The 72,089-nt window shown below is 39.6% G+C and overlaps 1 protein-coding gene across 2 annotated transcripts; it reads left to right on the forward strand.

Moving 5' to 3' along the window:
• Positions 1–2,289: 2,289 nt before the first annotated feature.
• On the forward strand, positions 2,290–57,294 carry LOC136832538 (uncharacterized). 2 transcript variants are annotated; one of them, XM_067093531.1, is made up of 3 exons: positions 2,290–2,713; positions 19,994–20,159; positions 40,839–57,294. In XM_067093531.1, the coding sequence occupies exons 2-3, from the start codon at positions 20,036–20,038 to the stop codon at positions 42,137–42,139; spliced, it is 1,425 nt and encodes a 474-aa protein (XP_066949632.1). In that variant the 5' UTR covers positions 2,290–2,713; positions 19,994–20,035; the 3' UTR covers positions 42,140–57,294. The 2 variants fall into 2 exon arrangements, with proteins under 2 accessions (XP_066949632.1, XP_066949623.1); XM_067093522.1 differs by lacking the exon at positions 2,290–2,713 and adding an exon at positions 2,749–3,241.
• The last annotated feature ends 14,795 nt before the right edge of the window (positions 57,295–72,089 follow it).

Below are 72,089 nucleotides of genomic sequence, written 5' to 3' on the forward strand. Positions count from 1 at the left end.
TTTTGGTGGGGGTAGTTTATTTAGGAAGCGGCCCGCTTATAAAGCAGCGTGCAGACGTCGGCGTATACGTGGACGTCAGTACAAAAAAACAAGTAACCCGAGGTCAAAACTATTCTCTACACAAAACAGGACAGGTACATACAGATAACGTGATGATTAACAATAGCAGATTAGACACAAAAATACTCTGGCACATACACTGTGTGTAGGGGCAAAAATGAATAGATAATAAATGTGCAATTACATAATGATAATAAGGCTGAGTACCACGACCTAGGGTCAGCCGTGAAGGCATTCTTAGAAAACGGGAGGTTCTTCATAGAAAACCCGTTGAGCGGGGACTTTACACCACCATTTCGAGGAACAGGGGCGTCATTTAGGGGGGGCTGGGGCAACTACCCCCCAAGACTCAAGTTGCCCCCCCGAGCCCCAAGAAGTAACAGCAGCTGGTTTTCCATTATTCCTGCCGAAATTCAAATGTGTCATCACATTAAGTTATATCTGTCTATCTATATATTTTATGTGATTCAAAAAGTACATAAAATAGCTCAAAATAAAAAAAAACCCTGGTGATTAGGCTCGCATCGCTCGCCAAGCCGCCTTCGCCCCCCCCCCCCACCCGCCCAACATTAAAAATCTGAAATGACGCCCCTGCCGAGGAATTGCATGGCAAAATAAATTCCAGTGATGTTTCTGACACCCGGACACCGGAATAATATTTCAAAAATGGTAGAATAAAACATCCGAATCATTTGGGATTAATTTACAGACAATGCTCATCATTTGGCAACTTCACGTTATATACGGCGTATGTCAGTAAAGAATACCGATCTGCACGAGTCAAGAGCTGAAAGTTATAATAAATGTAAATCTGAGAATGCTTATGGAAATGACACCTGAAGACGTATGTATGTTTCTTAAAACGCACATGACTGGAAATATCAGTATTAATAATTATAAGTGAAATGTGACATTATAGTTTTGATACTGCAGCAAAGCTGCTTACCAGAGTGTGCAGTGTATCCGGATGAGGGAAAGGGTATGAGGTCATGGGAAATAAAAATATACTGTTCTTTTTAAGAGATAATGGAAGTAGCTGGCGTGTCAGGATGGGTACATAGTAAAGTTAATTAAGAATGTTTTCTCCCTTTTTTTAATAACGCAATTAAACTGCTTACCGGAGTATATCTGGAGAGAAAGGATAAGAGATGTGGTTAAAAGTTCTACAAATGGTACAAGCAGAGGGGAGAGCAATCTGTCTTATGAGCTGCAATTTTATTTCCAAGACTGATAATCACATCACTGTTAAGGAATGAAATCTCAAAATGTCCTAAAATGATACCCTGCAGAGCACCAGATATGGTGTAAATGTCCTAAAATGATACCCTGCAGAGCACCAGATATGGTGTTCGACTCTCCGAGCCGCCAAAGAAGAATTAGAGGAATTTATTTCTGGTGATAGAAATTCATTTCTCGTCATAACGTGGTTCGGATTCCACAATAAGCTGTAGGTCCCGTTGCTAGGTAACCAGTAGGTTCTTAGCCACGTAAAAATAAGTCTAATCCTTCGGGCCAGCCCTAGGAGAGCTGTTAACCAGCTCAGTGGTCTGGTTAAACTAAGATATACTTAACCAGATATGATGTAAGACTACATTCGGTAAAAATCGCTCTTTATAAAGATCATATCGTAACGCAACGCGATAATAAGAATGCCATTTCATGAAGTCGCAAAGTAGTCCGATCACCAGTTGTCAGCCTCTCCACAAGTTAGGCAGAGAGAACCAGTTAGGTTTTATGAGATGACATTTAGACGTGATCTAGAGGAGTACAGAATTATTATTCCTCTGCCATTGAAAACTTTGTCTACTTTCGAACTAAGTTGCGAAATTTCGAATATGGTTTCTGAAATTAATCTATTATGTAAATTATTCGAGACTTGAATGATCCTACTTTCACTGGATAAATAAAGCACAGAGAATATATCTTGGTCAACCACGTATATGAATATATGTAGGAGTGAGAAGAGAATGTTAACATAGTTACGTTGGTAAAGAACGAAAACTTTATAATTACGATGAGTAATTTCACGCTAGTATGAGTATGACAAGTAGAGATCCTTTTTTTATGCAGAATCGGAGAGATGTCGTGCCTGTGGAAAGAAAAAAATCCATGAATTAACACGTTTCTAAAGAGAAAGCTTGTTATTTGTAATGACAAATAGTCAATCATTTCTCTTACCGTTTGTTGGTGTTCTGAAGTGCCGGACGAAGTCATCAAAATATAGCTGGACTCTCCTTACAGTTGCCACCATCGGGACTCTTGCGTATATCTTTCTGAAATCCTATATGATACGAAAAAGGCATATAATGACACGCATAAAAACTAATTATGCGAGTGCACGTCTATGACTTTACAATGTAGTTCAAATTACATGTCGCTCGCTACACTTACACTCACTAAATATTGCCGTTCTTGTGCAGAGTGACCGTAATTATTTCATGTTATCTGTATGGACGACAGGTCTACTTTATGTGGCCTTGCTCTTGATGAATAGCAAATCATCATGAGTTGTCAAATAAGCATATATTCATTATGATTAGGATATCTCCTTGGAAGAAGTTTCAGAGGGATGGCCTAAGCACGTCATACTTTCTTACTGCTACCACAAAAAATTTATCAGCGTCTGTGATATGAGCACCGGTTTTTCATCAAGGTGCGTTAATACGTATAGGCTACTTAAAAGTTTCCAAAAGTGTTCCGTACGGGAATGTAACCATAAAAAAAAACTCGATGCACATTCACCGTTGATGAGACAGGAAATGCATCAAATTACAGTTCTACGGAAATGGCATTCAGATGAGTCCAAAAATCATTATTAATAAAAAGTCCTGAAATATGCTTCTTGCGTTGTCACCATTAATGTACTTGATTAATCTAAAAAATTTTATCGGGTTTACTATAAATAGCTTCAATGAAGTTAGTGTTTTGTTTACATATTATAGTTTAGTTCCGTAACCAACTGGCTGTGTGGTGGTTCCGCACAAGTTTTTTTGTTATTGCCCCCGTTTCCTACGTTCTTAGTGTCTATCTCGAACATCCTGAAAGCTTTATATTATGCCAAAATGGTGTTTATAATATATCCAAGCACGAACTTAATAAAATAGGACACACACCCTTAAAACGATACCATTTCCAGCGAAGTTCGGCAAAATCGACTGTCTGGGTTTAACCTTCGTTTGAGGTAGGTTTGTTATCTATCGTGGCCCAATAGTGGAATTCGGAACGGCGTTATTTAGATATTCCCATTTATCATTAATTAGGTTAAATTTTAAATTTCGTATGTTACCTGGCCAAGGTTAGGCTAGAAGCCAAGACGTGGCATAGGCTAGACTTGGTTAGGGTAATAGGCCTATGGTTAGGGTAATAGGCTAGGCCTATTTGGTTTTGGTACCTTAATTACTGGCCGGATACATGAGCCCTATATATTTCTGACTGGCGGTCTTTTGTTTTATGTATTTATAACCATTATTGTTGGTACAAACCATATTTTTTATGTTTACTCTTCCCCCAAATATCCAACAGATAGCCTAGCGTAGGGCAGACCCCACTCAAATGGGAACCTAGGTAATTTTGGCTTGGGAAAACCGGTATTATTTCACTTATGGACATTAATTGCTTTCAACATAAAATATAGGTTTTTCTGTTGTATTATGATGTGATTTGAATGATTTTGAGGTTTATTTCCATCGCAAATGAATACTTATCCCCGCAAATGATATTTTGTATACAAACCACACGACCAGCAGTGCACCCATTTCTCAAGCTAATACGGCAAAACTGTGTTTACTGATTACAAATGCTATGGAGAGGGGGGCTGACAAATTTTATTAATTTTGTATATATCATTTGCCGGGAAATTCATTTGCGATGGACAAAATCAGATCAACAACAGAAAACCATTTAGGCTCCATATGAAATTACCGAAAACCAAGAAGTATCCAGTATTCTCAAAAGGTAGGAAATGCTCAGGCTAATTGTGTGTAAGGGACATCAGACAATTGCCATTTAGGCTAGGTTATACAGGAGTATTCTTGAGTGTGAGCTGGAAGTGGTTGCTGAACCTTGGTGGCCTAACACCGTAGTTAATTGGTGGTCGGCAGGTGAGTCTGGGGTAATTCTAAGCCGGCTGTCCGCGGTGAGCTGGACTATGGCAGTTGACGTTTTCCTATGTTATTTTACTTGCTTTACAAGAATTTAAAGTAATATTTTGTCGGCCGGCTGTAACTAAGCTGTCATTGACCTTTGAAGACTATGCAGCTTGAATTGCTAATGAAGGGTAGGTCTAAGCCAGCATTCCGCGGCAAGCCCCCCACCCCTCCATAGCTCATACGGCAAAATTGTAACCAGTAAACACCCCTAAAAATACCAACATAACGTACCCTAGAGGTGTTTACTGGTTACAGTTTTGCCGTATTAGCTATGGAGGTAGGGGGGCAGGCTTGCCGCGGAATGCCGGCTTGGACCTACCCAGCGTTAGGTAATTCAAGTTGTGTACTCTTTAGAGGTCAATTACAGTTTAGTTACAACTGGCCGACAAAATATTACTTTAAATTCTTGTAATGCAAGTAAAATAACAGAAAAACGCCAATTGCCACAGTCTAGCTCACCGTGGACAGCCGGCTTAGAATTACCGAGTTTGGGAGCTCCTCATTCACCTGCCAAAGGTTAGTAGGCCTATTTGGTGAAACTGGAGACAACTACCACAAGCTGGTTCCCGGCAGTCGCTGACTGGGGTGTTTCCCATCTTTTATTTTTGTGTTTATTTTTATGTCTTTATTTATGTTCATGATATATATTGTCTTTTCTTTATGCTTTTATGTTCATCCCCAAAGGGATGGTACTAAACATGGCACCCATTTTGCATAGCCTAGACTGGTACCACCAAACATAGAGGTGTGGTAGTAGTTTTCAGTTTTACCCAGGACTTTTTCCTATGCCAATGTGTGGTGACGAATAGCCTATTGAGAGCATCCTAACTGACACCTAAATCGAAGAAGTCTCCATTTTGTGCAATATGGCTTATGGTGTTTTGGTGATTTCATCATTAATGTAAAAAAAAAAAAAAAAAAAAAGAAAGGTGCACAGGATGAGGGCAGGTGTGTGGCCACATTATTCTTTTTGTGTGTACATCCTCACTGATTCTATTCTTTCTCTAGTGTGTACCTGTATTCCTGACACCCTTGGCAAGGAGTGCATTGGCTCTTCACTTTTGCAATGGAAGAGCTTGCCAAGAAGCAGAGGAAGGCCAAAAGATGTTCACTGGTATCTTTAGGACGGAGTACTTTTCTCTCGTTGACTCTGCTGAACCTTTTCGTTTCCTTCATAACAGTCTGCCATCCCTCTCTTCCTGCCCCTGCTGCTCATTCTCTTTTGGCATGGTCTGCAGGGATACATGTGTAGAGGTAGTAGGCCAGTACATGTTCCCTGATAGCGACCACTCGTTAACTTCTGCTCAGCTCTTCCCAGTTGTGATCTCAGTGCATACTTGTGGCTTGTCATCACCTGTCCTTTTCATGTGGATTCTCAGGTGTGGGTGACTCAGAGTACTTAAAGATGTGGGCATCCCTTGGTATTCCAGGAGACAAATTTTTTGGTGTTCCTTTATGACTTAGCCACAACTAAAGGGTCCATTGTTCCTTTGTTTGCTGTTCCTACCAAAGGTCTTGGCTCCTTTGAGCCTCCAGTGATGGTCATGGTGCCTGTAGTGTCAAGCACAAGCTGCACTCCTATGCTAGTACCTGCCTTGACCTCTTTTCTTCCTTCATTGTTGAAGAAAGTAAGACTCACAATAGGAATAAGGTGAAGAAATATAGGTGCACATCTTCCTCTTGCTCTTCTCCTCATTGAGCACATCCTCTTCTCATAGAAATACTGTAAGTTTAGGAAACCTTCTAACCAAAAGGGTTGTCAGATTTTGTTAGTGTCTTCCTCTCTGTTAGATTTGTTAGGGTCTTCCTCTCTGAGAATTGACAGCGGTGTTCACTCACCTGCAGTTGGGAAATTAGCCTCCCATTTCTTCCTAGATTTTAGGACTGCGCCAGGCACTTCTGTTGCGCAAACTTCTTGTTAAGTACATAGAGAGATTCAGCGATATCTGTTCATTCTGCTTGTGCATGAATCATGAATTCTGTGGGTGTAACTAGGAGTCACTTGGGACAGGTCACTGTTTTATACCTCACATATCATGATGACCCATTTGCACATGATTCTGTTTATATTTGGGACCTCCAATGTACGCATGCTTCAGAAGACTTGTAACCTCTACTAGTTTAGCACTGGTCAGTCACAGGGTGACATAGGGAAAGGTTAACCACAGACCAGAACATGCTTGATCCATCCATAGGCTATCCTAGGCTCATGGTTCAACAATCAGCACTTCCAGAATGACTGTTGTGTCCAAAATTTCAAAGAGCATTCATTTTGGAAAATGATCTTACTTGCATTTTTAGGAGATTTGAGTGTTTTTCAGAACTCCTTCAGTCCGAATAGGTTAGAGACTTTGGAGAGATCATTTCAGCTAATATGTGAATGTAATGGACATGGGAAGTGATCACGGTTCTCTGATCATACTCGATCTCATCAGTGAACAAACTCTAGGTTTGATCTGGAAATGAGACTTATTTTGACTGCCGTGGCCTCCACTTGCTCCTGGTGTTTTGGGACAGGTAAATAGTCTGATCTATGGATCAGAATGTTCCTTGGCTTCCACTTTTGACAACCCATCAAGAGTTCTACTGACTGGAGGATGCTGAGGCTACTTCCCTTCAGGTTAACTCATCAGTGTCCAGGTGAGACTCAACATGAAGGCACATCCTGGTCTGCAGAGTCAGTTGCCATGGCGTCCTTCCAGGCAGCATCATGGTTTGACCTATGATTAAACATGCTGTAATGATGGAAATCCTTCTTTTGAATTAATGACAATACCCTTCATAATTGGTGGACTGGAAAAATGAATTGGTTTTCATCTTATCAAGACGTCGAATTAACCACTTGAAATTGAGATTGTCCATGATTGAGTGCCCGTACGTAAGTGCGTAAGTTCAATTAATTGCGTAGTTGTGTAAGCTCAAGTCACACTGTTCAAGACGTGTACGGTGACTTTGGAGGGGAAAGGAATGTAGCTCCCCTTATTTTCATTTGAAATTCCACATTTCTTCCTTGTAAAAGATATGCACTTATCTTAGTTTACATTGCACATGTTGCCATAACTCATAGTAGTGTTTTGTATTTTTACCTTAATGTAACAGCAAATTACCAAGATTTGTCATGGTAATGTTACGTAAGTTGCACCATGTTAAGATGAGCTTGCATGTCGTTGCAATGCCACCAACCGCAGGCTAAGATGTTCAATATTCTTCCATAACTTTATGAATATGTCAATTCTTCCATAACTTTATGAATATGTCAATTCTTGAGTTAGATTGTAGGCTAACTGTATAATGTAACAGTTTAAGTTAGGCGTGAGTACAGTATAGCGTAGGCTAAGGACTGCATGGCGCAAGATCGCTGTCCTAAATAAGCTTTTCGTATTACAGGGAACCAGTATAAGAACCAGTATAGGAATAAGTATAAGAACCAGTGAAAGTACCTGTTTAGGAACCAGTTCTTACTGTTATGGAAGGAACACTAGGAATAAGTTGTTTACACCATGTATCCTCCTACTAAGAAGCATTAAACAAACTGGGTAGTCAGCCTTTCCCTCAACCCTAACCAGAAATGAAGATTCATTCATCTATGATGTCAAGTACCAGTTCAAGCTAAGAGCAGTCCGGGGTTTATTAACCTAGGCCGTGTGTCACACTAGTAATAGCCTGTGCCCAGGATTGAATTGTTATGTATAGGCTAGTCTGAGTTAATTGTCCTAAAATGAATGGTAGCCCCTGAATGTAAGTCAGGACAATTGACATATCAAACCACAAGAAGTAATGCCAACATTATTATTAAACAATTATTACAACGCTTGCAGACTTGGCTGTAACTAGTGTCTCATCCTAAGGTGCGAGGGCAAAGTTCCAGAGGTTGTTGGTGTTGGTAAGAAGGCTCTGACTTTCTTCTCACATGACGAGTGCAAACCTGTAGGCAAAGTTTGTCCCGAGAAGACATAACTGTGTCTGCACTCATCTTAAGACAGGTTTTGGCTGAAAGTAGTCCCTTGGACTCTTCGTTACAGCCAAGTATTTGAGGGGAGCCACACCTTCAGTATCAGGTATTACAAGGCTCAGGCCTCCACAAAACCATTACAAGTCCAGGTGTCTTCTTCACTGTGAAAGGGCTGGGAGTAATAAAGAGGGAGGGTGATGCTGTAGTGGACTGCCCCTCCTATCAGTTGTTACGAATAGGAGGTGAGTATCTGTGTTCTTTAAGATGGTTACAGACTACCTTCCAAGTCTCAGGGCATCTACTTTTGTCTCTTCCTGGTGGAGAAGTTTAACTGGTATTGGAGGCTGGTCATTGATATGTCTCCATCGCATGAATTTGTTTTGTGCATATTGTTCAAGATGGAGTGTTCCATGTTGGATTCTGTAAGAGAGGGCGATTTTATGCTTTTGGTGGATCTGAATGATGCAACTTTTCTGATACTTATTCATCAGTCCTCCTGTGAGTATCTCTGCTTTGCCTGTGAATGAACTGTTTTATACAATTAACTTCCCAAGTAACTACATAGCTATGAGTTTCAATTAACCGCAGCAGCTGTAAATTTGAAATTTTAAACATCTAACTTACCTGGTAGTTATATATATAGCTTAAGTCCTTGACGCCACGGCAGAATTTCAAAAACTCGCTGCAATCGCGATCGGTAGTCAGGTGAACCACCTGTGCGCCCTCTACCCAGGTACCTGGAACCATTCCAACTATTCCTCAGATCTTCCCTGCCGCTTTGTGGTAACATCGATGGAATTTCGCTCGTAGCCTGTGTTTTTCAGCAACTTATTTTGGTGAAGTACACTTTGGCTTGGCTTTCGCTTGTTCGCTTTTGGATTTTCTTATAACATATCTGACTTCATCGAGTGTGAAAATGTATGTGTGGGGATGCAAGCGGCTTGCTAAAGTCTCCTTGGATCCCCACTTAGTATGTCTGAAGAACGGGAATGAAAGACCAGCTCAGAAGAGCCAAGAGTACTGTTTCTCACTCTTCTTGATATAACCAGGAATAGTTAATTCTTTTCCCTTGATAACTATCCTATTGATCCTTCTCAGTAGTGGTAGTCTCTGAAACCCCTACTGAAACAGGTAAGGACCCAATACTTAATGATTTGTTGGCTGCCATTCAGACCCTGGCCCAACAGGTAAAATCCCTCTCAGAAGACAGGGATAATATGTGATCGATAATAAGAGATCTACAAAATAAAAGTGTTAATATGTTGTTAGTGCAAGTGCAGTGAGAGGTGCTACTCGGTCCTGTTGTGCTCCTAGTCAAAGACCTCTTCCAAGCTCACCAAACCTGGAGAAGGAAAGTCGACAGACGAAGGGAGGCAAGAGGCTTTAGCTACCGAGCAGTGCGTCCTCGAGCTGAGCCTGTTGACGCGTTTCCCAGGGCTCACCCTGCGCCATAGGAAAGGCGAGGTTAAAGTGTTTTTCGTCCATTGGTTGCTGTCGTCAACCGGAGGAAGCTTTTGACCGATGTCGCACAGGCGCCAGTTCTCAAGTAACCTCTAGGTTTGACGGGACAGCCGAAAGTTACAAGTATGGACGCCAGGGCGTCGGGCGCCGAGAAGCTGGACGCCAGGACGCCGGCGTCAAGCTGGGCGCCAGGATGTCAGGCGTAGAGAAGCTGGGCGCCTGGACGTCAAGTGTCAGAAGTTAGACGCCATTCCAGGCCGGCGCCGTCATGAAGCTGGACGCCAAGACATTAAGCTTCAAGAAAATGGACGCCAAATGCGCCAGGCGTCAAAGAGACTGACGCCAGGACGCCAGGCGTCAAGATGATATTTTGAAAGACATGCTACTTCGTCGGTAAAATCGGAAGAAGAGAATGATAATATCTCGCATTCTCCTGTGAATCCATTGTAGAGATTTCTGACGAAGACAATATAAAAGGCCATCAGCTTTTATCAGACTTGAAAAGGCTTATGAAGATATTTTCGGAAATTTTTCCCAGAGAAATTTATCCTGACTGCTCCTCGTCCCGCCTTCAGAATTTACTCTTGTGAAGGCGTCTAAGAGGGCAGCACATTCTGAAGAATGGATACTTTCGAAGGAAAAACAATGAAAGACAGCCTTTGTTTTTCCTCATATATCTGATGTCGTGTATGGATAAAGGACTCGGAGATAGTTCCAACGAATCAACTGCACCTTTCTCAGCGGGACTCCTGAAGAAAAGGGCCCATCTTTGCTCTTTCCTGGCTAATGGGGTCACGTCCAATCAAAATCAGAATTGATTTATACCTCTTTTTCCTCTCACCCCTTCTCTCAAGGTTTGGTATAGAGGCCTTTTCATCTTTGGCCCAGAAAACCACGTGAAGATTTAAGATCTAAAACAGCAAGAAAAGTCCTGGCCCTCATGAGACTTTCATCGCTAAAAAGAGTAAGGCTGAGGTTCCTGTGTTTCAGGTATTTCAGCTCTTTCTTGGTCATGATGCCCTCCGATAGAGGTTCCTCTAGGGCGGGTAGATGAATGACAACGCGAAGAGGCTCTACACAGGGAAGAAGAAGGACCTGCCTTTCTTCTCCTGAAAAAGAGACTGGGTAGGAGCCGGACTGTCCAGCCTGAGTAGGCCCCCTCTAGTAACAAGACAATTCGACCTTTCTGCCAAATGCAACGACAGAACCAAGGCAAGGTTCTACAGCAACAAGTGTCTATGATGTTGCAAAAGGAGACCAGACAGAGAGTTCAGGATCCGAATTCCCCAGGATTCTACATTCGGTTATTCCTGATCCCCAAATACTTGGGGGTTAGAGACATTTTTAGACGGGATTGCACTCAACTTTTTGTGCAATAAACAAAAGGTCGCTATAGAAACGACAAAATCGGTTCTAGCAGCGGTCAGACAGCATGACTGGATGGCCTCACTGGACCTCCAGAATGCGTATTTTCACGTCCCCATGCACCCGATCTCCAAGAATTTTCTGAAGTTCGTCCACGGGAAAGGTTTTATAGTTTCGGTCTCTCTCTTTCGGCCTAAACAGACAAGGTTGACGTCTGGCTCTGGAGCAGAGAGACCTCTCAAGAGCAAGTTACCCAATATTGAGGGACGTCATGATAACACTTCATAGACTACAGATTGTAGCCACAGCAGCAGCCGGAGCTCTTCCCTTCCAGCCCCAAAGGGTAGCTCTCCTACTAAGAACAAACATAGACAGTTCTATTCAGTCAGGATACCGGGCTGCAAGAGCGTGGCGGACACTGTGTTGCCTTCTGTACATCCTCCTCTTCCTCCTTCGGATTGGAACTCGTCTCATGGAACCCCTCCTCGGTCCATTATTGACGATGAGAAGGAAATAATTGAAGTTGAGGCTTCCCCAGCCTGTCCCCAGCAGCAGGAAGCCCAGTCATATAGCTTCACTATAAAATATGCAGAAGACTTTGTCTTCCCAGCTGCAAAGCGTGACAACCAGGAAAACAGAAGAAGGATAATAGGCGTCCAACTAAAGCTTCTAGACGTCCAGAAGTTTAAGACGCTGAACGAGTGAATGAAACTCTAGACGCTGGATGCAGTGGCGTCAAGCATCTAGGAGTGAAATACCATGATGATGCTACGTCAATGAACCCAAGACGTCAGCGTCAAGGCATTGGGCGTCAGGCGTTGGCTTCAAGATATAAGAAGCCAAGGCGTGGAGTTAGCTCAGGACGCAAGATGCACTGGCAAAATGCGCCTAACAAAGAATTAGGTCTACTGATAAACAGATAGAAATCTCATCCGATCCCATCCCAAGAGGTTCTATGCCTTAGGATGAAGATTCAGAGTCAGGATTTTCGGGCTTTTCCGTTTATTGCAAAGACAGGACAAGCCTCAAGAAAATTTCAGAACTTTATCAAGAGACAGTCATGCTTGGCAAAGGAATGGATGAGTCTGCTGGGAACCCTTTCCTCGCTGGAATGGTTTGTCTCCTTTGAGAGGTTAATTCTATGCCGTTAAGTTTCATCTAAATCGGAACTGGGACAAGGAAATAGAACTGGAGACCAAGTGCATCCCCATTTGGAAAACCAATAAGACCCAGATTTGTAGTGGTGGAACGTCTTTCATCAAGCTCCAGGAGGTCCCTTCTCTATATTAGAGGAACCCAGACCTAGTGTTGAGGATCGATGCTCGGACTCAGTATTTCCAGCAACACAGAATGATAAAAAGTCTCGGGCTCCTGGACCAGAGAGCAGGAGGATTTAAACATCAATTAGAAGGAATTAACTGCAATCCTTCTCAGCTCTCAGGGAGTTCTAACACAGTGGGGAAACCTAAAGAGGTGCAGGTCAACACATAAACAACACTGCAGCGTATATGCATACATCAGCAAACAAGGGGGCACATCCCAGGTCTCTATACGAGACAAAAGAATCTCTTCTTTGGGCAAAGGAGGAGAATGTAAAACTAGTAACCCACTTTATCAAGGGGAAAAAATGTGAGGGCGGACATTCTGAGCAGGAAATAAAGTCCTCTCAAAGAATGAACGCTACATCAGGACTTTGGGACTCCTTGCATAGATCTCTCCGCACAAGCCAAACGTAAGAGGTTTGACACTTACTGCTTTCCAGTACAGATCCCGGGGCTATATACATAGGCAGTCTTGCTCTAGTGGACTGGTCCATTTTTCTGCATTATTATGGAGCATTTTCCCTTATTTCAAGATAATACACAGGGTACTGAAAAAAATTTGAATACAAGATGACCTGTACTTGTGGCCCCTTACTAAAGTGTTAAGAGATTGGTTTCCCGGAAGTACTGATTGATGGTGGACATTGGGAGTAGCCTACCTCAGAGATTAGATCTGATCAAACAACCCCACTTGGAAAGATATTGCAAAACCTACAAGTACTAGTAACTGCTTACACTTAGTGAGGACTATCGGAAAAACTCACAAGATCAGAAGTTTTTCAAGGAGGCAGCTGTGCTTATCGCAAATCAAGGAGGTTATCCACCATCTTAAGGTGTTACCAATCAGTGGGAAAGTATTTAGAGGATTCAAGGACAACCATGTGTCCTCTTCCAAGCATTTCTGTAACCCAAATTTGTATATCTTTTCACCAGCATGGAACCTATCTTTGGTCCTGTGGTTCCTCATGTAAATAGTTAGATCCCCTTGCAGAGGGGCATCTTTAAAGGGCTCATCATGAAAATTCTTTTCTTGGTCTGTTTTGGCCATGAAAAAGTTAGTGAGATACATGCTCTCAGCAAGAATATAGCCATTTTCCACAAGGCAAGGCAATCTGCTCACTGCAACTAGGCTTCCTTGCAAAAATGAATACTCATCACAACCCTAGCCCAGAATTGAGCTAGAACCTAACGGACATAGATCAGGGGAGGAGAGAAAGATCCTATTCAGGTAAGGAGCTTGTTTTAAGGCTTTCTACCTGGATAGGACAAAGGACTTTGAAGGATTTTTTCAGAAGGGCTTTGGTGCTCAGTCAAAAAGCTCTCTGTATAGATCTTGAAGAATGCTCTGTTTTATTTTATCTCATCCAACAGTTGATCAAAAGAAGTCAAATATGGAATTTAGAGAGATAGACTACAAGATTCTGAAAGTAAAAGTTTTTAGGAGGTCAGGGCAGTAGCAACATCTGGGCTCTTAAACAGAACAGGTCCCTGCATAGTATCTTGGACAGGACCTTCTGGAGAAGGATGTTTTTAGTATTTGAAGTCTCACTATCTAAAACAAGTCAAGACATTATGTGAAGATAGCTAGAGTGAGGTCGTTTATAGCATCTAATTCAAGTAATGGGAGAGGGAATACCCCTACAATCCCATAAACCAATACCCTTTTTCTTCAGTTGGGGGTTGAGAATTTTTATGGTTGTTTGTGAAGACTGGACGCAGTCTTACCTAATATTTGAGAGATTGGTGAAAGTTTTTCCAGTAAGACTTGTGATTCAAAGGGTATTGGAGAGGAGGTCAGTCACATAGAGGTTATACACCGGTTGACAGCCCCTAGAGATTTTCAGCCCCTGGGTGGCTATTGCTGGATCTCTTAAGGAATGCAGACATAATGAGAGGGAGTTCATTGAAGTCAGCTTTCTTAATCCAATCCTATAAAATAATACCCTTTGTTCTTGCCTTGGAATGGTTGAAATTTGATGGTTGTTTGTGAAGATTGAACGCAGTCTTCCACAATCATTGATTTTAGTCAGATGATCATTTTGTTCCTTGGTGACGCCCGGAACAAGGGTATTATAGGTTGTCTGTCACATAGAGGTTGGTACACCGGTTGGCAGCTCCTAGAGGTCTTCAGCCCCTGAGTGGATCGCTGGACCTCTTAAGGAATACAGACATAATGTTGGATTTATTGAACTCAGCTTCCTTAATCCAATTCCATAAAAACAATACCCTTTGTTCTTACCGTGGAATGGTTGAAATTTTTGGTTGTTTGTGAAGATTGAAGTCATAATCTTCCACAATCATTGATTTTAGTCAGATGATCATTTTGTTCCTTGGTGGTCTCGGAACAAGGGTATTATAGGTTGTCTGTCACATAGAAGTTGGTACACCGGTTCAGCTCCTACAGGTCTTCAGCCCCTGAGTGGATCCCTTTTGGCCTCACAAAGAATTGCAGACAAAATGAGGGAGTTTTAGTCAGATTTTAATCCAGACTATTACCTCAGTTGGTTTATTAAATCTCAATTCCAACGATGTTGGCCTGACCCTCCACCAAAGGTTCAATCATCTATATATAATACCAGGTAACTTAGATGTTTAAAACTGTCATATTTTCAAATAAAAAAATTTTTCAAACATAGGCTTGCAGAAACAATTATAAATATAAATTCCACCCTCCTCTTCTCTGCAGACTAGGGGCATGGAAGATCTGAGGAATAGTTGGCAGTCTTTTCCAAGATGGGTGAGGAGAGCATAATATCACCTCTTCTCAAATGTCTTCTCAGACTTTTTACTGAAATTCTGCCGTCGTCAGGGAGGGTTAAGCTACAACTATAACCATCAAAGGTTAAGGGCAATCAAAAATTTATTTTTAAACATAGGGGAAAACCTGTCTTTTGCAGATATCAGTGATTTGTTTAAGTGTTAAATACATGTAAACAAGAGAAACATACCATGGTTGCATGGAAAGATATAGTTCTTAAGTGGCTTTTGGGCCCTCCTTTCTTTTTCTGCCAGCTTGATGAGGAAGACCCTATTTTTTAGCCTTAGGTTGGTTGAGAGCTCATGCCATTGATAAATTTTTCTCAGATGCAGTATCTTGTGCCTTTCTGAAGTATTATTCTTGCAAGAGCAAAGAGTTGATTATTCAACTTGTGACTTCGTTGTGACTTGGTATGTCAGATTCTGGTATGTCTGGGTATTAGGCAGATCAGAGAAAGTCCTCTGCCCAGTGAGAGCATTACAGGTATGACTTGGAGAGAACTGAGAGGATTAGATTTGTTCCTCTCAGAACTCTAAATGTTCAGTTAAGGACCCCAAGACTGGGATCCAAGTAAATGGAAAGTTTTATAAGCACATCTCCAGATCAGACTCCAAAAAGTCCAGGAAGATTGGCTGCCTGAGCTTGGGCTAAAATTTAGCTAGCAGGTTTAAAATAAAGGCAGTTGCCACTTCACTGGCCTTCTGTGTAATCTACACTCTCCTGATCTTGCAGTCCATGATCATGCAAGCCTTTTGTTATGTTTTACCTCTGAACTGAAACAATGTATGAGAAATGCAGTACGCCAGCCCATTCTAAGCGGCTGGCATGGTATTGGGGTGCAGTGCAAGTGGAGGAATGACCTTCAGTTTCCCATCTGGTGCTCCTGAGTAAAAGGTCATAGTTTGTGGGAGTCCCAAACCTGGGAGGACAGCAAACTGAAGTGCCACCAGTCATTGGTTTTTATGGTTTACCTGGTTTAAATTTTATTGAGGTGTAGGTTAAGCCTTATTGATCGAATTTGTTTGGACTGGGCGGAACTCCATTGGAAGGGCGTTCACATGGATGTGCATGCACTGTCAACCAGTGATTCGGACACCAGGGGTGCAAACGATTTTATAAGTATATATATATATATATCCTATATATAGCACACATATGCACACACACATACAGGCAGTCCCGGTTTACAACAGGTCCGTCCTCAACGTTCCTGCAGTTTTACGATGCTTTTCAAATATATTCATCAGAAATTATTTGGTGACGCATGTGCCGGTCTTTGACGCGCGGCATTCCTCATCCACAGAAGAAATATGGCTCCAGAATGGCAGAATAATCATAATTTGGAATTTTTTTAGTGAAAAACTCCAATAAAAATGCCCAGTTTACATCATTTTCCATAACTCCCATTAAAAGTAAGGTTTTCATATGACTTTTTGACGATTTTTCGGTTTACAACGATTTTCAGTTTCCTCATCCAAAAAACGGAACCCCAGTTGTAAACTGGGGACTCTGAATATATATATATACCGTTATATATATATATATATATATATGTCGGCGCCCAATATATATATGTCCATATATATATATATATATATATATACCCAATATATAATATATGGTATATGATCGCCCAGTATCCGATGACATTTTATAATAGATAAAGTTTTATATGCCCAAATAATTGCATGATCGGCAGCCTCCCTCCTCCCCTCTCATGGGCATGAGCATAAATGAATTCAATTCTTTAGCTGTGTTGTACCCAGTCTTCCCGAAAGTGAGTGGGGCAAGAACCTACACCCAAAAACAAAAGAGCACTACTGCGATTTTTGAATTTTGAGTTGCTGCATAAAGTAGATACTAAAAGCTACGTAATTATTTGGAGTATATATAAAACTTTATTTTATCAAATGAAAAATATAAGAAGCTGTTGGCATTATAGATGTGGGATCCAACAAGCAGTTGCTTATCAACCAGACCTAAGAACATCTTCCAAAACTTGTTGAAATCTTCCTCCAAAACATCCAAAGCTTTGTCATAAGCCTTAAGGTTTATAATTTCATAGTGAAGTTTGAAATGGAAGAGCCAACTTTCAAAAGTCTTGAACTCAGTGATGCCTTTCAGACTTGCAAACTTCTGAGCAGCCATCTTTAGTTCAGTTCCTTGAACCATTAGATTTGCAGAACACTGTTGATTATACCACTCCTTGAGCCTTGTCCACTTCCTCATGCCTCAGCTGAAACATCGCTTTCCATGGAAGCCTTTCATCTGCGAAAAAAAAAAAAAAACAAAAGTTAAGGTATGTTTTACCTCGGTAACAAAATTGGGGATTTCTGACAGCATTTATGTCCACAATGGTGCTCTGCCTAAAGTACTGTACTTTATATGTGTATGGCTCAGCACTGTCGATAGTGCAGTATTCTTGATGTCCTCATTTTTGAACACTTTCATTTTTTCATTCCTGGGATCAACTGCAGTGCTGATTAAAAAGCAAAATAAACCTTTATTTCAAATAGGAGAATGCCTTCGCTCACCTGGCTGCTGAGTATGGATGTCTTGTTACACTCTTGGGGACTGCAAATTTGACATTTGTTTTAATTTTCACGGTTTTGTTTACTTTACTATTTAGAAATAGGGTAAATAACAGAAGTGTAAATGGCATTAACTAGAGTATGTGGTCCATTAATGTAGATTTCCACAGCTAAAGCTCTGTTGTAGGTGTAGTTGTGCTGCTATCAATAGAGGAGGTAGGCTAATAAAGTTAACCTATCACTTCTTCCCTGCTGCTGAACACCTCCATACTCCTCCCCCATGTATTTCGCTCTTTCATTCTAGGGAAGGTTACACATAGAAGGCAGAGGATTAGTAGCCAACCCTTACCACTTTGACTGATACCATATGTGGTGGCTTTAACTGCTAGGAGCTCAATGCTGTTCAGCATCCAATGGTGGTTGTCTTTCCTTTTTCCTTTGGGAGATGCCCCCAGGTATCTACTATGGATGCAATGTGACTCCTTAGAGGAGAATAAGACTCGGGCTAGGATTTTAAAAGCCATATTCCAAACCTATCAGTCATATCAGCCTCATACAGCTGCTCTCAGGCTTGCGTAACCCTTACTAGGTTGCACTTGGCTATCTGAGGATTTCCTTAGTTGAGCAAGAATCCAGACACTTTTGCAGAGGCTCAGGGCCCTATCTCATCCAATTCTCAGACTGAAAAGGGATGTCTTCTGCATAAAAGGTGATATTATTTATTTTTGTAAGAACAAATAAGTTTATAAATTAATTTGTATTTTTCTTAGTTTGCAAACCAGAGTCTTTTATCATATCTTGCAAACCAGAGCCTTTTATCATATCCACCTCAGCAACTTCACTCTGTCCCTGATGACAGACACCATTCGTAACAGCTCATTCCTGAATGTTTGTCCCCAAATTTTATGTACCTAACACTGATGCAAGCACATTTTAAATCAACTGGTAACTATTTTGGTTCCCAGCTTTTTTTTTTTTTTATGACTGCAGCTCATCTTTTGAGTACCCAGTGTCATACAGGACCCCATACTTTGCAGTTGCGCTGGGCCTAATCCATCCAACGTCAAGTTGGTCTAGAATCTTCAGTTCCATAGCCAAGGGCAACAGTTTTCTTCTTAATGTGGGGCTGTACCATCAATGCACATACATACCAGAAACATTACCCCTAGCAGAGTAGAGGGAACACCAACTGTTGAGAGCTGAAGCCACTTGACTGAGTCTGATGCAGTGTTCAAATTTTCCTTCACCAATACTGATGCTCTTGATCACCCTTTTCTTCCTACTCTCCCTCCTCATCAATGAACCAACCTTCACAGGACATTCTCATTGAGCCAATTAGCGTATGTACACTGGTCAGCTAGTTTGCATGGCTGAGCAGAGGTATTTTTTGCAATTCTTTCCAGACACAGTTTGATTTTAGTTTTGCACTTTCATTCACTCCTGTGCACTTTTATTCACTTTTTCCATTTAGTGCAATTTCATACTTATGCACAGTCAATCTGAGACAGGTACAATCCAGAAAATAACACTGATAGAAGTGTGAATGATCCAAAAGGTGTTGTCTTGTATTTGACGGTGGTGTCCCAACATAACATTTGCAGATACAGAACTTCTAGGTCAAGAGCAATTAATGGAAGATTATGGTGTTACTGAATGAGGGTTACTATCTCCACACCCCTGTGCTTGACATATTTTGTTTTGAGGAAATCTAATGTTCCTATGAGTACAGAAAGATGTTGAACCTTTCTGAGAATACTGTCATAGGCTAGCATATTATCTCCAAGATTGGGATGGTCAGCTGTAGTTTTCTAAGAAAGAGAAAGGTGACTTTTCATGATAACCTAGTGTTATTTCTTTTTACTGGGCAATTTTTAGAAATGAATTGCTGCACAAGGGTATGTGGCATAACATTACAAACTCCAAAATCAGGTGTTATATTATGTACTTAAATCATTATAGTGTGAGATATGTATTTGGAGATTTTCACTGAGAAACATCTTGTAATTTTCAGCATAATGACTGCTTAAAAAGTAATTATTTCACTTTTTTTTTTTTCTGAATTTCGTTTCAGGTAAATCAGTATCTGTTCCCTATTGATGCACTGTATTGAATTACACAATACAGAGTAACGTACTTCTTGACTTTTACAATATAACAAGTATGAACGAAAATTATCTATGCAGAGAGCAGGAAAACGAAGTCAAATTCTAATGTTCCAGGTTGTCAGTATTTTCCATAGGAAAGTACATTAATGGATTTTCCTAAAAAGCTACATTATGTCCTTGTCAATGATGTTGATTACAATAGTACTGTAATTTTAGTTGATTCAGCCCCATATTGTATTTGCAACTGGTGATATTATTAAATAATGATTAGTAATTTGTTATTGGTTCCAGATTATACCAAGCACTTGTTGAGTGGTTATAGGAAAGTTCATCATGAAGGCTCCTGCTTCAGGCTCTGAAATCACAAAGGGTTGGGTGGAGTTTATGCTCTCTGATTATGAAAGCAGAAAGAAACCATCTACATCTGTTGTGGTGAAAAATCACAGCATACGCAACGGTTAGTATATTGTAGTGTTTTGTTTTTTGTAAAGTGATTTAAGAAAATGCAATTTCATATAAGTAACTTACCAAGTAATTACATGCTAATGTTTCTACTTGCGCAGCGGCCTTTTTAAAAATTCACAGTAGCGATTCTATTTTGTGTAGGTGACAAGCCCTGCCCACTATCGGGGAATGTGAGCCAATAAGCTCACTTTGTTTCTGCCGGCTCTGATGTATGCATCGGTGCCTCTTGCAGCAGCTTTTTTCATGGCTTTTCAGTTGTTTTTGCTGTATTTCGGTGAAGTATTATTACTTTATTTCGATAGCTTTCAGAGCTTTTGTCAGCTTATTAGTTTTTTGGATCAGGTTCCTAGTTTTATAGTCATGTCAGATTTTAGCTCTTCTAGTCTTTCCTATTGCAGCAAAGGTTGTAAAACTAGTTTGACAAAATCTTGTTACAATCTGCATTTGGTTTGTAGTAAATGTAGAGGGCAAGCATGTAGCAGGGAGCAAACATGTAATGAATGTTCTGATTGGGATGAGAAACTGTGTAAAGTGCTTAGATCACACTTGGATAAATTAGAAAGGGATAGGAAGAGGAAACTAGCTTCTAGAGCCAAGAAGTGATCACTTAGCCTAGAAACCACTCTTAAACTTAGTTTAGAAGTTAAGTCCTGCTATTCCTTCTACTCCTATTCCCACTTTTTCTCCTATTATTGGCCCTCCTACTATTCATCCACCTACTCCCTTGCCTGGCTCCCTTGCTTCCAACCCTAATACCATTGCCAGTTTAGAATCTAGGTTTGATCAGAAGATTAATCTTGTAGTGAACACATTGGCAGAATTAGGAGCGTCACTGAAATTAGTGATGGACAAAGTGTTCGCCGAAAAAGTGATTAGAGTGACAGTGTTGTGCAAGTGGAGGAGGTAGCTACTTGTCCTGCCAGTTTTCCTACATGAAGGTCACTGTCCTTCTCCCCTGAACCTAGGAAAAGACATACTGGAAGTCCAAGGGAGGCTGGTGGGGTATGCCCATGGGTAGCCACCCCCTCAGTTGAGCCTGTTGCACGATCCCAGGTATTGGCAGACAGCCATTGGAAAGGCTTCTCATTGGATGTCCATCAATTATCTTCAAGTTCTAACAATTCCAGTGTGGACAGGAGGTGCCACAAATAATTCCTAGATTTGTCACGTCCTCTTAAGCACCATTCAGTGATAGTCGCTGTTCTGATCTGCTTCCTGTTAAGCAGTCTAAGAAGGCTAGTTTCAGTCCATAGCCTTGTGTAGTTATGCTGTGGACCCTTGTGTCACTGTCCCAGTCCAGTATCCTATTCCTTCCGCATGGGACAGTCCAGAGGCCTTCTCTCCCGAATGCCCAACTGCTGAGCATCCTCACCTGGCCCCCAAGCACCCAGCAAACTCTCTCAGGCACTCCACGTCAGCGTTCCAATGCCTGTCTTCTCTGAGCACACTGCGCCACCCAAGCGCCCGGTGCCACCTCTTCAGTACCCGTCACCTGCCTCTGAGTGCCAAGCTCCCACTCCCAGACATGTTGCTACTCTTCAGTTTGCTCAGGGACCACAGTCTCTGTTGCCTTTGTTGGCTCCCATTAAGCAACAGTTGGCTGAGATTATGAGCTTGCTGAAGAAAGCTCCCTCTGCTTCCAAGACTTCTCCTGATACTACCCTGTCTCCGGTCTCCTCGGCAGAGGAGGAGGTTGATCAAGAACCTGCCTCTTGTCAACCTATGCAGCTCTTCTGCAGTATCTGTTGGCAAATTTTCCCTCCTTTTTCACCCCAGCTGGCCCGTCCTCACCTGCCTGGACAACAGGACTAGGCTCCCCAAGACTGTACTTTCTTCATCCTCCAAGAAGGCTTTTAAGGAGATTGAAGATTGGCTTTCAGCAAAAATGGAGCAAGGAAAAGCGTCTTTCGCCTTTCCTCCCTCATGCTTAGTTCGTAGGAGGTATTTATCTTACATCAGCGGGAAGCTCCTTCTTTGGGAGTTGCTCCCTCCTCCCTAGGGGACTTCTCTGGCCTCATCGACCCTTGTCAATGCTCTGCATTCTTGTCGGTGAAAATAAAGTTTTCGTCGGCAGAACTAGACTTCCTTGTCAAGGATTTGTTCAAGGTTTTCGAAGTTTTTAGTTTCCTCAGCTGGACAGTGGGGCACTGGACAAGAAAATTGAAGATTTTCAAGAATTATTAGATTCGTTTTGGACTGGCTGGTAGTCCTGCCCTATGCAGACAAGGCCGTTAGGGATAGCTCTCTAGAGCCTGCCTCTCCTTTTTTTTCTTTTCTTGTTTTGAAGAAGAGAGGGCTCTGGTGCTCCTTCACCACTAAAGGAGTCACACAGATGCAGAAGTTGGTCCTGTTGTTTTTGTCTCTGGACCAACACCACCTCTTCCCTCAAGACACGGTTAGGGAAATTGCATCTGATTTGCAAATGAAGTCAACACAGGATTTGTTTTCACAATCCTCCAAGCGTCCCAAGGCTTCGACTTCCTTTGCTCCCAAGATGACCTCTCCTCTCCAGCAGCAGCTCTTTTGTGGAGGTAGGCCCAGATCGCAATCTAGGACCCACTCTTATGTCCGTTCACAGCCAGGTCCATCAAGAAGGATCAGCTGAGACAGTGCCCAAAAAGTGAGATGGGAGTCCTTCATACACCAATAGGAGCTAGGCTTCTAGAGCCCCCCATTATTCACCTCTCCCATCACATCACCTGCTTACTCGAAAGGCTCAGAGAGACATTTGGCCCTTTTGGAGGTGTCCTTCCTCATACTAAAGAGGGTCATAGAGCAAGTCATGAACACCAATACAGAGGGCTTCTACGACCGTCTCTTTGTGGTTCCAAAAGCTTTGGGGGCTGGAGACCAGTCCTAGATGTAAGTGCCCTCAATCATTTTGTCTGGAAGACAAAATTCAAGATGGAGTACAAACCGTTCAGTCCTTTCATCCATTTACCGGGGCGACTTGATAACCTTGGACATGCAGGAAGTATCTAAGGTTCATCTTTCAGCACAAAGTACAGGCAGTCCTTGGTTTTTGGCGGGGTTCCATTCCTGATGGTGTGACGATAACCGAAAATAAGCAATAATAGAGCCGATCCCCAGTTATCGGTGCCGATATCCGGTTATTGGTGCCAATAACCGGAGATTGGTGCATGTTAACACCAAAAATCCAATTGTTGTCGCTAGACATGTGCCGTAAAACCAGATCACCGATAACCGAGGCTGCCAGTAACCGAGGACTGCCTGTATATCAGTTTTGGGCCGTTTACTTTGACCTTTCTATGGCTCCTCAAGTGTTCACTTGAGTCCTCACTCCTCTCGCAAAATGGCTCCATCTAATAGGGATAAACATCAGTCTGTACGTGGACTGGCTGTTTTGATCCCCGTCTAAGGAAAAGTGTATGAAGGACTTGCACAAGATTCTTCTCCTCACCTAGGAACTGGGTCTTTTCATCAATCTCCAGAAGTCCCAGTTGACCCCGTCACAAGAGATTCTCTATTTTGGGGTGACTCACAATTCTTAGACTTTTCAGGCTTTTCTGTCTCCCAACAGAATTTCCAGCTCCCTTCAGATGGTCGACAGTTTTCTAGCCCTCTTGTCCTGCTCGGCTCAACAGTGGATGAGCCTTCTGGGGACTCTAGCATCCATCAAGATGTTTGTCAAGTCAGGCAGATTGTTGCACATGAGATTTCTTCAATTCTTTCTAAAGGTCAATTGGGACAGGAAAACACAACCGGACCCTACATGTTTCCGATCACCTTGGGGATCAAATTGGACCTGCAATGGTGATTGTCTGAAGAAAGACTATCAGCAGGGAAGTCCCTTCAATCTCTGAGCCCCGACCTAGACTTGTATTCAGATGTGTTGGACATAGGCTGGGGAGCCCTGCTGGGGAATCAGGACATAGAATAAACCCCCGTATTCACGTTCTTATAATTCGCAGACTCATGCATTCGTGGGTTTCTCTGTGGAAAATGTCTATCCATTATTCGCAGAAAATTCGCCCATTCACGGTATTTTTCACAGAAATATTCATTAATTACTGTATTGTCATATAATTTTCATGAATAAATGCACTTTTTGTGATAAAATTAAAATACTCGGGTATAAGCATTTTTACAGGGTTTTTCTTGTCTTTAAACTATCAAAATGGGCAGTTCTAAGTGTTTTTAGAGCTGTTTTAAGTATTCGCGGATTTTAGCTGTTTGCCAGGGGATGCGGTACACATCCCCCGTGAATACGGGGCCTCACTGTATCCGGTATGTGGACCCCAGGGCAACAAAGTCTACATGTAAGTGTCAGAAAACTGAAGGTGGTACATCTAGGCCTTCGGTATTTCTCGAACATGGTCTGCAACAAGACAGTAGTAGTGCGTGCGGATAATACCATGGCCTTAGCCTATATCTGGAAACAAGGTGGCAATCATTCCCTCTCTCTCTATCAGGCAGCAAGAGATCTACTACTGTGGTGGATCAAAATTGAGTGCCTCTGGTCACCTGGTTTATCTAGGGGATATTAAATGTTTTGGCAGACGAGCTGAGCTGTCAGAAGCAGGTCCTTCCTACCGAATGAACCCTGGATCCCTTGGTCTGTCTGGATCTTTGGAAACTATGGGGCAGGCCAACATTAGACCTGTTTGCCACCTCCAAGAACCATTGCCGCCGCCTCTTTTGCTCTCCAGCCCCAGATCCTCTTGCATGGGCAACAGACGCCATGCTGCAAGACTTGTCCAATCTGAATCTTTACGCCTTTCCACCCTTCAGCATGGTCAGGGAGGTGATAAGCAATTTTCAAACTCATCACAACATAACTATGACCCTCACAGCCCGTTTTGGCCCCTGAAGGAGTTGTTCCCTGGCCTTCTGTGGTTACTGGTGAATTTTCCAAGACTTCTTCCCCAAAAACTGCATTTACTCAAACAGCCCCACTTCATGAGACACCACCAAGGGTTGTCCGCTCTTGCTCTGACAGGCTTCAGACTGTCTGCAAGCTTGTCAGAGGGAAAGGCTTTTCAAGGGGAGCTGCAGAGGCTATTGCATAATGCGGGTGTAACTCTTCTAGCCTTGTCTACCTGGATAAGTGGGCAAAATTTTGTCAGTCGTGCATCAACCATAATGTCGCTTCTTAGACATCTATAACACAAATGCTGATTTCCTCCTCTATCTGAGGAGCTCTAGAAATTTTTCTTCTTCCACCATTAAGGGGTATCGAGCTATGCTTAGCTCAGTTTTTAAACATAGAGGCCTAGATCTTTCATCAAACTCAGATCTTAACTATCTCATCAAGTCCTTTGATACATCCAAGCAGACGAAGGACAATGTGGTCTCTTGGAACCTGGACGTAGTATTGAAGTGGCTGACAGGTCCTACTTTTGAACTCCTTCGTTCCGCCTCTCTGAGGAACCTTACTCGTAAGACTCTCTTCCTCGTTGCTTTAGATACTGCTGAACGTGTTAGTGTAATTCAAGCCATCGATAAAGGGTAGGTTTCTCCCAAGGAGATGCAGTTTGTTCTTATGCCATTAAGAATTTAATGGACATCCTTGGCTCCGAGGAAGACGAGAGAGTGCTTTTTCCTGTCAGAGCTCTGAGGCACAGTATTACCTGAGCAGGACTGAAAAGATCAGAGGTTCATCCAGTAACCTCTGGTGTTCAGTTAAGAACCCTTCTCGTCCTCTAACTAAGAACTCGTTGTCGTTCTTCCTGAGGGACTTAATTTCTGAGCACATTCATGGATTCAAGAGGATGTTTTGTCTAATTTTAAAGTGAAAGCTCATGACATCAGAGCAGTATCTACTACTTTAGCTTTCAGGCACAATATGTCCCTATTTTCCATTCTTCAGTCAACTTGCTGGAAGTGCAGGTCTATTTTCGCATCTCACTACATAAAGGAGGTGGAAACAGTGTTTGATAATTGCAGTACCTTGGGGCCGCTATCGGTGGCTGGCATGGTATTGGGGGAGGATTCATAGGAAGCCCTCTTTTTTTTTTTTTTTTTTTTTTTTTTTTTTTTACTACTACTACTACTACTACTGTCTTTTCACCTTGGTGTAGGGTTTCGTGTTTTTTGGGGAGCCAGGGGGTACAGTGTACCTGGAGTACCCACCACACTTGGTGGATGTCTAGTGGTGTTTTCAGAGTAGGTATGGCATTTTCTGGTTGTTTTTAATTTGATACTGCGCCCAGAGCAAGAGCACTTTAGTATGCTTTGCTAGCCATCAGGCCTATCTTCCACTGCAAAGCTCCCACTGAAACAGAGGTGACCCAAGGGTCAACCGCCACACCACTACAGGTTAAGATGAGCTCCAACCAGAAGCAGTATTCACCTGAAGTAGCTCTCTTACCAGGTAAGGAAACAGCAAGCATTGTATCAGTGCTGGCCAAATTTTTTATTTCAAAGTCATTACCATTCTTTAATGTTTTGGAGTAGTATACAGTCAACCCCCGGTATTTGCGGGGGTTGCGTACCACTACCCCTTGCGAATAGCTAAAATCCGCGAATACTTAAACCTCTCAAAAAATGCTTATAACTGCTTATTTTGATACTTCAAAATACCAAAAAACCCTCTAAAAATGCTTTTACCTGAATATTTTAGTAGTTTTATTAGAAAAAGCACATTGGTAATCTTTGAATATTTCTGTATGAAAAATACTGCGAATAGGTGAGTCTGCAAATCTGGAACCATGGATAGGCGGGGGTCGACTGTAAGTCCATGTATCCCATCTCCATTCAGTGTGGGATTCAGCTGTGTAATTAATTGGTAAGTTACTTATATGAAAATGATATTTTCATCATAAAATTAAGTTTTCATATACAGTATACGTACCAAGTACAGTAAACCCCCCGATTCGTGGGGTATGCGTACCACACACCCCCTCGAATAGCAAAACCAGCGAATACTTAGAACCCTTCTAAAAACACTTAGAACTCCCTATTTTGATAGTTCAAACACACACAAAACAAACTAAAAATGTTTATACAGGTATTATCCTACTTATGATGGGGTTAGGTTTTAAAAAAAACCATCGTTTGTTGGAAAAAAAGTAAGAAATACCAAAACGTATCTCAAACATAGCCTAGCCTACACTAGGGCATTCAGTACCATGTACTGTATACATATACGGTAGCCTAGCCTACACTATAAAATATACTCTTTACATGCACTGTATAGTAATTATTAATTTCAGCTAATTGGGAGGTTCTTGCAAAGTGACTTATGATAATTCAATACAAAGAGAAATTGAATAACAAACAAGAATTAGCTTAGCCTACACTATGGTATATTGTATACATACATGATAGCGTAGCCTACATTATACTGTACTCTACATTCGCATATCATATTATACAAACGTCAGCATAACAAATAATGCATTTTTTCCATGGATCTTTTAAAATGTTATTCTTTAATGCACTGTATCCAATAATATTGTATATGTTCTTATTGCTTCTGTATTATAAATTGCAATCAATGTTTTGGTTTGGAAATGTTTATGCGGTGTTTATTTCGCCGCATTTAACTCAGTTCTGAGCACTTTTCTTGCTTCTAGTTAGTGTAAATAAATCTGTAGAGTAATTTAGATACTTTATTTATAAGGGGCTAGGTTATTTTTCCGTTATACGAAGTGTTTGTAATTTTAAGTCGAAATATAACTAAAATACATCTCGTTGTGAAATTAATTTATCTATTATTTTCGTTAATAGATGACGATGGCCGTTTGGGGACGTTTGTTTTGTGTAAAAAAATTCAATATTCCATTCGCTATTTTCACCTGCTTTCATCATGATACGAGCTTTACGTATTTATCGTTTATTGGCATAAAAATAACAGTAATGTGTTCTTTCATGCCCAGTAGTTTTGATTAAAATACTTTCTCTCCCATTTTAATTGTGATTGAGTTTCATCCATGTTGCCGATGCACGATAATTTACAGTACTGTATAGTCGTTAGCAGCTTGAACATTGTTTTCCCAGCTTCAGCTACAACTTGCAGCTTAAATTTAGCAGTATATTTCTTTGACGATCTTTTATCCATACCAAATAAGGGTATAATGTAAAAATATATCAGTCCTATTCTACTTAATGTCATTTGTGCCATAACCTACGGAAATTGTTTATTACCGTACGGTGGTTGAAATACAGGTAAACGGCTGTTGTATCCAATTCGGTTATAAGCAAAACAACAGTTTCTTGGTCGGTTGTTTATGGTTGGACGCATTTATGCAAGGGTTTAACGTTACTAACACTGCTTTTATTCCCTTTTAATTTTTTAACTAGAAGATGGAATAAAGAGATGGAGGAAAAGTTGTCTATTGTAATTTGGTCTCTCTCACTGCCTGATTACGCTGCTGCCTGCGCCCACGTGAAATTTAAAAACAATTTATAAGTAATATTGTCGTATTGGTATTAATTGCTTACCCTATTGCAAAATTGAATTATCGTAAGGTGAATTATCGTAACTCAAGTATTACCTGAGTATTTTAATAGTTTTATCACAAAAAGTGCATTTAGTCATGAAAATGAGATCAAAATACAATATGTAGTGGATATTTCTCAATGAAAAATACCGCGAATGGGCGAACTTTCCGCAAATAATGGGTAGATACGTTCCAAAGAGAAATCCCTGAATACGTGAGTCCGCGAATCGTGAGAACGCGAATATGGGGGTTTACTGTAATTACAGAATCGGAGCCCGCCTTCCTCCCCTCTTATGGACATAAGGGCACAAACAAAGTGAGCTTACTGGCCAGGTTGCTTCTCGTGTTCCCCAATAGTGGGCGAGGCTTGTCACCTGCACAAAACAATAGAATTGCTACTGCTAATTTTTAAAAAGGCTGCTGCACGAGTAGAAACGTTAGCTATGCAATCACTGTACTTGTTAAGTTTATATGAAACTTAATTTTATTATGAAAGTATCATTTTTAAAAAGACGTCAGTTCATAAAGATTTTTCTTGGCAAATGCTGTCAAAGGTTTGACAGTGAGACCATTCATATCATAAGTTGAATTGTTTCAAGTTCTGTGATATGTATATTCTTTACAATTAAAAATGTGCCTTTCTAGGATTATGAATGCTTCTGATATTTAATGAAGTGTGAAATCAAACATTAAGGGTTCTCTATTTCCTTAAATTTTTTTAGAAGTTACACTATTGTGTTGTTAATAGTTGAATGTTTTGTATCCAAAGTTTGCTAGGAATATCAAGGTGCTAAAAGGAAACACATTACAGTATATATTATTCATGGTATCATGTTCCATCCTGGAATGGAGATCAACATGTTGAATATCAAGGTTTTTCCTACAAAAAAATGTGTAGAGTCTTTTCTATCAACATTTGAAGAATTTCTAAGCCTCAGGCCTGAGTCTTCTCAGTTATTGCCCCCGTTAGGGAACACCCCTTCACTGGAGAAGCTTGTACCAGGGCAAGGCTAAGGATGGGGTCTCTGCAGTTATTTCTGAAACAGCATTGAAATTGGAGGGTACTTCTCAACTCTGGTTACAGTTTCCAGAGATCTGGAAGAAACATTCAAGTGGTGGAGTGACAGACTTCATCTTCAGCGAGGAATGTCATGAAATCTCGAGAGCCCAGACCTGTTGTTGTATACATATGCATCAGACAAAGGCTGGGGTGTGGTTGCAGGTGAAAGGCAACCGTCGGGTCTGTAATCTTGAGAGGAAAAGCAACTTTACATAAATTTTTTAGAATTTTTGGCAGTATGGAGGGATGGCAAGAGCTGGAAGGCTTGGTTTGCAGTCTATAAGTGGCAGTCTTTTTGACCATGTCTCTGGCATATCTGAAGCCAAGGGGGACGAAGTCTGAGTCTCTCTTTCAGTTAACAGGGCAGATTCTTTCAGGGACAGAGAGCAGGAACACCACCTTATTACCACTGTTTGCTCCTGGAAGATTGAAAATTTTAGCTTATGTACTCAACTGCAGGGATCAAGTAACAGTGATGGAGTGGCCTATACAACCAGAGACGTGCAACATGCTGTTGAAGCTGTGGGGGTTCTTCCTTTATAGACCTGTTTGCAGCAGGTGGAATTGTCATCTGCATATTTATTGGTCACTTAGTCTAGATCCTCTGGCATGGGCATTGGATGCCATGCTGTTAGACTGGTCAGGTCAGGACTGTTACGCCTTTTCCCCCTTTGCTATGATCCCAAATAAGTTATCAAGTTAGGCGATTTTGTACGTTGTCTCAACATTGATTACCCCATGGTGGCCAAGGAAGGCTTGGTTTTCCAGACTGGTTTTGTTGGTTGGTAGGTCTGCCCAGACTTCTCCCTGTCAAGAAGAATCTCTTGAAGCAGCCAAGGAAAGAAAGTTTCCATCACAAACCCCACTTGCTAAAGCTGACTGCATGGAGACACCATCTCCTGCAAGCTCAAGGCTTCTCAAAAGCTTGTAAGAAGGCCATTATCAGTGCCAGAAGGGAATCTGCAAATCAAATCTACCAACACTAGTGGTCAGTGTATGGGTCCTGGTGCCATGTTAAGGGGCTCTCCAGCACCTGCACCTCATTATGAAATTTTTCCTCTCAGTATGTTTTGCCAAGAGAGTGAGCAAGCTACAAGCATTTGTCTTTTAAGGTAGGTTTTGCTAAGGACAAGGCATTTCATTCGTGTTTGCCTATAAGGGGGCCTAACTGCTTTGAGGTAAAAAATCATAAAAAAACCAGTGTGAATTAAGGGTTGAAACTTTATATATAAATACTACAAGTTATTGTTGTTTTTTATAAGTTTAAATGTCCTGAGTTGTGATGTCATGTAGTCATGAGGTCAATGTTATTTACGGTTTTCGTTGTAGCAGCCTCAATATTTGGTTAATTTAAATGATTTCAATGAATTTTTTTCTCTGAGTAGCTCAAAAGTGTCTAAATTCTTCGTCATAAAAAGTTTCCTTAATTATCTAAATGCTATATAGTGTGGCCACATTATTATGCAAGCCTGAATGACATCATTGAATATTCAGTTACAGAGTATTTTTATTCATTTCCTTTTATATTTGGAATATCTCAATGTGACCATTTAGTTGCCTAAAAAGAGAATGCCAAGTTTCAATAAAACAGAGCACATATTAGATATTCTATGAATATTTGATTGTGCAGAAGTAACTTTTGAGATAATGGCCCCTAAAGTTTAAAGGGACATGATGGGGCTGGGTATGGAGTGAATTGCAGAGCAGTATGCTCTCCCTTTGTTTTTATATGGATCAAATGATGCTTCATTTATTCAGTAACTGCTTTTATTCCTACAATTGTCACCATAAAAACCAGAGTTGCCAGAAAAGTGGATTCCATACTGTGATCACTTATTTTTGCTGAGTAAAATGAGTATTATGGTTGAGTAAATAGGGATGGTTTATGCTACGCAGGCCGGCAGCACCTTACACCCTTAGTGCCCCTAATGGATTCTTGAATGTTTTAGGAAGAACTTTAGCAGTTTTTTAAAATAATGATTTTTTTTTACCCCAAAGTAGCTAATCCCCCTTAATTTAGTCTAAGAATGGTTTTAGGACTAAGCCCTTACCTAGAACAGTCTTTTTACTCATCTTGGAATCACTAATGCCATGTGAGCTGGATTCCCTTACATGTCGTGTAAGGGCTTTAAGGATTTACCTGCATCATACTGAAGATATGAGAGCTAATGTAAAGAATCTATATTGCAATACACTCCTGAACACCTGAATTAGCCCTGGTTACCTACCAGCCCGAACTATATCCCCAACTCATTACCCACTAAGTGGGTAATTAACTGTCAGCGTTACCAACGCTTACAGGAAAATCCTATCAAATGAGTTACCTAGCGCACCCGTTGGCAACGCTGCTGCAAGTCCCGGCTGTGTATGGCCGAGAACCTCAATTGCTTTTTGTTCGCTGTGCTGCTAGGACTTGTCCTACATCAGGCGAAATTTTGGTTATAAGCCCGACCCCCTTATTTTCATTTTTTGGATTGGATAACGACTTGGACTGGTTTAGATCGCCCCCTTCTCTCCTGGATTGTTCTTTCTCTGGTTTTTTGGACCTTCTCTCCCGTTTTGACTTGGCCTGGCTTGGATTTTGAAATGGATAAAATGGATAAGACACCACCCTTGACAACTTCGGCTTCCACATCTGCTTCTGCCGTGACGACGGAGATCGCTACCGCTGGAGAAACCACAGCCCATCGTTCGTGCACCGCCTGCAAGAAAAGGATGAGTACCCTTAAAAACGACACATTCGTTGTGCATAAATTGCAGGAAGGTACAATGTAGCGTCACATTGCGATGTGACGAGTGTAGGTCATGGTCGACAACACAGATGGAGGATTATCTCAAGCATAGGAAATCATTAGCTTCTAAGAGTAAACATAAGGACTCAGGGGTAGAAACTCAGGGTTTTGACGAAGAGGCTTTAGAGTCAGAATTATTTAGGAAATTAGAAGACAAATTGTCAGCCAGCATGTCTAGTTTGTTTTCAAGTTTCATGTCAAAACTAACAGAGATAAAGGATCAGGAAAAAGTTAATAGGGACACAGAACCTAATCGCTCTTTTTCAGCTCCCCTGCCTGTTCCAGAACCAGCCCTAACGGGTGCCGGGGTCATGGAGAACCGCAAACCTCAAAGGTAGGATCTACCGGCCCCGGCGCCGGAGCAGGCAGTGTCAGCAGCAGATTTCCCCTTTCACCCTGGTAACGTAAGTCCTAAGGTAAAATCTAATTTAGGATTGACGCAGACAGTTAGAGATAGGACGGTAGTAAAGAATCAGGAAGATAGGTTGAAGGTGCAGTCGGAGTCAGGTGTCATTAAGGTTGCGGCTCCCTTGTTGGATCCAACAGCGGTTCTTTTTCCCGCAGTAGGCTCTCTGCAACAAAAGGTTGCGAATTCGGTAGAGGATGATTCAATTTTGGTTCCTAGCTCTTCTAGTGTGGATAGGTTGGAAAGTATCCCTTTCTCTTCTTCCAAGTTTCTTCTTCCCCCTCGGGACAAACCTTCGTCCCTTTCAGAGTCCAATTCAGTAGATCAATTGTTGAACATTGCAGAGTATAATGCTGATCTGTTGGGACTCTCTAAAGGCTACAGATCTTTGGTCAGAAATTGTTTTAATATTGGGTTTTCCAACATTTTTGAGCATGTTTTGAAAAACCTACCTGAATTTACAAATGATGCTTTACAGGATTATCAGGGGGAAACAGAATCGGTCTATTTTCTTTCCTTAAAATCTATGGCCTCTTCTGTATCCACAGACATCTCTTCTCCTATGGTTTCAAAATCTTCTATGGCTTTTTCTCAACCTTCCGTTTTGGGTCATTCTTCGGGAGACTTTCGGTTTCTTCTCTCGCTCATCCGAGCTCTCTACCGTTAACGGACTTGCCTTGGGACAATCTTCCACAAATCATATGATCTCGTCTTCCGGAGCCTGTTGCTGCGGCATCTGGTAGTGCGACTGTTCCGTGTTCAATGTTTCGGCCCCGGTAGTCTCAACAATCACTCCAGTAGCTAGGTTTACGGGTAACCTATCATCCACAATCGCTTCGGGTTCGGCACCTCGCAGTTTCCCATGCGAAACTCCTGTGAGCTCCGGCCCGTCTGGTGCGTTCGTTCCCTACATGTATGACGTCATCGGCAGGGTCTCCGGTGGTTTCCCCGAGTGTGGCTTCTTCTCTCTTCCCTCCTACTGTACCTTCCTTCTCTACCTTTCCAACAGGTGTCTCTCTTCCTCCGGTTAGACGGTTTTGTAGGTTCGGGTTGGTTGCAGGTCAACATGAGTTTTTCCACCTTGTTCTTCTTCCGCAAATAGCGGAGTGTCTGCTGCGGCGATTCCTCATCAGCATGCTTCTGTTATTCAGCCTAGTTCGGGGTTGGCGAGTATTGCGGCTTCTCTGTTTTCTGAGGGGGGCGTGGTTCGCCCAGGTGTGTCTGGCTCAGCGTAGCTCCACCGTTGTTGGAGAGTGCGGGTTTTGCGCAACCCTTCTCGGCTGCCCGCAACATTGTGGCTGATTCCCCAGGTGTGCGTCTTGCGCACTCAGGTATTTCGTGTTCGGGTTAACTGATCCAGCGTTTTCTAGGGGTCAGCCTGTCTCTGTTCCTGTCTCGACTCAGTCGGATCTTTCTGATAAGGATTTCTCTTGCGAGGAAGAGGATCCGGTACGGGAAGCCTGTTCTCCTTCAGCGAACGAGAACGAATACAAGCGGATGGTGGACTTCGTTCATGCTCTTTACCCACAGTCCAAGGCTCCGGAAGAACCTTTTCAACCTGATCAGGCGATGTTTGAGTCACTGTTCGCGACGAAACCAGTGGTGGCTCATGCACCAAAGAATCTAGTTTGGTTTGGCCATGTCGAGCAGGCATTGAGGGAGGCGGACGGTAGGTTAGCGGCATTAATTGGGTCGGGTAGGCAGGATTCCTCCTTACTTCCTTCTCGTATGGTTTTACAAGGTTGCGGGTAACCCTTCTGCGGGAGTTAGGGTACCTCTTAATGAATCGGTGGAAGCTCTTCTATCTAGGGTCCCTTCTTGAATCGTTTGGTTTCCGTCACGACAAGAGAAGCGGGTATTTTGGAAGACACTTTTCGTTCTCAGTCGGAGGCTCTATCCCATTCGATGTGGATGTTATCTGGTTTAATGGGGTTCCTTAAAAGGACGGTTATTCTCCCTCGGACCCGGTTTTGTTCGACAATCTCATCACTTCGGTGTCAATGGGACTGGCTTATCAGGCAAATATATCGGCCGGTTGTACGACCTTCTTCGGTAAGAAAAGGAGGGATTTCTTTCTGAACCATCTACCTCCGCATTATCCAGATATTCACAAAGGGCTCTGTTGAGAGCACCTTTGGCGCTCAGCAACAGTCTTTTCAGGGAGGAAGACGTAGCCGATGGTAAATTTCGTTTCCTCTTCTTCAGCTGTCGAGTCACAGCAAGCCATGATTCGAGTGGCAGCACAGTCCTCTAGATCTCCGAGAGGTTCCAGGATGACATCACCAGCCAAGCAGACCCGTTCCAAATCACCAACCAGGTCCCCTAAGAAAGTCCGTTTCTCATCCAAGACTTCAGCTTCCACTTCAGATCCGAAACCTTCTGTCCTTAAGAAGGGTTTTGGAAATAGGAGACACTTCCCTCGTCTGCACCGGTAGGGAGGTTGCCTAGCTCCATTCTGGGAATCCTGGAAGGAGTATGGCGCGGAGAGTTGGGTAGTGGAGGTGTTAAGGAAGGGGTACAGAGTCCCTTTTCGTTCCCTGCCTCCTCTATCCAGCTCACTGGTTCATCTTCCCAGTTATTCCCCTTCCTCCATCAGGGGAATAGCGTTAGCAGCAGAAGTCCGAGCCCTCTGGGAAAAAGGGGCATTAGAACCCGCGCCTTCTTCCCCAGGTTTTTACAGTCGGATTTTTGTGGCTCCAAAGTCGGGAGGATCTTGGAGACCCATCATAGATATCTCGAGTCTCAACCGGTTCATCATCTCCCCGAAGTTTCATATGGAAACTTCTCAGTCGGTGCTGCGGTCGGTCCGGAGAGACGACTGGATGATTTCAGTGGACCTCAAGGACGCTTATCTCCAAGTTCGGTCCATCCGAATCTCGGAAGTTCCTTCGATTCTCGGGTCCAACTGGAACATTTCAGTTCAGAGTACTCTGCTTCGGTCTGACCACAGCACCTCAAGTCTTTACGAGGGTGATGTCTCCTATTTCAGAGATAATGCATCGTCGGGGTTTCAGGATGAGGCGATACCTCGACGATTGGTTAGTTCAGGCTTCGTCAGTAGAGGAAGTTTTGCAGGCGAGGGACTTCTTACTGAATTTGTGTCAAAAGTTGGGAATACGCATCAACTTAGAAAAGAGCTCTTTGATTCCAGCTCAGACAAAAACGTACTTAGGAATAACTATTCAGACGCGTCGTTTGAGGGCTTTCCGACGGAGGAACGAGTTTTGGCAATTCTGAGCCAACTAGAAACATTCAGATCGAACAGAGCGCAACCTGTGAGCCTATGGAAGAGCTTGCTGGGCAGGATGGCCTCCCTCTCTCTCCTAATTCCAGGGTCTCATCTCGGATGCGTTCTCTTCAGGCATGTCTCAGGAATTGCTGGGACTTTCGGGAAGAGAACGCGTTCATAGTCTGGGACGATTCTTGCCTGAAGGATCTTCGGTGGTGGTCAGAAGAATATCATCTGACCATCGGCGTAGATTGGACTCCCCCCATTCCAGATTTTCCATCTGTACACAGATGCCTCGGATCAGGGTTGGGAGCAACCCTGGAGGAATGTCAGGCCAGAGGCCTTTGGACGAATCTGGATCGGAGGGAGTCCATCAACCACAGAGAACTACGAGCAGTAGAAGAGGCTCTAAGTTGCTTCGCAGATCAGTTAAGCAACAGGATGGTAGCGCTCTTTTGCAACAACGTAACCGCTGTGTCATACCTCAAGAAGGAGGGGGACAAAATCACAAACTTTGAATCAAGTCGCCCAGAGAATTCTCCGCTGGTGCGAAGTGCCACAGGACTACTCGTTCCTCAATTCGTATCGGGAAACTCAGCGTTTTGGCGGACGCCCTAAGCCGATCGCAAGAGGTTCTAGGGGAATGGACGTTAGTGCAGGAGGAAGTTCAACTTCTATTGAAGAAATGGCCAGCAACCATAGACCTGTTCGCTCTGAGACTAAACTTTCGCCTCCCAGTATACTTCTCCCAGTAGAAGATCCCATGTCGTTCGGGACGGACGCCATGTTGCATTCTTGGGCGACATGCAAACGTATGCATTCCCTCCGTTCGAATGATTCAACAAGTGTTGATGAAACTCAGGATCTCCTACAACACCGAGATGACGTTGATTTGCCCTTTTTGGCCTCAAAGACTTTGGTTCCCGGACCTTCTCGATTTACTAATAGATGTTCCGGTTTTCCTTCCAGAGAGGAAAGATCTTCTCAGACAGCCGCACTTCCATCATTTCCACCGGAACCTCCGCGTGCTGAAGCTAGCTGCATGGAGACTATCCAGCGAGCAGCACGTCATGCCGGACTCTCTAAGGCAGTGGCTCGCCAACTGTCTTTCTGTCTGAGAAGATCATCCAGAAAACTATATCAGGCCAAGTGGGCAGTTTATCGCAGTTGGTGCCGGAACCAAGGTCATCGTATTTCACTACCAACGGTAGCGAAAATAGCGGACTTTCTACTTTTTCTGAGGAAAGAAAAGAAATTTTCGTACTCTACGATCGCCGGTTACAGATCAATGCTTAGTAGTACGTTCCGTTTCCATCTTCCGGAATTGGCGACCAGTAGAATACTTCACGATCTCTTAAGGTCTTTAAAGATAGAACGCCCAGTTCTTTCCCTTCGGCACCATCGTAGGATTTAGCGCGGTATTGACTCTCCTTAGGTCGTCAGAATACGAGCCATTAGAAACACTGTCATTAAGACAGTTAACGAAGAAGGTATTATTTCTAGTTGCTCTGGCCACAGCTAGAAGAGTAGGAGAGATTCGAGCTGTCTCAAGAACTATATCTTTCTCAGGAAAGATATGTTTCTGTCATATTTGCCGGAATTCGTAGCTAAATCGAATCGAATCGGAATCGAATCCTTTACCCAGAGCGTTTAGAGTAACATCTTTAGAAGATTTCATGGGAGATGACGCTTCAGAAATGCTATTATGTCCAGTCAGGGCGCTGAAGGCTTATTTATTACGCACAGAAAAGATGTTGCCTCACCCGAGAACGCTATTCGTTTCTCCCAGACGTCCTTCACACTCGATCTCGAAGAATGCTATTAGTTTTTCTTAAGAGAGGTAATACAACAAGCGTCGGCTAATTCTTCGACTCTTCGGAACCATCGAACTCCTCTGAACGCCCAAGAGCTCATAGTATTAGAGGGTAGCGACATCGTCGGCATTTCTCAAGAATTCTCGGTGTCGGCAATCTTAGAAGCAGCTACTTGAAATCAGTATCAGTTTTCACTTCCTTCTACCTTAGGACATTCAATTCTCGTCGGATAAGGGTTACTCGCTGGGTCCTTTTGTGGTGGCCAATTCAATTCTTTAGTAAAGGGTAGATGAAAGGTGGGGGTGGGGAGAGTAGGGGCAAGGTTAGACAGCATAAGATAGGTGAGTAGTTTTGTCAGTGAATCGGAATTCTTTTACGAAACACAAGATGTTTGTTTTTTTTTTTACAATTAAATGAGGATAGGTATATCCAGGTGGGTTTCAGCTAGATTTATTCAACCTCTCGGCACAGCATCGATAGCAACGGACGGCAATGATTCGAAGCTCCGACTGCACATTCAACTTATCCTCCGTACATGAGAGGCTACAATAGCCACATGGGAGAGACTCGTTCCCCCTCCATACATGAGAGGCTACCAATAGCCACATGGGAGGTTCGCCAGGCTCCGCTACATGCGAGGCTTTGATTAGCCACATGGGAGTTAGTTCCCTTCTTCCGTGGGAGGTTTTCCTTGAATACCACATGGGAAGTAGCTCGACCCAGACAGTACCATGACTCGAGACTTGACGTTAAGGGTACTCTCTCCTTTCAGGCATCCCCACCTGCTGAGTAGACTACCAGGTGAGGTTTGTTGTTTTTATGCATAATAGACGATAATGAGTTTCCTGCTTTACTTGTTGGTAGGTCGGTCTGACTTAATTGAACCCACCTCCACTAAATTTTGTTAATCGGGCTAATTCAGGTGTTCAGGGAGTATATTGCAATATGAAGTTTTCATAATAAAACTAATATTGTAATACTTACCTGAACACCTGAATCTGAACACCTGAATGATTCCCACCCTCCTCCCCACTTCAATCTGATTAATGAATAACGCAATTGGGGTTCTCGGCCATACACAGCCGGGACTTGCAGCAGCGTTGCCAACGGTACGCTAGGTAACTCATTTGATAGGATTTTCCTGTAAGCGTTGGTAACGCTGACAGTTAATTACCCACTTAGTGGGTAATGAGTTGGGGATATAGTTCGGGCTGGTAGGTAACCAGGGCTAATTCAGGTGTTCAGGTAAGTATTACAATATTAGTTTTATTATGAAAACTTCATTTTGTTGTAGTATTGGGAAGCTAGAACTTCCGATGAGTAAGAATGCAATGACCTTTTTCATTAGGTCTTTGGTTAAGAACTCTCATGCTGATTGGATGCTGATGCCTTACCTGCCTTGAAAATAAAGCCACATGACATTCAAGCAGGTTACATCTTTTAATTTTTGGGAGAACATATCCTTAGAAAAAGTTATTGGAGCTGCCCAGTGGCATTGGAACCCTGTTTTTGCTAGGAATTATCTTTACAGTGTGGAGGTTCAGTACAGTTATTGCTGAGTGTCAGCTCTTCTCATTTGTTCAGAGGATATTTTGTCCTGAATCAATCTGTAGCATTATTTTTTCTATTTTTAGTTCCGGTTGTATTTTTGGGAAGCTTGGAGGTTAAGTAAGGTTGAGTATAGGAAGTGCACCTTCATGTAAGTAGATACCTGTTATCTATCCATCATTAGTTCTGCAAAGTTTTGGCCCAGTAACCCTACCCCACTTGCTGAAGGGGGCACCCTCCAAATATACCTCAGGTACCTGCATGATGAGGGTCTTGTACCTTAATGAAAATCCTCTAAGATGGCAATAATAGCCAGTGGATTGAATTCAGTAGGCAAGCACACCTGTTTTTACATAATTGTTTTGTATTAAGTGGCCTTTAAAAGCTAAATAAAGGAGAGGTAATCTTCATTTAAAAAATATAGATACTTCAGATTTTCTTTTTAAATACTTACCTCTCCATTATATCAATTGCCCTCCCTACCTTCAAGTGGACAGAAGTAGACTGACCAGCTATAAGTGTTTGCACCTATTGGTCTCCTGGTAGGGGAGAGGGGAAATAGATGGATAGGATATGTTTATTCCAAGGAAGCCAGGTTTTTTTTCATTTTTGTTTTCAATCTGTCAAACTCCTGCTGTTTGGAAGAAGCTATTTAATGGAAAGGTAAGTATTTGAATAATAAATAATAAATTAAGTATTCATATTTTGTTAGTTTTAAATTCTGTTCAGTGGTAAGTTTGATATTTTATAGGTTTGGAGGGTCTCCATGCTAAGAAATTTAAATATGCTAGTGGGGATAGTATGTTGAAATGTTTTTCTTAATTGCTCCTGGAACAAACCCAGTGTTTCAGCCAGTACCTATTATTCTTTCAGTGTATCTTATGGCTTTTCAGAATATAGCTCAGTATTTCATTCAGTAACTTACTCTTTCAGTGACTCAAGTTGCTCTTGGGAATATAACTCCCTTTGGCCCCAAGCTGCAACCCCTTTCATTCCTTTTACTGTACCTCCTTTCATATTCTTCCATCTTGCTATCCACCCTCTCCTAACAATTATGTGCAACTGTGAGATTTTCCTCCTGTTACACCTTTCAAACCTACCTACTCTCAATTTCCTTTCCAGTGCTGAATGACTTCATAGGTCCCAGTGCTTGGCCTTTGGGGTAAACTCTGTATTCCATTCCTATAACTCATTGTTTCAATTAATTAACAGTATTTTCAATGCAAGGCATCTTATGTCTTTGTATTCATTGCTCAGATTTTTTTTATTGTTATAGAATATGTTTTACCTCCCAAAGCAGCCTCTATCAGTTTTCATTTATTTTTAAAATGAGTGGTTTTTATTATATTTAATAGACTTATCATATGAATATTTAATTCATTTACAAGATATTCTATAATTTGCATCATATTTACAGCAACTAAACCTGGAGAAAGTTATAATGCTGAGCTGATCCTCTTGGATGTAGAAGCTGAGGTAAAGACCAAAGATACAGAAAATGAAAGCACAGCACAAAAGGAGTACAACCTGATTGTGAAGTTTTTGGCAGGTGATGCCCTTATTTGTGAAATTATACAACGTTGTGAGTATCACATCAAAGAGTTCAAGATGTATTCTGAAGTGGTGTCCGAGTTAAATAAATTTCAAGCAGAGCGTGCCAATAATGAATATAGTTTGAACCTGCCAAATTTTATTTATGGAAAGTGTACAGATAAGGAGTATGTTCTTGTTATGGAAAATGTTAAGGTTCTTGGATATGAAACCAATCCCAAAAAGCAGGGGCTAGATTTTCATCATGCAAAGTTAGCAATTAATCATGTGGCAAGATTACATGCTGTTTCATATGCATATGATAAATCTCACAACCTTTTAGAAAAGTACCCTTGCTTTAAGTTTAGTCCTGTTATCAGCACATTCTTCAAACCTGTCGTATGGGCTTCTTTAGCTAATTCTATTACTTTCTTAAAAAGTAAAAAAGGCTTTGAAGACATGGTTCGGAAATTAGAGACAGGCAAAACAACTCTTCCAGTAAAGTTTGCTGCTCTGTGGGATGATCAAACTAGACATAAATTTCTGTGTCTTACACATGGAGACTTTTGGAATAGCAATCTTATGTTCAAGCACAAAGAAGCTGAAGTTGATGGGGAGAAAACAATAGAATCATTAAAGCTAATTGACTGGCAGATATCTCAGTGGAATAACCCAGTCTTTGATCTTCACTATCTTTTAAACACTTCAACATCCTTTGAGATGAGAAGAGACCATATTGAGGAGATTTTGAGACATTATCACTCCACTTTCACTGAAATCACCACAAAATTGGGAACACCTGTTCCTAACTGGAATTATGAACAATTCAAGGCAGAGTTTGAGAGGACTGCTCTTGTTGGGTTTCTCATGGGAATGTGCCTTATTCAAGGAACACTGAGCAAAGCTGGAGAGACCATTAACAGTTCTAACTCAACCTGTCAGAATTGTCATTGTTGTCATCCATGCAAGGTAGTCATTGACAAAGTGAAAGCTGGTATGGCAAAAGTGGCTGTATCATTTGCTTTTAAGCACTCATCTGGTTTTTTCATACATGCCGCTCTGAAAAGGGTGCTGAGACCTATTGCACAGGAACTTGTGGAGGGTAACAATGAAGTTTTAAATGGGAGGCTTTTAGATCTTCTCATGGAAGCAGATGAAAAAGGTATTTTGGACGTGCTTACACTTTAAATAGCTGGAAAACAAGTCATATTTTATTGGTTAAAGTCTTAAACAAAAGTTGGTCAAAAGATGCCTCTATCTTTCCTTTCTTTCAGGTTCCATATTCTTGAGGATAGTAAAAATACATGAAGGGATCATGTAAAAAGGAAATATTTTTATATTTGAGTAGTAATACAAAGTTTGAACTTCAGTAGCAATTTGTTACTGGTAAAATATTGTTAATCTTTGACTTGAGTAGAGATCCACTCTTCATCAGGGAACTTTAGCTTCCACATCAGCATGGTTTATTCTGCAGTTGGATATTGTACAATAGATAGATTTTCATTTGACTTTAAATGATCAGAATCCATGACAAAAGAGAGAGAGAGAAAGTTTGTGTTTGTATGTGTGTGTGTGTATGTGTATTGTCAACATTGCATAGGTTTTCGAAGGAATCCCAAATGATAGTAAAGTATAATATTTATATGAAAATAGTCATTAATTTGGGTAATTGGTATTGTCACAATGGGTAACAGAAAATGTAAATGAAAATAGATTTTATGCCATTCTTATTGTTATCTTGAAATTATACAGAAATTTGTCATTTTCACTGACTAGAAACCCTTAGCTTTGAAATCCATTTGTTCAACAGATTAATCTTTTGTTCCACAAATTATGGAAAACTAGTACAGCATAAATGTTGAAAGCTGTAGGGTCGCTACACATGTAGGAATTAAATGAAATACAGATGCTGATTGACTAGTCAGTACAACTTGATCATATATACCCATTCTTATTAGTGATTTGCTAATGTATCTGTAAAACTCGTCATCTACGGTAATGTCAGGTAATGTAGAATAATGCATCTGAAAATGAAAATGAGTATACCAAATGCAGGATTGTGGTGTTCTTCATTTCATAAAAAATGCCGCATTGAAGTATAATATTGTCCTGTTTTTAAATTGGTCACACTTGTCTGACTCATGGATATTTAATAAATAACCTACATGACTCAATCTCTGAATGTAGAGAATGCATATCAACACTTGCAATCAAACATATCTTGATTGACTAACCAACTTTCATTCAACAGCATGCATTAAGTATCAGAAATAAATCTTTTAAGAAAATTTTGTCAGAATCCTTAACATTTTTATTTTATCCAAGTGCAGTAATATATTTTTAAAAATTTAACTTTATTTAATTAGAAGATATAAATAATTTTTAATAATGATATAAACATTTTGAAGTTTCCTGTTTGCCTCTGTTTTTAGGGAAAGCTCTCGACAAAATTCTTACATAGCACAAGTGATTCATATAGAAGAAGTTTGTTTCAGGATTTGACTTACATAGGTCATTTTTTGTTTCATAATATATCGTGGAATTTATTATTCAGAATGAATTGTACAGAACTTGTTTTCTGTTTTTATCTTGAAAGTTCAAAATGAAATGTACAGAATTTGTTCTGTTTTTATTGTAAAAGAGTTTGAATGGGGTGTATTGCATTGTCAGTGCTTGAACATATCTTTCTGATGGTTTTGACAAGTACTGTAGTAGCACAAGTGGTAGGTTAAGTATAAATATCTTTGCTGGATTTTTTGTGTTGAAATCATTGGTTTATATAGTAATCAATATAGGTCAGATGATAAGTTTACTGCTGAATTATTGATGAATGTACAGCCTCTTATTTTATTTATGCTATACTGTCTGGAACAGTTTATTATTAGTCAAGAAAAAAAGTCTTCATTAGAAATCTTCCTCTTTTGCAAGTAAATTCAGTCTCTTTATCCTTCTTTATTAGATAAGGTTAGTTTATTTTATAGTGGACTTAATATAATCAAGATATGAGGATAGCACGTTAGTTATCTTCAGTGTATATCTAAGTGAGAAGAAGCCTGACTTTCTGCCATCTTTAAAAATGCTGTATTTTGTTTCTTGGGAAAGTTGTGTGATGTTGCCATTTTCTGTTCAGTACATTTTCATGATTCAGAATGGCTATATGTTTTTGTGGAATCCAGTGGTGGTTTTGAGGCTTTGCACTTCTTGTTTAATTGTGAAAGATACACTTTGGCATTAACTTGTTCTACTTATTACTGATATTTTCATTTTTTTTCTTTTCTTGTTGGTTGGTCTTGCTTATGTATACAGTACCATTTGGTTCATGGAAATCTTGAAAGTATTTTCTAACCCATCCTATATCCCTGAAAGCAACATTATTGGTTATAAATTGACACTCTTTCTTGGGAAGGAATTTCAGTTTTGGTTAATAATGAGCCATCACTCTCTCTCTTGTACTTTGTTAAGTACACAGACATACAGGAGACATGAGTATTAGTACCTGAGTGAAGTATATAAGGCAAAGGTGTTCATGTAATTAACTAAAGCAGACTGAGTTGATACAGCACAGTGCTGCACAGGGGCAGGAGCTCAAATTGGACTATTACCCCCTACTGGTCATAAGGACATATATTGGAGATGCAGCATCATAATGCTCAGAGATGTGAATGGTACAGGAATCAAAACCCAACACATGAACACCAGTCAGGTCATCACAGCACAAAATTGAGGGTATGATATTGACATGGCAAGATTTTGAGTGTAATATGAAGAGCACAGTATCAGGACTTTGATACAGGAACTGGAGTGTAGTTGTTTGGTACAGCTCACTAAGGCAAATATGCTGTTCCATGATACATTGTAACAGGGACATAGTAGCCTGAGATACAAAAGTTCAATCAGTGGTGCATAGTTAACATCATGTGTAGTCTAAACACGCTTATTTAAGGTAGTTAACATCAAATGTGGTCTAAATATACTTATTTAGGGTAAGTAGCACATAGACTCAGGGAGCAATAGGATTGTGACACCTCTAGTAAGATCTCAGTGTGCTAAAGACATCAAATTCCTTCAGTAACAGTCTGCTCAGAAAGGAAGGAATGATATATCAAAGGCTAAGGCATGTTGGCCAGTAAACATAGAGTTTACGGATACATATTGCTAGTTGCTTGATTTGCATTCTCCTTAACTTGGATGGAGCAGCCTGGCTTATTGGTCAGATTTAAGCCCCATTTCAGAGATTAACATGTTTTGGAACACTCATTGCAAGTTTCAAATTCCTCAAATATTTTAGTAGTTAACTACTGTCACTCGGAATAGGCTTTTATATATTGCATCCACACCTGTTGCACATAAAACCAGTACCTGAGACTATTAAGGCTGAAGAATCTGAAAATATACCTGAATGGGAAGAAATGGCTGGCAGTGTTATTGGTATGGAAGCTGACTTCATCTTGGAAGAGACTTTAAGAAAGAGACTATAACCCACATGCACCATCTCCTTTTGTTATTTATCTGAAATTTTCTCTAGTTCCTCTGATAGCTCTATCTTGATGTCACTAGCTGATTTATCTTGAAATATGGACTAATTTCACGAGTAGGCTAAGCATTGTTCAAAGTGGTACTGGACTATACAGTAACCAATGTTCTTTTGACCAGTTTACATGTACATTACTTGTTAATTCTGGGAACAAACTTCCACTATAGATGCCACATAAAAATGTTGTCCTCTAAACTAGCCATGAAACTTTCACACAGCTTACCAACTTTGTGGTTTAAAACTAATGTAAAGAGAGTTTGAATGGTTTCAGGGTTATGTAACCTGTCAGACATCACTAAAAAACTCACTAAATCCTAACTTAAGTATATAAAATAAGTAATTATAATAGCACTTGGTACAACATGTTATTTAAAAACTAAATCAAGGAAGTTATTTAGAAAAATAAATAGCCTATAAACTATACAGTATTCAGAATCTTAAACAGATAGCTGTTTAAGAAAAGATTAACATAAGGTGTAATGATTAGAAAATGATGAAATAGTATTCTGGTGACCATAGATAAGGAAAAAATCAGGGAGCAGAATTCATAAGTGTGCTTGGTAAGACCGACTTAGGAAGTGACTTCTGTTTTTCTTCTGCTCGTTTTGGTTTCTGGAAGCTGTTGGTGACAGGATTAAGCTTCTCTGAAATAATAGGTTTGTGGAAAACAGCTTCATTTCAGCAACAAATGTTGGTCTTTTGCTGGCAAATAATAAAAACAGTCAAAGAATGCACAAGCTCCATTATAAAGAGAGATGAATCAATAGTAGACAACATCAACAGCACTTGATTATAGCCCCCTTCCCCTTACAGGAAGGCAACTTGAACACAAGTTGAAGCCTGTCCTCTAGGGTTAAGTGCAGGTAACTCCTGTCTTTGAGTAAAAGTAAAATATATGCTGATGCCAAATGATGAGGCCGGCTTGCTGGAAGAGGAGGGCACTCTTCTTAACTGTGGCACAAAATAATGGCTAAAATGTGCCATTTGGAATAATTTAATCACACTCTACAAGTGATTAGTAGTGTGCACATGACTACAGGTCAGTAAGATCATAGTAAAAAATTTATTACCTGTCCTGAAATACAGAGGAGTTGAGTTACTTCATGTAAGACAGGTGAGGCCCAAGAGTGGCATGTATTGCCTGTCACTTGTTACAAGTACTACGTTGCTTGGTACCTCATCATTTTCAGTAATAATAAAGAGACCAGATAGTATGCAGATTTCGACACATTAGTCATGTAGGGCAGACACATGTGAAGATATTGTCAGTGATTAGAACAGTGAGCTTGAAGAGTGGACAGTGATGCCTACAACATCAGTCAGAGCTAAAGAAATAAATGAGGAAAGTCCACATTTAATGACCACTGATGAATCAGGGCCCAAAGTTTGGCTGGCAGCTGTACAAGTTGATGATGCATGTGTCACCATTTGGATAGAAGTGAGAATGGATGTAGCCATGTATGTGCCCACTTTAAACAGAAGAGACATGGTCAGACATGAAAGAAGCCAGTTGTACACTGCTAAGCTATGCTGCTTCCACAGAAAGCATTAGAGACACAGCCAAACATCATAGGAGATGTGTCAAGTCAGTCACATAAAAGTTCAAAAAAATGACCAGACGCTCCAGGAGTTTGTCACACGAGACTTCAAACATGGCTCACCTGACTGAAAGTTAGTAAGTGTGACTTAATGCTATATCACTTATGAGCAGACATAAAGAGGAATCCTTGTCTGACCTCAGTGGTAGTTGTCTCACTCCTATGATTCAAAGATGAATTGTTTACAGGACTCTAAGGAGGACACTTGATGGTCATCACAGGTGATTACCATGAGTGTCTAGGGAGAGAGGCCAGGCTCATAACAAAATATGCTTAACTGTGCATCAGTCATTTGAGCAACTAAGCCAGAACTCCGTCTAATGACACACCACTGTCAGCATGTTGCAAAAGAGGACTTGCAGCAGATGAGCAAGGAGTGGAGGTACCATTTGAGATATATGTGCCAGAAAGTGTGTCATTGCTATTGCCACAGGCATGAACTAGAGATGAATCCTTTGAACATCTGGACATGTGAAGATATGTTAACCAGCCTATCAGGAAAACAGAGGAATTAAATCATATAGTATGTCTTCCAGAGGCTCAAACAACCTTCATTATATCAACATTCAGAAAGTAAGAAAGGAAACCACCAGATCACATCTCTAAGATGTTCAACAGCTGCTTCAAAAGCATAGGTAATCTGCAAGGGAAGACCTCAGTGAAGGTGACTTGAGATGTCATACCAGAGGGCTGGCCATAACACGTGTTACTATGAAACATGCTGATGTCATATGTTATTGTGAAAAGGCATCAGTCTTCAAGTAAACATGCTATCATATGCAAGCTAGGCTAGAATAACTAAATCTTAGATAACAAGCAGTTGACTTCATCATTCTAAACATCAGTTACGGAAAGGATGATGAAAACATTTAATATTACATTGCAGCATATAAAAAAGGCCATTTGAAACCATAATGTTAGAGATGTCAAAACACATATGAATGTACCAATGTAAAAGTATAATAAAAGTTATTTAACAAAGACATGCTAGAAGTTAAGGCCAATACTCACTTTATAATAATAATAATAATGATTATGGATATTGAGCATCAAACTTTCAGTAACACCTAAGTCTAGTGAATCCCACATAAAAAGGAAATGACTGAATGATACTCGATCCAAAAAATGCTGGGAAGAAAATGCTGAAAATGACAAAACTACATAAGAGAAGTGACACAGGTCATTGAGCTTGGTACAAAACACTGACACTTACCAAAATTGTAAGAAGTACATCAACTATAGCATCACAGGTCACCTTTATCATTTACCAGGAGGAAATAGAGTAACATATAATGAGATATAATTAACAAAATTATTAGGAAATGCCTATTCCAAGAGAATAAATCAGTATTGATGAACAAATATTATACAAAGAAAACAGTTGTCCTCACAAAGGCTGGCTTGGCACAAACAGAATACTTATAAATCTTTCAGCTGGTGAATGAAAATACACACTAGTAATCAAGGAATTAAGAGCATTTGGCACAAACATTAATATGGGATAAATTCAGTCCAGCTGGCAATATGAAACAAACATAAACAATTATGGAGCAGAGAATTTAAACTGAACAATACCAGGAGTAGACTGTAAGATGTTGCCTGCTTGACAGGCACACTGGGAATAACTTATTGTTACTACTGCAAGTATCACCACTCAGAGGGATACCAGTTAGATGAAGGCAATATACGTGAAGGCATGTATATTGATTAGGAGCTGCTGACCACAAGAAGGTTATTTTAAACAAATTAAATGTATTCACTACATTTTAGAAACATGTAATAGAAAGGAAATTACAGGGATTGAGGAAGTACAAAAAAGTGTTAAAGAAAAAGAAAAGTTGTAAGAAGGGTGTAATAATTTGTTGCAGAATACTACATATCAGACATCACATATTAAATAAAAAGTAGTCAAGGAAATAAATACATGCAAATCTGGGGTACTAAACCATCCTGTCACAGGTATTCACCAAACCATGTTAATTTTTTCCATAAAGAGTAACTGGGAAAAATATACTAAAAACAGAAATTATGAAATTTACTTGAAATAATTATTGTCCCAGAAGTATAACATGTTAATTGTTCCTACACAAATACAAACCATCAGTCTTTACATAGGAACTACCTTCAGCGCAAGCTGGAGCATGCTATTCTACACAACAAGGTTGTTCGGTAGTTGCACTACCAACCCCAGAATCATCTACAAAGCCTAAACCTTGCTTTTGTCCGAGTGTGGGAGAGCGATGTTGCAATTGCTTTCTCTCACCCTTTGAAGTAGACCCACACACCTTTTGCACCAAATGCCGCAAGCACCTGTGTTCAATGACTAACACTTGTCCCGAGGTTGTGACTGGTCCCCAGAGCAGTGGTTGAGGTTCGCTGGAAAGAGGAAACCCAAGAAAGCTGCTCGTCCCTCTTCGGGGGAGTATTCTCCTCCGAGGACGCCAGGTAGCTCCTTGTCTCTTCCTATGCGATTCTGTTTGGCTGCTTCTTCATCTAGGGGAGAAATCACTCTTCCACATTTCTCTGGTGCTTCGACAAGATCTTTCAAGATCTTAGGAACCTCTGGCCATCCCTAGGTCTTCCAGGGGAACCATCGGTGCAGGGCTTGATTGCACATAGTAGTGCCTCCAACCAGCCCAACCGTCTCTACAGCGTCAGTAACTGGGACTAAGGTGTCAGGTACAGGATCTAAGGCCGCCATGACAACTGTCATGGCTCCGTTGGTTATTCATCCGGTCCCATCAACATCGACATGCCCTCCAATGTGTCCTGACATTAAGGATCTTCTGGCGAATTAATGAAGAGATACAAATGTGAGAAACCCCATTCCCCTTCGACGTCACCAGTATCTTCACCTGCTTTCGCCTCTTCCCCTTCTTCTGAGGTTCCCATTAGGCGGACAGACCCAAGAGGTAGAAGGCAATGGCTCTAGACCGCAAGAAGACCTCTTCTTCTTCTGAGGGTCCTGTTAGGCGGACAGACCCAAAGAAGGAAGGGCGGTGGCTCTAGACCATGAAAAAGCCTGTAGGCCCTCTCACAATGTGTCGTCTTCTATGGAAGAAGCACGAAGATCTCTCTACAACTCTCCCCCGTCCCAGGACATGGAACCCGCATCTCAGGTGTTCCCGGACATCCGAGGTGTGGAGTACAACCCGGACCTGCGTCTTGGATGTCTCGGGACATCCGAGGCACAGAATGTGCCTATCCCGTCTCAGGACAGGGGACCCGCGTCTTGGGTGGCCCCAGACTTATGAGGCACAGAAGCAGTGCGCCCTGGGATTAGCCACAATGCCACTGACACCCAGGGCACCGATACCAGACACCAGAAGACATCTCTAATGCTTAGTAAAGATCCTTTTTCTGTACAGAGCTCCAAAGTCCCGACCTGGAGGCTCATTCCCATCACAGTAGCAAAGTTGTCTGGGGCACACTCCTGTGCCCTGGTCGATCCACACACACAGGTCTCCTCAACTGTGCCCCCAGAAGTTCTTACCCCTGGGCTCCAATGGACCAGCTCTGCTACGATAAGCTTTCATGGTCCCCGGACCAAGACGCAGCTTACAGAGAGAGAGAGAGGAGGGTTGGTGTGCAATGTGCAGACGTCACCCCCACCCCTGAGTCGCCAACCCAGGACGTGGCTTCCATGAGCTGCACCTTGGATGTTCGGGGGATTGGGGCCCGAGTCAGCGATGCCAACCTTAGGGTTTGCACACCAGACCGACCGACAGAGGTCTCAGCCTCAAAGAAAACTCGTGCATGTCGTTGGGACAGACCATGCTTTTGCCCAGTGGGGTGCAATCATTCTCCCAGGGGCAGTTCCTGCTCACATTTGCGTGAGCAAATCTACTCTCCTTGGGATAGCTCCTCTGCACTTTTGCAAGGATGTGCATGTTCTCCCAGGGACAACCCTCATTGACCTTCGTGTGATGGGAGTTCTCCCAGAGTGTACATCAATTGTCATCATGGGTTTAGAATCATTCACGTCCTCTCCTGCTGAGGCTGAGGCCTCCAGCAGGTCAACAAAGGGTACTAGGTCCCTCTCACCTGTTCCTTCAACCTCCTGGGGCTATACTGGGAACTGTGGAATGCTCAGGAGTCGGGTTGGCAATCGGCATTTGGCCTCCCATCACAGTCCTTCATACGCCTCTGATGAGGGTCTCTCACCTGGAGAGAGAGCAACTTGGGGGACCATGAATTGGAAGGGCCAGAAGGTCCTCTCCCCAAGGACACGGATACCCCTGAGCTGCAGAGCTCCTACATTAAGGTTGTTAAACTGATCTGTCAGTACAACAATGTCAGGGACGAGACCTTGGCTGATGAGGGAATTGTTCTTTCGGGTCTCAAAGCCCTGGTCAGGTCCGTGGGGAATCTTTACTATCAGTAGAGCTGCCATGGTCAAAGTTTGCAGAATCATTCCTGGGTCAGGTGAATTCTCTCATCTCTGGAAGGGAGAACTCACTTTGAGCCACTCTCATTTAAGCTGCCTCCTCCACTACTTCCTCATCAGAAGAAATTTTACAAGCCATCAGAGAGGTCAATCCTGACTGCACAGATTGACCTGGACGTACAGTAGTTCATCTCGGTCCAGTTCTGTCATTAGAGCAACTCTGTGAAGAAAACATCTCCCTCTCACATCAGGAGCCAGCGGCCTTGGAAACAACTGTTGTGGCAGCGTTTCAAGCAGTCTCTTGGATTGACCATTGTTCTACAACAGTTGCCAAGGTTATCACCTCCTCTTCGTCACTCCCCAACAAGGAAATCGATAACCTATGGGCAAATTTGATACTTAAGAGGCAAGATGAAGCCCTCTGCTGAGTTTTGAAGTTTGTAAGTCCCGAATCGGTCTTAACCTTGATGAACGGACCTTTGCTGGGTTCCACTTCTCTCTTTGACAGAGAGCAAGTGGACGCCATAGTGGATCATCGAAGGGTGGATGACAACGACCGCCTCGTCCACTGTGCAGTGGCAAAGACTTCTGGGTCAACGGACACCTCTGCAGCCTGACTCAAGTCAGGCTGGCCCTTCCTCTGCAGGTCATAGGAAAGCACAAAATCTAAGGCCCCTTGCAAGAATACCCAGCCAGGGAGAGGAGGTAGGGTGAAGAAGAAGGGGGAGGATGCTAGGGGTGGCTTTCCCCTCCACACGCTGCCAATGGTTGGGGGTTCCCTCCTTTCTCCTCCTTGTATATTCCTCTCACGGCAGGCAGAGGATGGGTTTCCAGACCATCATATGCTGGACGGACACAGATGCAGGTGAGTGATCAGCTTTTCTATTTTTTCATTGTTATGATTTAATAGAAGTATATCCTGTCCTCTCTCTAGCAAGGGGAGAGAGGGATGGACAATAAAACTAACTCGTTGCTTATATTTAGCTTTATTGTCTCCGACACAATGTTCTTCTGAACCTTTTTTGGAGTAATGCTGCTTTCACACCCACTACTTTGAAAAGCCCAGAAGTCTGACAGTCGAGCACACTTTTGTTCCCCTGATCAGAGGCATGGGACTGATTCCTCTGCTCAACTTTACATGTCAAGGAAAAAGTCCTAGGTGAGGCGAACCTCCAGTTGGTTAGGAAGTCTACTTAGATCCTCCCACCAATCAGTAAGTCTTCCTATGTAAAGACCAATGGTATGTGTTCGTTTAGGAACAAATGACAGATTTTAAAAGTAATTTGTATTTTTCCTAACATACAAACCTGAGGTATTTACATAAAATGCCCACCTCTAGCCACCCCTCATTCTGTTACCTGGGCTATAAGGCAAGTGGTTACGTGACTTAGTGAAGGGAGGTGATGGGCACCCCTCGCCTCTCCCACCGGTAGTGCAACTACCGAACAGCCTTGTTGTGTAGAATAGCCTGCTCCAGCTTCTGCTTAAGGTAATTCCTATGCAAAGACCTCAGGTTTGTATGTTAGGAAAAATACAAGTTACTTTTAAAATTTGTCATTTTGTAAGGGATATCCTTCTTGTTGGTTTTTCTTTGCAGTAGTTGTAGCATAATGAGACTGCTAATTACATTTTTCATATCTTGAATAGGAGACTCCCTCAAGTGATGATTTCTCACAATAGTAGAAAAATTATACTGTTGATGACTTCTTGGGTAACAGTGCACCATTCTAGGCAGTGTATCATAGATAAAATAAGGGTTTTTTATTTAGAAAAAATGAAAATGTTTGTATACTGTATAGCAATTAGTAATTGTGAATAACATTTTTTTATTATACACCATATGTCTAATTATATGACATATGGAAAAACTAGGGCATGAACGTGGGGAAAATCCCTTTTAAAACTTAAATTTTGGTGTTTTACAGAAAAGCTTCAGTTAGGTTTTTCTTGCACATTAAAGCAATACCAATTTTATGTAAGCTTTTTCCAATATACAGAAAAGAGTATTGGAATTTACTGTTAAATATGACCCCTGGTAAACACAGAAGGATTAAAAAACTTTGAGGAATTCAAACCATGAGTTTAAAAGAGAACTTAAATATATCCTAATTTGTTGTAAGGCTTTTTTGTATTATTATTTGGAAGACATTAATTTGTTTGCTAACAGTATTGATAATATATGGTATACTGTATGCAATTGCTCTCTCTCTCTCTCTCTCTCTCTCTCTCTCTCTCTCTCTCTCTCTCTCTCTCTCTCTCTCTCTCTCTCTCTCTCTCTCTCTCTCTCTCATAGTGGGCCACAAAATAGTAGGAGAAATTGGTTCAGCTTAGGATGGGAGTGCATAAGCAGGTTTTAAAATGTATAATGTACCATTGAGGGAAGATGAAAAACTGGAAATGCATGCTAATCCCAAGGATAAGACTTAAAGGTCCTGATTCATATGGAAGAGAAGAAAATACAGGAGATATTATAGATGGGTACTTTGGAGATAGATTAGCAGTGAGAAGGAATAGCAAACATGACATAAAGCACTCTATATCAGTGAGTATATAAGGTTAGGTTGAGGAAAAGTTGCATATTTTAAATATGAAACCAGATATTCAGTTGTATGGAAATGATTTGAAAAACCTTGCCTACCTCTTAAATTACAGAACAAATAACTGCAACTTCAAATACTAGTAAGGCTGTAGTAATGTGGGAAATGAGCAAGAAGAGAAGAGGGAGGACTATACTGCTTTTCTTATATAGTATGCTATAATGTATATCTCTTACAGGAAAAATTGAAAAAGAATGAGTATGTGCACATGCAAAAAAAATGAATGTGAGTATGAAAGCTCTTACTGTGGTAAAGCAGCATTATAAGGATTAAGCAGCCCATACACAATAAAAAGAAATGAACATCTATTTGCATTGAGCAGGGAAACTCATTTCTTGTCTGGGATGTGATGATAATGTATGACTATAATGATACAAACTTTGTAATAGAAAATTTGTGAGGATAATGTAATGCCTATAATGATACAGACTAGTTATTAGGAAATAATAAAAAGATACAGAAAAATTCTTGATACTGTTTATGATATACTGAGAGATTTAGAACATTAATTATGTAGTTCAAAGAAGTGCATAGGTTTTGATAATGTAATGTGGGAATAATCTTATAAACGTTAAAAGTACTAGAAAGGAGTAGTAGTGTAAGGTCAGATGATAAAACTTGATTTTAGCTGTAATACCAATTCCAGGAAATTGTTTTTGTTATTAAGCAACCAAAGGGTTCTGTGTATCATTTCCTGTAAAATGGTTTATATTTCATTAGTATCAGGACAAAGAAGTAAAAGTATTGAATTCTATATTGTTACCGCTAAAGTACTTGACAACAATGATGACTTGAATTCCAGAGAATGAAGGGAGTATGAATGATGGTAGTTTTTAATTTGATTATTAGAAATTCTATCTAAATTTGTATTAGTCATCATTCACTGGGAAAAATGCCCAAGCTAGGTAATGACACCTGAAGGCAGGCAAGGTAGGATACAACACCTTAGAGAGTATTTGGTTAGGATCAGTAGGTTAACATGCAGTCTTCCAGAAGCTAGTACTTGAAAAATGCCTGTAGTTCTGCCACTCACGGAGGAGGAGAGCTATACAATGCACACCTAACAATGGTTTGTTACTTTACTTAAGGTTGTAAGTTTGTTAACTTCCAGAAAATGTCATTTTCTATTAAAATTTCCATTACTATGCAGAAATAAGCATTGTTATGCACTTTCTGTTTTTGAAATTGGTAACTAACCAAGTAAGGTTACTGTATATCTAAGGATTACTAGTCAGTGTTCTTAAATACATCATGTTAATTAAAGAAAATACATTTACAGAATGATAGTCTATATATTAGATGTCAAATGAAATCACTGTATTATTTAATGTGTAGTTCATTCAGATGAAAATATTTAAAACAAATATGCCTTACATGTACTGCATTTGAGAAGAATTAGACTGTTTTTCAAGTATCATTCCGGATCATCACAGATTAGCAGAAGTAAAGTTTGAAGTAGAAGTAGATTTTTTTGTAACTGCATAATTTATCAAATAAGGAAGTCACAAAGTGGGCAAAATACAGTAGTCTTTGCCATAACCAGACTGTGAAATATTCTCTCTCTCTCTCTCTCTCTCTCTCTCTCTCTCTCTCTCTCTCTCTCTCTCTCTCTCTCTCTGCTGCTTGTTAGTGTGATATAGGACTGATTCAAGATTTTTGCAGTAAACATTAGGGATTGCTGTATTTGCACAAGACTTGTGTTGTAGTACTACAGTTCATTGACACTAGATATTAATGAGAGATATGCTACATATTTTAGTATCTGGCATCTAGAAAATTATTAAACAGACCAAGTAAAACTTGAAACTTAAGGGCAGCTTTTTAGTGTGTGTGTTTTGGATTGAATCTATTTTTCATTTATATCTTCATTTTCTTACTTTCCTAGAGCCATTTGTATGCAATTTGCTAAGCTTTTTATTTTTGCTTTTCTTTTATTTTACTGGTTCATTTGCAGCTTTTCCATTCGTGTGTAATCTTATCCAATTAACTTTAAGATCTTTTGCTACCTTCCATTTAGACAAATTATCATTAAAAAAGATGTGGTAGACTTCATGCCATAAGTTTATTGCTAGTCTTTACTATACATGATTATGCCTCTAATGGAAGACATTCGTGCATCTTCTTTTTCTGTATGAAAAGCAATGATTACTTCATACAGTAATACCACACGTTATGTCATTAAATCATTCCAAGACTTTTGACTTGAAACGACCTAACTTGAGTAAACCCTTTAAATGACCTAACTAGAGTAAGCCCTTTAAAATGTAACCTCAGCGCCCTATAAACCCATTTAAGCAGTCCTGTTGTGTTGCTGATACAATAAGTCTTTCAATAGTTTAATATTTTTGCAGTCTTTTTAATATATTTTTACTATTTGGTGACATAATATAAAGAAAACAAAAAAAGGCAAACAATGTATTTCCTGAAGGTTAAACCTAGATTCCCAGCCTCTCCTTCCACCACTTCCACCTCTGCCATCACAGATGCCTTAAGATCAGTCACTCCTCCTCCCCCTCACACAGAATATAAAGACAAAGAGGGTGAAGCTCCCAGCGATCCACCTCCATTTGTAGAATATATGATAATGATGCCGTACAGTTATCAAATATTTATCTGTTTTGTGTGTGTGTGTCTCTTCATGTGCAAATGTAATAAATGTATGAAGAGAACTACATCAGCTTGTTTTTGTTGCATCATCATTGTCTTTCAGTATCACTGATTCATCATGTGAAAGACTGTATGACAGAATTATTATGAAGTAGTTTAACCAGACCACTGAGCTAATAATTATTTAGCTCTCTCAGGGCTGGCCCAAAGGATTTGTCATTATCGATATGTATTAGCATAACCTTACATATATATAAGGTGACTGAGTGGTATTTTCAACTTTCTTTGGAGCAGTGGAACAAATATAAATTGCACAAATTCAATGCAGATGAGGCACTACGAATAACATATATGCAAGCACACGTTTGAATATATTCCCAGAATCAGCACCACCTTGCAACTGAACACTGGAACTGTCACAGCAGATGTCATGTACAAGACAATGTTTAATATTTTTAAGCTTTTAAGTGATTTTATACTGCACATTACTTTTTATAGTATTTTTGGTACTTTAATATTTGTTTTTATGGAATTTTGCATTTTTTTTACTGATTTTTGTATCGATATGGCTTTTCAGTATTTGTTTCTGACTGATGTATGATAAAGTTGCACAAACTGAAGTATGTCAGTTTTTATTTTTCCTATTATTTTTAACAAAAACCGCTGTAAAGTTGAAAATACTGGAAAACAATTCTACATAACTAGTGGTATTACAGTATTGTAATCATGTCTGGGAGGTAATGTATGCATTGTATTGACCCTGTGTTTTGATATATGGAGTAGAGATGTTTTAGATCATTTGGTCAGAGTATTCAAGAAATTCCATATTTATCAGTATTGTATTAAACATATTAACATATATTCTAGGTTCTGTATTTCTTAATACTTCCCTTGAACTAAATATTACAGTTGGATAGCTTTTAAATGGTATATGCTTTCAAGTTGAATTTTCAATTCTCATTTGTCATTTCTAATTTGTGTGTGCCACATTAAAAAGTTATTTACGGTGGATATTAGCATGCTAGATACCTAAATGAGAACAATAACTTTGGCTGAGTAGGAAAGCCCATAAACTTTACTGACCTCCAAGTGAAGGAAATTATTTTCCTTCTTTTTGTGGTCATATGGGATTTGTGCATCTTGAAGTTGGTAGGAAGCAGTTTGTAAGGAATGATTTCTCTCTTGGACAGTCACAGATTTTCCCAATTTTTTTTAGAAGAAATTATCCAATTTCTGTTCCTTTGGTAAAAGAAAACATTGGTGGGTAATGCAAAAAAAAAAAAAAAGTAATCATTGTGGTGAATAATTTTTATGTTACAGGTGTTAGCTGAATTTCAGTGCACCGTGGTACTTTGTTCTTTCGGCATTTGATAAAATTTAGAGTGAATAGGCAGAATTATGAAAAGTTATGAAAGTCACGTGCCTGAATACTATTCATTTGTTTTTATCAGTTTTGTTCTGTAGCATTCTGTAGCAAAGTGTGTGCAATCCTTTTGTTTTATGTATCTTACATTTTCCCTTAATTTTTTCTAATTCATATTTTTTATCATTTGAAGTGAGATAGTAGAGTAAACTAGAAACCAGGTGTATCTTTAAGAAATAAAAAACCTAGGAGGATGTAAATAGACATTTTGGTTTGGTGATGGCAAATAAATTAAGTTGATTGATGATAGGTTATTGGGAACACTAGAGAGTGGAGGAAGTTCTTACATTTAAAATAAAATAGGAAGAAAGGATTAGAATCGTTACCTCATAGTGTTTACAGGTCCGTACCAAATACAGTACCTAGAAAGTGACATTTGTTAGTGCATGCTTCATGTGATGGTGCACAGTCGAGTCATTTTCTTAGTCCAAAAAAGTACCTTTTAGAATAGACAAAAGGGTGATTTTAAAAGTGAAAGTGTCTTGCTTGGTCACTAAATAATTTAACTAGAAGTTTATTATTTTAATCCAGGATTATGTGGAGGGTTAAATGTTATTACACAGGTTAAAGAGATGGTTAATATTGTGGTACAGGCAGATGAAAGGGAATTTGATAGTGAATAATTAAACTTTGCAATTGTTCAATGGGAAATCCTGTTAGATTTACACTGAGACAAGTGTGTGATTACCTTGGAACCTTTGAAAAAATGTGAAAGAATGAAGACAAATGGTGATGAGTAGAATCATCTTTGGTTGGGATGCAGGTAGTCAAATGGTATTCCTCCTGGTTTTCTTAGAATTTTTGTTTTTTGTCTGCGAGAGCTTATATGTTTTGAAGTTATTCTGTTTTGGCTTTATAATGAACATATATCTGCTCATCTATCTAGCTTTTTCAGTTCTTAGACATGATTCTTAATGCATAGACTTGTCTACTTTGTTTTATATATAGTATATAGTATATATATATATATATATATATATATATATATATATATATATATATATATATATATATATACATATATACATACATACATACATACATACATATACATACATACATACATACACACATACATACACATACACTTGTTTTGTATGTGTCTGTTTGCTGTATATTCAAATATGCGTGATGTTAGTTTTGTTGTGAATAGTTGCTTGGTGTGGTTTTGTCTGCATTTACTGTTTTTGGTTATTGTTGATGAGAAACACCGATTGACCAAAGGAGGATTTAGTTTGAATGAACCATATAAGTAGATAACTTTGTAGCACAGTATTAGCAGTTAAAATATATATATTTTCGTATGCTATGTAGTGAATCCTTTTCAGTACCTATTTTAGATTCTATGTAAATCACAGTACAGTATGTGGAGAAAATTATTTTGGTACATAGTCTATGGAAATATAATTTTTTACAAGTAAAATTTCAGATACTCAAGTTAAAGAATATTTTGATATTAACCTTAATAATTGTGAATTAAGTTGTAGTGTCTGCCGTAAAATTAATTTTAATGAAAATGAAAATGTTAATGATCTTAGGCAGAATCAGTTTGGTTTCTATCTTTTAGTTGATTGTAAATTATTTAAATCATGATTATAAAGTATTTATACTAGACAACTTGCCTAAAGTTTTAAGATCTCTAAGGACTGGTTCTGCATTTTAATGCGTAAGATGGATATGGGTTGTATTCTGTGGAGTGGTATTTTGTAGTAGATTTTTCGATGTTTTGTATGTTGTAGATTGTTCAATATTTTTTACAGAGCAACAGAAGTTGCAAATTAGTATATTGAATCATATTCGGAACATAAATGGATTTATATTTTATATATAATCAGCAAAAGCAGATATTTTATATCTTAGAAGAGCAAAACCATTAAATGAGCATGTATTTAAACTTGTATCTGGTAACTTGGTTTGGCTGTCTTTGTAGGAAAAGATCATGTCCCCCTTCAAGGTGGGAAATGAAGACCTAAGAAAGTTACTCATTTGTGATTATTTTGAATAAGATACAATAAATTAATTTTCTTTTTTTTATAATAGTAATGATAACTACGTTTAAACTTGGCTTTAATTGTTCAAAATATGTGGCTTTGTCTTTAGCAGGTGCCTGTAAAGCACTTGATGATAGTTTTGTGGAAATTATATTTCCGACGTGACAAACACTGTGTCGTTTCCAACAAAATATATATGTTGTGGCTAACATAGATATTGTTCATTTTCAGATATATACTAGACCTTGATGTTATTGTTAATTTTATTGTTCTATAAGGGAATCTATACAGTATTTATAAATCTGTTAGGCCCATAAAGAAGACAAAGAGAAGAAAGATATTACCATGTATACTGACTGGTGCTTTTCACTGTGCAGATTAAAAGGTAGCCACAGTGGCCTGTATTTATGGGCATTGGATTAAGGTGAGATACATATAGTTTAGTGATTCACTTACTGCATTTATTATTATCTAGTTGACTAACAGGTATCATTGTTTTCTTGATATAGATTTCATTAAGGTTTTGTAGCCTTTTGGACAAACCCTAAGTATTTTTTTTAAATTACCATAATCCATTGACTCGATGCATATACATGTACTGTGTTAACTCAAAATCTCCTTGTCTCTTTGACCATAAGTGAACCAAGGCAGTAAATTTAAAATTTGTGCAGCTTATATTTCCTGTTTGTTTTCCTCCAGATTTATTCAGTTCTTAAAATGTTATACTGTATTACAGGAAGACAGATCATTATTATTAAATTCATAAAAATCTGATTTGATTAGAGTGTTTTCAGCCTAGCTGTTTGGATAGTAAAATGTCTGCATTTGAGCATACATTGTATAAGACACTTGTTTTTAATGTCAGTAGGCCATATCAAATTTTCTTAATGATGTTCTATAATATTGGTAAGTTGTTTATAGATTTGGAACGCAAGTTATTAAAACATATTTCTGAGAAAGTTATGTTCGCTTGAAATACTTGAGAATGTTTGTGTATTGTTCGAAAGTTAAAAGTTGCTTGAGGCATACAGCTTAATTGATATTTGCCAGTTTTGTAGAGTCAGATTATTTAAGAATTTTACAAAATCTCACTATAGTAATACAGTAAAACCTGGCATACTGTAGGTGTACCATATATTTCTGTGTACAGTATAAGATGACCTTTAGATAAGACAAGATGAAAAATTATGACAAATTTTCATGAATTTATCTCATGTCTGTAGCATAAGACGACTGCTAAATTACAAAACCATCTGTGTATAGGCTAGCATTTACAGCAACAGGTATCTTATGAAATATTTGTTATGTAAAGATGATGTTATGACAATGCTGTTTTACTTACTTTATCCTTAGAAATTCAAAGTACCGCATATACTCGCATATCGTGTGACTTTTGAAGACCTAATTTGAAGCTAATTTGAAGGGGGTTGCATCATATACGAAATATAAAATTAGTGTATGTAATATTCACATATTAATATTGTATTATAAAATAGAAACATAACAAATATACTGTACATCTTTTCCATGGATCTTTTAACAGTTTATGCTTTACTTCACTGTATCCAGTAATATTGTATGTATTCGCATATTACTAATTGTATTATAAAATACAAACATAGTGATCATGCGCCATTTGCATTGTTTAGGTTTTCGTGAACATGGACAATGATACCTTCCGGGAATTTTTGTTTCGGCATCAATTCAATTTCCGTTTAAAGATAACCATGGGGGAAAGGTTTCATCCCATTTGTCACACATGTTAAAACAACAGTAAAATGTGCTCTTTCATGCCCAGTAGTTTTGATTAAAATATTTTTCCCTCCAATATTGTTTATGGTCGAGTTTGATGGCATATCTAAGTTTAGGAGTTTCATCCATGTTGCCGATGCACGATAATTTATAGTCTTTAGTGCTTGAACATTGTTTGTTTTCTCAGCTTCAGCTACAACTTGCTTAAATTTAGCAGCATATTTCTTTGCGATCTTTTCTCCATAGCGAATAAGGGTATAATGATTATCAGTCCTATTCTACTTAATGTCATGTGTAACATAACAACAATAATTGTTTACTATTGTACGATGGTTGAAATACAAGCAAAACAGCTATTGTTATCTGATTCGGTTGTTCATAGCCACGGCCTGGACCGTGTTCATAGCAAAACAGTTGTTTCTCATTCAGTTGTTTATGGTTTTACTCGTTTACTCAGTGAGTTTAATGTAACTAATGATACTTTTATCATTCACTTTTACTTTTTTTAACTTATTTAACTGGAGTATGGGATAAAGAGATGGAATAAAAGAGGTTAGTCTATGGTAATCTGGTCTCTCAAAAAAGGAACTCGCATGATACACGGGATACATGATGAAATAATTTTTTATGGGTGAAAATTTGGGAGTCGCACGATGAGCAAGATCACGCATTAACGAGCATATACGGTAAATGAAAGGACAAAGTCGATTCTGTATCATGTTTTTCCTGCACACGTCACTTAAAAGGGAAACCATTGTTTTGTTCACGTTTCATCGCCAATCATAAGCAACCCGTAACAACAATGCGATAAAGTATGATAATTATCGTTTGTATAACTGAAATAAACAGCGTGAGTTTTTAATGAAAAATGATTACTGTAATATGTTATCATAAATGTTATTATTACTGTAATTACACTATGTTATTGAAAGGTAAAGGTTGCTGTGAGCGCAACCATAACTTGATACAGTATTTACATTTTGTCAGCTGGCTGGCCTCCCATAGATAAAAGTTGATTTCGTTGATGTAGAATTATTCATTGAATAGGCTATTTATTATGAAGATATGCCAATAATATATAAGGTAAAAATAGTTTTATTACCTTTATTATCGCTATTTCATAATGAGAATCTTTTCATGTATGTCGGTGGTTATTGCACCAAGGCCGAGGCTAGCCTACCGATAAACATCTCTTAGAATTCAAGGTTTGATTTTTAGAATGGTAGTATAAGATGACCCCCAATTTTTTGGGGTGAATTTTATGATTTAAAGTTCGTCTTATACATGGAAATATGGAAATATATAATATTTGTTGCAGTTAGATTTCTCCTATGTCCTTAGGGCTGTAGAAATTAATGTACGTATTATTGGTTTTAACCAAATAAGCATAAAACCATTTTACAGAGTGGCATAGCTTTACTTCTTATGTAAATACATACATTGCAATCTAACACTTTTGCACCTATCCCCCCACAGTCCTTTCCAATCTAACACCAATCCCCTTCAGTTTATTGCAGTCTAACACCTGACAGGAGTATGGTGGTATGTGTGTAGTGCTCTTGTACCGTGGATGATGTAACCAGTCCCCTGAGACTAGGGACTTCTTTTTTCAGAAATTCCACAAAAGGTACCAAAATTTACTCAGAATTAAAATGTGCAAACAACTTTGTAATAATGAAGATGCAGTGCAAATGTAGTTGTGTAGATTACTTGTCTATGAATAAAATTATATTTTAAAGAAATTTTATAAATAACATGTTTGTTTGAATATATTATGGTGGATTTATGTAGATTGTGGTAGTGGTCTGGGTAAACTACCTAATACTGTAATAGTAAAGTAAAACATGGGGGTTGCTGTATTTTGTGCTAAATTGTTACACTGTTTCTCATTTCCCTTTATGACACTGTACACATGAAAGCAAAACCAGCCAATAATACAGTTACAGTTAGAACAGAACAGTGTGTACTGTACTTTACTTCGATTTGTATTGGGCAGTCACTCTCTGTAAGTGTAAGGACAGCTTCCCCAGTAATGAGGCTAGACTCTAGCCATCCAAAATGCTACATATATTTCTTCATCCATTATATTAAAGCCTACCTCCTATAAATCTCTTAACCAACATGGTTGCTTCTAGAAGGAAGCTTTCATCTTGGTTTGCAGTAACCTCTGCCAAATCTTGTCTTAGTCAATAAGTGATGGCTTCCAGACTTGGTATTCAATTCAAATTCTATACTTTATAGTACCATAATGTGCTGTATACTGTTTTAAGTGCTTGTTTTCCTTGCAGAATATGGGTAATTTACTTCTTATTTTTATTTTTTGAGACCTGTACTTTCAGTTCATGCTAACACAGTTAAATATAGTAATACTGTATTTACATGAAAATGAATACCTTTATTTTACTTAAGTTACCCTCAGTCCCTCAGAATGCTTTTAATGGCTTTCATTTTCTCTTCTGTTCCATCATCATTTTGGTTTTAAGATTTATTTGTTTTCACATTTTTATTATAACTGCTATTGTGACAGCACTGGGAATGAAAGGTTGGCAAAACTTTTAACATTAAACAGTAAAGGAAAGTGGTGAGGCTGCACCTAAACCTAAAGTTATTCTAATCCATTCTACTTAATTGAACCCCAGTAGTAATGTTTTTCTTGTAGAGCACTTAAACTTTGTAAAGATGTCATTTATGTTGGTACTTCTTGCTTAGTAACTTTTTTATTTGTTTTTTGTTTCTTTGGGAAGGAAAATGCTTCATTTTGAGAGGCAGAAGAAAATTATAACATTGTGTATCCCAAGTTCCTGTGCAAATCCATTACAGTATGGCAACTTGTAAGTTTTTAATGAAAGTACATGATTATTTCAGTTTTACAGAAGTAAATAAAAGAAAGTTTAAAATTTCCAGATCAAACTTTTCTAAATAACAGCTACACTTGAGTTAAAAACATTGTAGATTTTCAGATCAGTGAATCCCAGTTGTTTGGCTTGTTATCATTTCTCCAAAAGTTTGATACAAAAGACCAAAGAACTAAAATTTTTACAAGACATTTAGAATCATATTGTATGCCCTGTATAGTACATGTTTTTTAATGCTAATGCGTTCCTACCAGTCATGTAGCCATATGCAGTACAGAGGGCCATCATGACAAAAGTAGCCCTTAGTTAACCTGTAGTGGTTAAAGTTGTCAACTAACACCTGATGAAGAGTAAGGGTAAAGCAAGGGAACATTTTGATTGCCAATTAATTGAAAAGGATTGCCAGGCACTACTTTAAGTGGTTTTCAGGTGACCTGTAGAGATATGATTGCCATTCTATAGAGTATTATGCACAAAGCCTAAGCACAAAGATTGTGTAAGATATATTTTTACAAAGAATATCTTCTACTTAAAATATATTATTTTGCATACTTTTATATCTTTCTTTCTACTTCATGATATAATATTTCAATGACTGAAAAATCTTTTGATATTGATCCAAGTTTAATCTTGGAGCAGATGAACTACTGTAATCTTATACTGTAGCACGTTATAATTATAAAAGATATTGCTGTTGTGCCTACTTTTTGTGTAATGAAAGAAGACACTTTATTTTTGTATGAAAATTTTCTGTAGTCAAGTAGAACTTTAAATAGGCTTAATTTAATTTCTTGCTTCAGAGCCTCATCATCTTAAAACATATTTGAAAATTACTGGTTAACAATTGATGACAGATTAAGTGAATAATGGGAGAAATGATTAAGTAGAAAATATATACAGGTATAATAACTAAAAAGTTTGTTCACTATCAAGTAGATATGTTCTCATTATTTATTGTAATGTGAAATATTTTTTTAAATATATGTATTGTATGCTATATTGGTTTTACTGTGCTTATGATGTTTGGCAAAAACTAACAGAAGTGTGAAATTTTATACCAGATATGGCTGGATTATGTTGAAGTACTGTTACTATTGTATTAATATTGTGTGAATGTCTGATGTAGATTAGATTAGATCATACAAGAATATAAAAAATTCAGTGCTTCTGTATTTGATGTCACTACCCTAAAAGAGACATTGGGGTACCAAATATTGTACTATTTTATGTGATTGTACTGTAAATTTGTTTCATGTGCGATCATGTTAATTTCTCTTGATACTTCAGTGCATGTTGTAGTAATATTTTGGGTAAGTTTAATCAGTCTTTTCTGCTATAGTTATGTTTTGAAAATTTTTATTTTTAGTAGTAAAGTAGGCATTTATTTTAGGAGATATTTATGACTGCAGTGTGCAATAAAGAAAATTTGTCAGTTTATATTTTCTATCACAGCTTTGAGAAAATAAATATTTTTAAGAATACAGCATTTGTTTTACAAGTTGGTCTTGCAAGTTAGTCCGATGATTCCTATATTATAGAGGATTTAACTATAATTCATGGTAAAGAATAGCTTTGAAATATGAAAATTTTAAAAATTTACAAAATGCTGAGCAACTTTTACCCATAAAATGCAAAGATACCTGTAGTATAGATCTTTATTATGCTTCAGAAAATTGGTTTTTATGTCGTATTTAAAAGTTTGAATAATTTATTTGATCTGTAAATACAGACCACTCACTGATCTCAGCAGTGCAGACATAGGATTTCTAAAGATTATAATAATTATGCATGTCTTGTTTAAATTGAAATTTTATTTAAGTAACTTACCCAGCAGAGTAATTACATCACTGTAGTTTTTTACTCAACGGCAGCTTGAATTTTCAAAATTCGCGGCAATACTCTACTTCTTCCATCCAAGTCGGTGACTAGGCCTGCCCACCGTCTGGGAAGGAGAGGAACAACCCTTGAAAAGTGTTTCAGTTTATTTTCTGCCATCCTAGAGCTCACACAGTTGTAGGAACGCAGCTTGGTTTTTGGAATCATCTTGTTAGCTTCTTGTTTCGGTGAAGTACTGTATTCTGAATTGTTTGCTGTCATCACTAGTTTTTTGTTGTTTAACAACTGATATTTACTTTTTATAACCAGTTTTGACTTCTGTCTGAATTTGATTATTGTTTGTGACTTTTGTGTCGACCAGCTTTTTCTCTTTGCGAGATTTGGCAATCGATGTTTTGAATAGTTCGGTAGTTCATTTTAAGAATCACTGTTAGGATATTTATTTCCTTAGTGTTCTCCAGGAATATTTTTGCAGTGGGTATTAACCTTTGTAACTTTCTCTGTGTAGTTTTTTATTATGTCAGACTCAAGCTCATCCAGTTTTTGGTATTGCAGCCTTTTGTTAACAAAAGCTTCATATGATGCCCATACCCTTTTTTTTATTCTGGCAGAGGTCAGGTCTGTTCAATTAATCTAACGTGTGACGAGTGTGTAGGTTGGGATGAGAAGATGTGGAAGAACTTAACTTCTCATCTCTCTAAGCTAGAAAGAGATAGGAAGAGGAAAGCGGCCGATAGTAAAGGTTTAGATCGTAGCTCAACTCCCAAACTGGTGAGTATGGATCGATGTACCCATTGTTAACTCTCCTGTTTCTAATGCGTCTTTTGCGCCTAGCCCTCCCGCTCCTCATTCACCTGGCTCTCGCGCCTCCGAACCAGATCACTTTGCCAGTCTTGAGAGTAAATTTGACCAAATATTTGGTCTAATGGTAAGTACAGTGACACAACTGGGTGAATCAGTGCACTTCTTCATGAATAAATTCATCGATAAAAGTGCCATTGAAGTGATTGTGGAGGAGGTGGCTACTATCCCGCTGACTCTCCTAGGCAAAGGTCACTGCCAGACTCCTCTAAACCTTGGGGGGAGGTATACTGGAGGCCCAAGGGAGGTTGGTGGGAGCTATTCACGGGCAGTTGTCCCCTCGGTTGAGCCTGTTGCATCCCAGGCTGTGAGAGAAGGCCACTGGAGAGACATTTCAGATGTCTACCATCTCTCCTTGAGCCCAGGAACTCCTAGCCCAGACTCAAGGTGCCAGTGACGTTTCTTGAAGAAGTCTTGTCCCTTAAAGAGGCATTCTTCTGCTCTAGAGCAATCTCCCATCCCCAACAAAAGGCCTAAAGAGCCTCTCCAGAGCCTACAAGCGCCTTGCAGCTTTTAGGATAGCCCCGAGTGGCTACCTTCGGCTCAACTGTCTCCTAACTGCCAGTATCTGGCGCTCAGGTGCCATTTATCGTCGTTGAAGCTTCCAGTGACACCCAAGCGCCCAGTAGTGCCTGAGCATTGTTTGGCTCCCAAACTTCTGTTATCCCATGAGTGCCCATCAGCTGGGCACCTAGTTCCACCTGTCCACTTGGCACCAACTCCAGCTACGTGCTCGGAGCCAACTCTCTTTCATCAAGTCTCTTTAATTGCAGACGAGGAGTTAGACCCTTCTCTAGAACCAAGCATTTTAGATCTGTTGAAGAAACCTCTTCCATCCAAGACTCCCTCGGACCCTTCGGCTGTGCAGTTGTCATCGGAAGAAGAGGAGTCAGTGCAAGATTCTTCTCCGTCAGCATATGTTGCCCTCCTGAAATTTTTTCTAGTGGCATTTCCAGACCACTTCTCTCTCGCATCTCTTGCGTTGCCACAGTCAACCTTTTTAATGAATAACCCATCTGAATGTTCCCGACTCATGAGGATGGTTTTATCTTCATCTGCCAGGAAGGCTCTGGAAGATGTGGACCTTTGGCTTTCGGAGAAGAGGATTCAAGGGAAATCCTCTGTCTGCATTCCCCCTTCGCATCTGTCTAAGAGGCGTTACCAATCTTATTCTACCGGAGAGGCTCCTCCTTTGGGAGTGGCTGCCTCCTCCCAGGGGGACTTCTCTGCGCTGATAGATTCTGCAAGCAGGTCCGCTTTTGCTGCTGCTAAAGTGTTTTCCAGGACGGAAATTGGTCACTTATTAAAGAATCTCTTCAAGACCTTAGAAATGCTTAGCTTCCTTCACTGGTTGGTTGGAGCCCTGGCCAAGAAGATACAGGTGAAATGACCCTCGAAAAATGTAGTTGAACACAATTTCCAGAGCACAATCTGGGGACTAGTGAACTCTTGGACAGACCAGAGTGTAATGAAGATGGCTGAAATAGGTGAGTGAAATGTAGAGCTGAGGTAGTCGTTGTAGGACAGGAGATAGAGTCCTCCTGTCCTGAGTCCTTTATATTCTATCACTTTGTCAACAAGCACTATTCTGGCCAAGACCAACCACAGTATAAGAGATTTCTGTGTGATTGGTTGGTCTGTCTGGTGAACCCCTGTTTGGGGGGGACCATGAGAATGTAGCTCAAAGCTTTGAGGATGAACAGCAGGTACACTATCAAACAAGTAAAAAATGCGCCAAAGAAACTTCAGCGCAATCGAGTTTTCTGTACCAGCTGCTACAGCATATAATCAAGGCCACTGAAAATAGATCTATCTTTCGGTGGTCTTAGTATAATGTTGTATGAACCGTGATGCATGAAACTTTAACCAAGGCCTGGTGGTGGCCTATCCTATATCATTGCCAGAAGCATGATTATGGCTAACTTTAACCATAAATGAAATAAAAACTACTGAGGCTAGAGGGCTGAAATTCGGTATGTTTGATGACTGCTGGGTGGATGATCAACATACCAATTTGCAACCCTCTAGCCTCAGTGGTTTTTAAGATCTGAGGCCAGACAGGAAAAGTGTGGATGGACAGACAACACTGACACAATAATTTTCTTACAGAAAACTAAAAATGACTATACAGTATTGTGGTTATTAAACTGTTTTGTTGTTTTTCTTTTTAATTTTGTAAGAATCTATTTTGATCTTTTTTTGGTACAGTATTGTTTACTGTGGTGCTGGACATTTTATTTTTTTATATGTATTACATTTTCACTGAAACTTGTACTAATTATATTTTGGGTTTCAATAGGAGACACCGTCTGTTTTTAGTTGTACACATTAGCAATTTGTTTTTTGAATTTGTGGTTATATATTTATTTATGTTGATCTGTTTACAGGTTTGAGGATTACATTATATGTTGATTGTTCATTAATGTTCAAAAGTTCATTTACTTATTTTGTGATACATGGCTTCCACACTGAGGGCTGGATAGACCACTAGGTGTCAGACATCATTACTAGCTTGAGGAATTCTGGAGTTTGGTTTTCTTTTGCAATTTTTTTTTACAATTTTGTATTTTCTTCCCAGGTAGATGTGATTGAGGTTAGGAGAGTTTGTTCCTTGGGCTTGGGTTTCAGAATAAATTTTTTACTGCTTGAGACTGGAGTTTTGTTTCTCTCTGTTCACTCTGATGTTTTGTTTAGTCAGCTTCCTCTGTTCTAGTTGTTATTAAGACTGGGGACAGAAATTTCAGTTTTTGGGAGAGAGGGTTTCTCATACATTTGGTCTTGCTGATAATTTGGCATGTCAGAGTTAGTTTTTTGTTTGATGGAGAGGTACTACCTTGTAACTTTATTAGATGTTTTATCAGCATTGTCCTCCAAATCCATCCATTCAATTTTTTCATGGTTAGACACCTCAGATTGAAGAGCTTTCAGGACTTGTATTTGCTTTATGTTGGTATTATTAGTTTTGGTGCCGTAGGTTGCTTATAAAGCTTCATTATTTTTCCCTTATCCTTTCGTTTTTATTAGGTATCATTTTACATTTAAATTCTTGGATGGGTCATGGAAACTGACTCTCAGCTCTAAGTTTGCTTCTGTAGTCTTGCTTGTTCTGTCTTGTAAGATCTAAACTTTATATCTTATACCTACTATTGTTTATAGATTTTCTGTGTTATCTTTCTTGGTGGGAATCTATTATTGTTGTTCTAACAATCTCTTCTTCATCTCTTAGTAATATTACTGTCCCTTGTACACTATTCGTAGTGTCATGTCTACAAAATTTAATATTTACATTGTCTTTGTTATTAATTGAAAAATATTTCTCAGACTGATTTTGGGATGTAGTTTCAACAAGCCATTAATTTTCTTTGTGTAAAAGATATTTTTGACAAATGCCTCAACTGAAGATAATATTAGTCAGAGTGCTAGTTTTGTGTTTGTTTTCGGTATTAGAAACCTTTAGAAATTTTTGGTCCCGAGAAATGTCAGAATGGATCAAGGTTGGATGTTGTTTAAATTTTGTTTTTTTTGTTTCTTCTTATATGGTTTTAAAGTTACATTGGTTGATCTGTTTTACATTTTAATTAGTATTATTGTATTAACTAAGGGACATAGGTTCCAGTTCAAGTAGGAAAGCCTCCTCCACCCATCTAGGGAAAATGTGAGGGATGATTGTGGATCTGTCACATATACATTGGTCTGTTAAGATTGGACCAGTCACTGAAGGCAAGGTTTGTCGCTTTTTGGGTGATGGGGCGTTTAACCTGACCATGTCAGCTACTCAAAGTCTATGGGTAAGTGGGGCATGCCATTAATCCTCACCCCCTTCAAGTTCTAAGAATAAACCAGTTCATATTTATTCATGCACTATGTTGCCAATAAAAGGTCCTTCTTAATAGTGGAAGAAAAAATGGAACAGGAAAAGGTGAGGAAGCTTACCTACTTTAGTTTGGAGCAGCTGCTTTTGACTAAATGATGATTCAGACCCATGTCACCACTCTCTAAAGCCCCCATCTCCCCCACCCCCCAACCCAACAAACAAAGGACTAGAAGTCTGAGGGGTAAATATCCTAGAGAGATTATGAACATGAATAGTAGTCTTTCTAAAATAAAACTTAAATTACAACAAAGCACTTACTTGAGTAATACAGGTTGTCAGGTCAAGCTAGGCACCACTTGAGGCTTGGGTACAAAATGGAATTTAATTTCATTATGAATCAACTGAGATGTATAATGTTCTCTGGTTACCTACAGAAATCTTACTTCCATTATTCCTCTGTGACCTTCAACTGCAATTACTCCATGTTTGCCTGAACAGACTACATTATTAGTATCACAAAATATTTGTAAAGGCAACAGATGGCACCAACATTTATACATCTGAGTCTCCATTTTTCATCTGCCCATCATTGTTTTAACATGTGCAGATTTGTTAAGAAGAGTTATGGGTTGTCTATGCTTGATTCATAAGAATGAATACATTATGAATATTTATTGTACTTATATTAAAAGCTTTAGGCCTTTTGTTCTACCATATTGTTTTATCTGGATGGCTGCAGTTCTTGGGATCAGTGTTTCTTGGACAAGATTACTCAAAGTTGTATATTCATTTGTCTCAAGAGCAATTATAACAATCATGTCCTCCTTGAGAAATGAGGCCCCTTGAGTTGAACCTAACAGTGGTACTTTGAAGCTTCAGAACA

Source organism: Macrobrachium rosenbergii, chromosome 4 (genome assembly GCF_040412425.1).
Source record: "Macrobrachium rosenbergii isolate ZJJX-2024 chromosome 4, ASM4041242v1, whole genome shotgun sequence".
Taxonomy (NCBI): Eukaryota; Metazoa; Arthropoda; class Malacostraca; order Decapoda; family Palaemonidae; genus Macrobrachium; species Macrobrachium rosenbergii.

What these genes read in the sequence shown, in the direction of transcription:
- LOC136832538 (XM_067093531.1), top strand. Translation starts at nt 20,036, where the DNA reads ATGAAGGCTCCTGCTTCAGGCTCTGAAATCACAAAGGGTTGGGTGGAG. An exon ending in AAATCACAGCATACGCAACG is followed by an intron (nt 20,160 to 40,838) that starts GTTAGTATATTG and finishes TCATATTTACAG; the next exon opens with CAACTAAACCTGGAGAAAGT.